The following is a 72089-nucleotide window of genomic DNA, read 5'->3' as shown; positions in this document are numbered from 1 at the left end:
TTATATAACACAATGAAAAATAAATTTTTACATATATTTATATATAAATCAAGTAAACATCCAAATAAATTAATTAATCATATATAAGTTTCTGTGTTTAGTCGTTTGGTGTACACCACAAGTGACAGATGCAGCAAAATGGCTGACTGTTTTGTAGCATAAATTGAGGGTTTATAAAGAAATGTGTTTTTGAATACTAATTATTAATAAATAATTGATTATTATATCATTTAAACAAAAGTTTTACGTTTAAACATCATAGTTACAATTTTGCAGTTTGTACGGTAAGTGTTTCAAATTTTTATTATCATATGTATGTGTCCTTTGTATAAATTTGTGGGGATGATGATTAAGAAAAAATGTATTGCTTGTAAATAATGGATATTGATTATAATGAATTTAACAATCTGTTTTCGATGACATTATATATCACCAATTATAAATTTATTTTGTTTTAAATTTATAAAATGCACAAATCATTTAAAATTACTAGGAACTTTGTGAGTTTCAAACCATTTTCTAATTAACATTTATAGTTGATTAGGATTCTTAGGCAATGATTATGTTAATTTATAAAACGTATAACTTTTTATCAAAAAGGGCACTCCTAGTTTAAGGTGGTTATTATTTTCTTACAATTAATATTTCCAATAAAACGTTTCCAACATATTTACATATATATCATAGATAAACAAGAATATATAGTTACAATATTTGTATATATAATTCCAATAGATCAAATTTTTCTACTTGTATGTATATTTTTCTACTCGTTTATAAACTCACATATAATTATAGGTATATTTATGTTTTTTCTTCAGTTTTTATTAATATATTCCACAATTGTATGTGTCGCACTGAAGAGGAGTAAAATCTTCTTGAAACTTTTGCTTCATTAATTCTAAATTTCATTTTCTTTTTTGCCTATTATAAATACATACATATATATATATATATATATATATATATATATATATATATATATATATATATATTAAAATATTTTTGTTATTTTGAATAAATCGTTCACCTGCTTTTAAGCAGCTATATAATTCATTAATAAGAACCATAATTTCTATTATTTTTCTGCAATCTCCTCTGAAAATTTATTTAGAGCTTATTTTTTGATATTTTTACCAAATCATTTTATAATATAAAAGTTTTTTATATGCTTGCGCAGTGATTAAAATGTCCAGTGAGCCTAAAAAGTGTGTATTATGTAGTATGACTTTCCCAAGTCAGGAATTGCTTCAAAGTCATTTTCGGTGAGTAGTCTCCTAACTGAATTAACACAATTAATTGGTGATTTGTTGCCTAAATTAACTATTTATCAGGGAACATGCAAATAAAAAAATTGATATGAAGGGTCGACAAACTGTACAACTCAAGCCTATAAGTGATTCTAAAGATTCTACCTCGAAAGAGATTATACAATGTGAGGGATGCACTGAATTATTTGATAATGTGACAAAAGCCATTCAGCATAAATATAAAAAACATCCTGAACTGCCAAGTAAAAATTATTGTAGCTATTGCGGAATGTTATTCCCTTTGCAGGTAGTGTGAGTGAATAATAATCCATTTATTTTTTTGAAACTTTATACTTTATAGAAGATTTAAATCTGTAAAATTATATTTGATAAAAGAAGAGTTTTAACTATTAATTGTATCATTTTGCTGTTTAGTGCAAGCTAGATGCTCATCTTCAAAGTCATGATACAAGCATTGTTCCTAAACCGGACAAAGTTCGGCCTTGTAAGGAGTGTGATGCGGTATTTTACAATCAGAAAGCTTTAACTTATCATACTGGGTTTGTCATTAATTTAGATTTTGAATATAAACAAAATTGCAAATAAAAAGTCTAGAACATTAATTACTTTTAGATCTATTCACAATAGAAACAAAGCCATGTTAAAACCAACTGTAACAGCTCCACCTTCGAAAAAGATTAAATTAAATAATGCAAATGAACCACTCTCTGTATATTATTGTCATCTTTGTGGAACAGAATACATGGTGAAGTTTAATTTACAGGTACATATGCCTTAAATTATTTGTGAACTATTTGTCAATTAATTTTTGTTAATTCACCATGATTTTTATAGAAACATATAGAAAAACAGCATTCAAAAACTGAGAGAGAAGCATTACCAGAATGCTTAATCAAATGCACAACTTGTGAAGCAATGTTTTATAATAAAAAAGCATATGATATACATAATGTTTATCATAAACCAGATGATTTATATGTAACCAGTGAAGAACAAAGGTGCAAAAATAATACAATATTAAATTAAAATAATACTACAATATATATTGGCTTTTAGATTGAAAACCGTGAAGAGGATCGATCAAGATTTTGATTTATCTAGAGTACAAACCCTAGCAAATAAGTATCTTCCTATTGAGAAAACCAGAAGAAAGAAAAAAACAAATACTAATATGAATGTAAGATGTTAAACACAATGCACAATAGTATTTTTATTTTCTTTTTATCCTTTTTTGTTAAAAATGTAATATAAACAATTTTCTTCAAGGATACAATACGAAATAAAAGTTTATCTGACTCAGAATTATCTCCCAACTCTTCAATAGATTCCAGTGATGATGAAGATACTTCAAAAAGTACAAAAAACAAGAGTGATACTACCAAATCTGATAAAAATATAGAAAATAATAAACTTAGAGTTGTCGACACATCTAAGTTAATGGGAGATATGAAAAGTAAAAATAAAATGGAGGTAATTGATGGTGGCGATATAAAAATGATAAAGAGGAAAGGAAAAATTTTAGTTGTGAGAAAACTAGACTCAAATGTTGATAAGCCAGTGACTAACGTTAAGAAGAAAATTATTATTCACTCTGATGGTATAGCCACAACATCAAGAGTAAATAATGAAGATGAAAAACATAATTCAATCAAAAATGAAACAACAATTAGTAGCACATGATAAAATTGCTATATTTATATAAAGTAATATTTAGAAATAGAAGTCATTTTAATTGTATATACATGAAAATATATTTTATAAGTTGACACATAATTAGTTGTTTTTTTATATAAATACTTACATTTATATATATATATATATATATATATATATATATATACATGTGTAATAATATGTATATGAAATATAGGAGCCAAAAATGTTTGTGTCAATACAAACGGACGAAAGTCCCACCGACCTGTTAAAAAATTCGGCCGTTAAGGACCTTCATCCGTACGCAGCAACACTGAAATTTTTAACCAAAATTTGTAAAAACTATTTTTTTATAACAATAACTTATTATCCTTGAGAAGTCTTTTGATCGTTCATAGTTTATTTCACAAATCACTTTGACAAGATTGTTGGTTGAATTTATTTTTAATTTTAATATTTAATAAACCTTTGTTAATATTTTTTTTAAGGAATTTGTGTGTTTTATCCACTGAGTGAAACTGGTACAAAAAACGTAACACATTTTTTAAAAAACAATTTAATTTTCATTTTTCATTTCTGGATGGATGCTTGACAGAAAGCTTTTCCCATTTTTAATTATATATAAATATATACACTATGAGTTTCTAAGAATTTTGTAATCTCTTAAATAATATAAATAATATACCGTGACGCAAAAATATCTAATTAGTCATTAATTAGGCAGTTGAATTTTAAAATTCAGAGCATTACACGCATCAAATCTTTAAATCGTGAATAAGTTTTTATTAACGGACCGCACTTCCTGATTAAAAATATCATAATTCAATATATATATATATATATATATATATATATATAATAAGTTTGATACTATATATTTCATTATTAATTTTCTTCAAGTAGTCGATTTCTATTCTTCATGTTATTAATTTAATTTAATTATTATTAGTTTTATGATTCACCATAGATTTTAATGCAAAATTCTAATGGGTACCACGAATGCTAATTAATTTAAAATCTATAATTGATAATTTTAATGAATATTATGGTGGCGTGTAGACAGTTTACAAAAAGATTTTTTTAAAAAAATCATATGATGATTGTTTCAATCTGTTAATAGAGCTCGACTTCTTTAGAATAATTATATAGTTTGTTTTTCAGTTGAAATCTTCAGAATTTCTAGTTTTTTCTATCTTGACTTCTTTAGAAGCATTATAGCTTTTGTTTTCCAACTGAGATCATGTGAATTGCTAGTTTTTTTTCCAAGTTTATTTTTATAATAACTTTAAATATTTAATATTAAAATTGACTAATTATGCAGGAAAGTACTGTTAAACAATATCCTCTTACCAAGGTTTTATTTTATATTTGTTTCAACGTTAATCTTTCAATGACTTCTTATTTCATCTTTTAACTTGAATTAAATTCGACATAATATATATATATATATATATATATATATATATATATATATATATATATTTTAATCTTTTAAGGTATATATGTTTTATTCAACTAAACAATTATTTATAATATATAACAGTTATTTATAATAATAATTAGCAATCCACCCACAAATGAAGGTGTAACATGAAAAACAAGTTTGTTGTCTATTCCGTCGTCGATATCTCGAATCGTATTATGTATTTATATATATTTTTGACCTATCAAATTTCTAAATTACGGATTAAAAAGTGTTTATGGTATCTTAAAATAGAATTTATTACACTTTTATAGGTAATTTTTATTACATTTAATTTGATTTTCTATATTGCAAAGTATAACACCAATACTTTTAATATGTTAAAATAAACTTTGGGGATAAATTGCTTTTTGAGATTTATTTTTTATCGACACAAGTATATTGAAGTATTATTTACTTTTTGTAAAAGTTAAAGTATAACACAACTAGTTTAAATTAATAACTAGTTTAAATTAATAACTAACTATAAATCATTATTTCCACACCTTGAAATTATTAATTGCAGGTGCAATTATTGATTTTTTTATTAAAATATATTTTGTATATTGTATGGTGTAAATAATAAGCTCAAGGATAATATGGATATTATGTGCGTTAGATTTTTTTTTAGATATCAAAGACTGACAATGATTTTATTTTATTTATTATAAATATTAAAATTCACATACCGAACGACTTTTTATTAATTTTATATTTTAATAACTTAAATCATAATTTGATCTAAATTATTTATTATCGAAATTATACGAGTATACCTTTCGTAAAAATTGAAGAAATTTAGATATATTCAGAACCGCTTTTAGATAATAATTTTTAAAACTCACAAATTTCTTATGTTCAATATTTATCTATACCAGAACTTTTTATTATTTTAAACCTTTTTATTATTTAAATATTAATGTAATAAAAACTTAATTTACCTATTTATCTATAGAGTTTAAGAAACGAACGTCTAATATAAAACCAATATGTAGAAAATAATTATAATTGATCTAAATAATAAAAATTTGATTACCAGGTTACTAGGGGTAACTTTTTAAATATTTATTTATATAATTATTTAAATTTAAATTATAGATTTGCACTTATTTTCTTTAATATAATTCTTTAATGCTTTAGAACTAAAATAATTATAATTGAATGAAAAAAGTAAAAAAACATCCTGAACTTTGTCAAACTGATTATTTTTTAATATTTATTTTGACTTGGTTTAATATTAGCTTTTCTATTATAATAGTGATGGTTTAGAACTAAAATATTTAAAATTTAATTAATTAAAAAACTATCATGTATTAACGTTATATTATTTTGTACTCAGAAGGTACATTATTTAATTTACTAATTATTTTTTAAAAAATAACTATTTTGACAAATACAAATTATCTCTTTGTAACGCTGGCATATTTTGCATTTATATAAATTATAGAATTGCACTAACTTTTTTGTAATATAATATTATTATGATTTAGAACAAAAAATAAATTAAGTAAGTAAAATAAAAAAAAACTTATTATAATTATTATTATTAAAGTAATTATTATTAAAAATCTTATGGCGGCTCAGGATTATATTTGTAATTGAACTAGATAGGTAATAACAATCCTCTTTGGGTAATTTTGAATCAAAAATCTCAGTATTGCACTTGCTATTTTTAGATAGAAAATTAGAAAAAAATACTGCATTGATGTGAATTTTTTTACAACTGTAGTGCACTTGCTAATTAAATTTATGATGACTTATTTGTTTGTCATAATAAATCCTATGATCGCGTTCTCAAACACATACGTCACTATTGAATTAAAGATTGATTTCATTAACATGTCTTCAAAATTCCTTCCCCTTGACACTTGTGCACTTGGTTTAGCATAATCAATTATTATTAATTTTAGCACATTTTTTTAATGATATGTTGTTCTCGGTAAGTTTGATTTGATTTGATTGAGTTATTTCTAGAAGCAGAACCGATTGTCTTTGAGAACGAGTTTTGACATGATACGAGCATGAGTACTCAATGCGATACCTACATACATGTGTAGATATATTGTCTTCGCATTAAATGTTATTAGACATTCCTTGCCGTTATAAACGGTACGCGGACGGGGCTGCACAAATACCTGGACATCGTGGTCCACCTGCACACCTGTTGCGGGAAACGAAAATTTCCGAACTTTTCACATCAAATCGCAAAAACAAAATCATAAATTAATTTTATTACTCTAAGTTATCGAAACAAACCTATTAGATCAATTGTGTGCCATCATTCTGGAATTTACCACTAGATTTTAGAACTAGGATTTCATAATTGTGGAATAAAACATGGGCTTTTTCACAAGATTTTTTGTTTGATTCTCTATTTAAATACATTGAATTATAATTGTCCTATTAAATTTTAAATCTTAAAATCCTTGCCCTTATAAGCGAAACCTGGACGGGGTTGTACAAACGCCCCCAGATACTCCTACTTTTATTGCGGGTACCGAAATTTCGAACTCTTTGCTTCAAATTGCGAAAATAATTTGATTCTTTGATACAGTTAACTTCTTGACAACTTCATTTAAAGAAATATTGATTTATACCGAAACAAATTCATTGAATGTGTTTTGATGTGTTCTATTATTCTAGAATTTGTCATCATTTGGAACTATGATTATATACTCGTATGGCTCTGGAAAATGTTCAAAGATCTTCTTATTTTATATTATCTAATAGGGGTTTTTCGCAGAAGACAGGGCCTAATCAATATTTATTATTAGTACACAAACCAATAGATTTTACTTCTGATTATTTTGAACTATAATTGTCTTATTAATAGTTATTAGACATTCCTTGCTTTATGAACGAAACCAGTACGGGGTTGCGCAAACGCCTACACACTCTTACATTTGTTTCCCGGACCGAAATTTTGTTAATTTTGTTTCATATCACGAAATTAAAATTATACATTTGTATAATCTAATTGAAAAAAATGTTGATTTAATACTGTGACAAATTAAGCAAAACACGAATCCAATAAAACATTATATTAGTTCTTATAAGAAACCACTGACCTGTACCAGTAGTGTGAGATCTTATATCACATATTTGTAAAAAAAATTATACTAATTGTTTGAATAGTTTGAATTTCACTCTACTATAAGTAATATTGGATCAACATATGATCAACAAATTTTCTTTCTCAATATTAAAATAAAGCTGTTTTATTTCTTTATCTTCATATGTTTGTGATTAAATATCCATTTACTATTTTTACTGCATGTATATGTCTTTAGGCTCTTGATTATATTTGTATTTATTTAATTAGTACGTGTTACAAAGAGTATTAGTTATTTTCATATATATTTTTGCACAAATTATCTGTGTTTCATTTAACTTTAAAACGGTTCGGGGATATTTGATTCATGAATAATATCGAAAATATATAAATATTTATATGTTACAAAAATAAATCAATGTGTTTATTAATTGAATATATTAGCAGATTACCGGAGTTTTTTTTAAACATTTTGGAACGTACGTCGTCGTTTTGGCAATGTGCTGAATATCAATTTTTGTGCAATTTTACAGCTTCTTTGTTGATTTTTTGTCGTTATTTTTTTATTTTTTATTAGTTACTTTAAACAAATAACTTATTTTCTTTTACGACCTATGTTAAAATTATAAAATTAAATAGCTTTAAAGCTTTTATAACGATTTGGCTAATTAGTAGATGTATAATAGTTTTTATCTATGTACTTTTGACTTTTCTATAAAATATTCATATTGATTAGAAATTTTAATGGATATTTTAATACTAATTTATATCAAAATCAAATTCTGATATATTAATATATTTAGGGATATATTATTTTACGAAGTAACAGTACTAACTTACGAAGAAAATTACATATAAATGTTGCCGAACTCTTTTTTTCTATTTCATGTAGTTTAGATGATTTAAATAATTTATAACCAAAAAAAATATTAGTTGTGGATTAAATATAATTTAAGAAAATTTGTGTATAATTGCTGTTTATTAGATTTTTATGATATAGCTTGAGTATAGCAATTGGATTTAGATCAAGAAGATATAGATAGAGATCTATATCAAATCTAAGTAAATTAAAATTAAACCTATCCATAATTTCCGCTACGTAAATTTTAAAATAAATTTTTCAACTTACTGTTCTCATGTGAGAAATCATAAAATCTAATTGGAGCGTTAATGCTTAATGAATTATAAAATAGTTTTCTGACCTAATTATTTTGGTAAAGCTTTACGCACCGATCAGCACAAATTATCACTTACAAATTTTTACTACACAGTTAATAGAACTTATTTCCGGGTAATAGGCACTTTTGGATTTTTTTTATTGATTACACGAATTTTAGTAAAACTAAATTGTAGAGATATGACAAATTAGGTTTAGGTGGTTGAGTTTAGATGTATCACCTGTTTTGAGCACTGTGGTTAATGGGATTTAAAATAATATTTTTATTTAATTATGTGTTTATTACATCGGCACAGCCCTGTCCGCAGAAACTATGTACGGTTCTATGCAAGATGCGTTATTCTCGCTAGTTTGCGATGTACTAAAGTTCGTGTTCAAACACAGCTACCATCAAAGATCATTTACTTTGTGAATGTAGTGTGTACGTACGGACAGTGATTCCCAAATCACTCATTTAGAAATTTTTTTTAAAAAATTACACTTAATATCTAATTAGCATAGAAATTTCCAGGTTTGCTCACAATTTTCCAGTTTTCTGAAGAAAATGGGAAAAAATGATTTAGATATACTACACAAAACTCTGAAAATCTTAACTATGGTATAAAGTTAACACTATTTTTTTATTTTGATATAATGAGAATTTCCACATATTCACATTTCTTAAGAATAAAAATTTTGAATGTACTTTCCCAATAAATATATTATTTTATTGACTTAACTCAATAAATGGAATGTAATGAGAGATCTCATTTAAGATACTGATGTTTCTGTTTTTTATGCTTATGCTTATACTGTTTTGCAATTTTCTGAAGAAAATATGTGTTATTACACATTCCACATAAAAACAATAAAATATGTGATTATGTTACAAAGTTAACACTTGTTTCTTTATTTTGAAGTAATGAGAATATATATTTTACACATCAGTTAGATGAAGATGGATTAATAAAGTTTGAACATGCCGCCACGTTTGAAAAAACGGCAAGTATGAAAATTTGGACTATCTTTCACCAAATTAATTTTTCTTATTTAATTTCCCATTGGTGATTCTGATGTTACTGTTGAAATCAATTATATACTTATAAACGATTTCACATATTATGAATAATTCATTATTAAAAATTCAGATTTTTAGAGCTTTTTTAGCAATTTTAAATTTTTCATATACACCTCAGCAGAATTTATAAAGATTATATTCGTTTGGCTTTATATGCTAAATGAATATCTTGATGAGCACAAATTTCATATTCACAGTTCTTTTCAAAATTTGTGTGTTTTTATTCTACTATTTAATTTTCATTTTTAATTATTTGAAAATCATATAAGAAATGCCAAGTTCTGAGCAAACTTTTGACGAAAATACTTCCAAATGTCTTGCAAAAAAATGCGGAGGCTTGTTAACGAACATTTCACACCACTTTTTCATTCCTAATTATATCACACATAAATATTAAATATTTTTAATTACAGTTCTCTTTATAATATTTTAATACACTTAGATATTCTTTGTTTATACGAATTTGGAAAATATAAAACATTTATACAAATACATTAAGGTAAAAAAAATAGAAATATTTTGTATTTATATAGGAATTTTCTTCATAATTGCTATTCCTCTGAAACAGGAAAATCGATATTGGAATATGCAAAACAATAAGCTTTTAAGTGCTTTCAAGTATGAAATATCTTGGAAGCAAAATATGAAATACTCGATATATTTATATTAAGTTATTATAATCCTGTAGAGATTTCTACCTACAGAGCATTATAAAGTACTTGTTTACGGAAAATCCACGTAAATAAATATGGAAATATAATTTCACATTATTCTTAATCTGAGGAAAATGAAAAAAAAACAAAAATTCTGTATATTAAAATTATTTCAATTTTAAGGATTGTGAGCTCTTATTTTGTTGTAACAGAAGATAAGTTTGTGTTGAAATTAGTTATTTACTTTCTAAGATCAACTATTAAGTTAAATCTGAATTAATTTCAGCCAAATTATATACATTATAGATATATTTAATAATTCATTTATCAACTTTGTGAAGAAAAAACTGGAAAATTTTGTAAATTAAAATTATTTCAATTACAAGGATCATGAGCTCATATTTTGTTGTACCAAAAAGGATAAGTTTGCATTGAATTTGTTGTTCACTTTTTAAAATTAATTACTATGATATACTTGAAATAACTTAAGCCAAATTAATATAGATTATAGATATATTTAATTATTCACTTATCAATTTAGTGTGCATAAAGTATTAACAACCGGAATGCACTATTCAATATTTTTGATTTGTTGACCTATTTGGAATACGTTCCAATTGGAACCTACTTAATTCATTTTCAATTAATTTAATAGTGGATAAAGAATGCATAAATAATTTCAGGATTACAACTAACAATATATATTCCATCAAAATTATACTTGGAAAAGCATGCTCTTATCATACTTTTTACTTACTATGAAATAGTAAAAATCAAGAAGTCTATAGATGGAAATAGATAGATGTTTTGTGATAAATTTTACTTGTTTTATTTGGTAAAATATTTAATATTTAACATATCATAAACAATTTTATCAAAAAAAAATATGTTAAGCTCCAGTATTAAAATTTATTAATAAAATTTAGTTATATGCTTCAGATTGGATTCGAGTCAGATTCCAGTTGGAACGGTGGCTTCAAATGAGACTTAATAGTTAGGAATTGATCTTATTTATTATTACTTTAATATTTTTCTTAGTTCTCGAAATTACCATGGTATTTCAGTCCTAAATTTAAGTTGATTTTTATTCGATTAACCTGAAAAAAATTGGGAATCTCAGTACCGCGGCCGGCGATGAGATCTCCTACCCAGCGATTTTTTCTTTCTCTCCGTATATGAGATATAACGCGTTATGAAGGTGTGTTTGTGAAATTGTTTGTGCATATCAAAATTGAATACGAGTTGGTTCCTTACCCACACATTTTCATTCCATTAAAAATTCGCGCGTGAAATTTTCGTCGATATAAACACATAGAAAAAACGACGAGGAGCACAATGCTGCCGCGCCGAAGTTTAATCAGGCTGTTTGTATTCAATATATGCAGCTTCATAGTGGATAAGAAAGGCATTTTCTGGTGGTCATTTCTATAGAATTTCTTTGTTTATTGATTTGTTCGCACGTATCAAGTTCGTGTACTGATTCGAATGTTTTTTTACATGGGAAGCGGTTTTTTGTGAGAATGGCGGATTCGGAAAAAATCGGTAAAGATGAACTCCTTATGGCAATGAGATGATAATGGACATATCATGAATACTTTGACAAATTCATATTAATAAATAAATATTATTTTATCAAACCAAAACCAACTTTTTTCTGTTTGCTTAAGTCTAAGTTTTGTAAAAATAATTACTGTTGCAGTTATTCAAATTCAAATAGATTTAAAAAAATATTTAGTTGCTGAATTTCATACATAAGTACTAAATTTAAGATTTTATTCGACTAACTATATAACGCAGAGGCCTTCTCTATAAAATATCTTAAAGTCAGCAATTTTAATATATTTGTGAATTGTCGAAGGTCGTACCAGCTAAATTAAGTCCATTAAATTGAATTACAAAAATACTTGTAATTTCAAAATTTTATTTGGCATATTTACAATAATTATTCAAATATTATTTAATGCCTATAAGGAAGGGAACATCACATCAATACAAATCACAACAAAAGCAGTTTGTATGACAAAAACAGTGCTCACCAGTAAATTTCAGTTTCTTTTTCTATATAGTTTGTATTTATCAGTATTTTATAAACCGAATCCGTCGTGGAGTAGTGATAAAGAACTTGGGCTACCTTATGAAAAGCCTTGGTCATCTCGGTATCAAGCAGTATTATACCAGATCTTTACTTATAATCGTAGACCATAGATTTTTGTGGGTATTGCTGCAACATATGAATATAACATTACGAATGGTCAAATATTTTTATATTTTTTATTATAAATTAACCAGCCCTAGTCTCAAATATTTTTTCCATTATTATTTTTGGCTCTCCGTTTCTGCATTCTTGTCCCACCCTCGTGAGTCATTTGAATATCACGCATTTGGTGACTCATGTGCAAATGGTGTACTTCTGAATGACAGAAATTATTTTAAAGTGAAGGCTAATATGGACAATCCAGGCACGATTATCACTACACATAATAATATTGACATTTTTACTGCACGATTATCACTACACATAATATATTGACATTTTTACTGCCGAAAGTCATTACCTACGCAAATATATAATACATATACAACGCCTTCTGAGAGATGGGAGTTGATGTTATAGTGTTTTGTTTACACCACAAACAGGACCATTTATTGTTTTTAGTGAACATTTTTGAATGTAAGATAAATGTAAAAGGAAACCTATTGGATTAGAACTCTGAAACTGAAGAGAAAGACCAATTCTACTTCCTCCTCAAAGACATTGTCCAAATTTCCGAAACTATTTAGTGTTTAGCTAATTCATTTATCCTTCCGCTCTCGTCCAATGATTGCGTTATTCCGTTGTTCCGTTAATCGGCGTGTGTGTGTGCTTTTCCACAAAAAAATGCAGAACGTGCACTAAATTCGAGATATGGCCGCTTCGAATTCCATAAATCGGCCGTTCGGAATTCGAAACATTGCCGGAGTATGACGCACGTCCAATGCTATTTCTTTCACTTCTTGAATCCGCCAGTAGGACAACAACCTGTCCGAACTCTATCCACGGCGGATATCGTGATATTACATTATTCTTGTACACAAACACAAATAGAAAGACGGTGGTAAATGATAAATGGTCCTGATCCTGGAAAGTCTCTTGAACAAATTGAAATTTCAGGACAATCAGCCCTGAAAGTCAACATATTAATTAATTTGGTTGCATCCAGTTACCTAATTTTCTTGGCATTGGTCTAATCCGGTGAAGACTAATTTAGTACTAAAATGCTGACCACAATATCTATTTTTCATTTGGTACCTATACTGAAACTGATCCGCATCCTTCCTACCATTGTTTTATTTTGCCATATTATTTACAAATTATCTTTAGCGAAGATTGAAATGTCTTTAGATATCTAGCAAATTTAGTGAAAAAAATATAATAAACAAATGATGATTAGTAGAAGTCACCAACTAATAAATTGATATATAGTGTTTTTAGTGTATACCTACCGAATATAACAATTTTTGCCAATTTGTAGAAGTGGCCAGTATTCCACTTAAAAAAAAGTGATATAATTGACTAAGGGTATTGATATGTTTTTATATATAAAACTTAGCAAGTTGATATAAATTGTGTTTAGTAAACATCAAATACAATAAATAATCGTCAATGAGTAGAAGCTACTGGTGTTATTCTAATAATATGATAGGATAGAATAGAGTATTAGATTGCTTAGTTTCTATATAAAAATAAAAAATCATTGTAATTGGGATGAGTTTTTGTACGTATTAGATATCTGGTGGGTGAATTCCTTTAAACCTCTTTAAATTTTATTAGCCAAAAGGTTTTGGGGTATTTATTGTGATGGAACTACAATTTTTTGTGTTTGGTTGCAAATTGTCTCGTTTGGTTAACATATTGAAGTCCTGATGTAGCAGCCAATTTTCAGTATCTGGCTAAACATTTAACACTTTGTTTGGCACATTGTATATTTGTTTATCGCATAAACATATAAATTTTACTACTTTTTATATTTAGTCTGCGTTTTTTTAGCTTTTACTATAGACAAACTCTACCGTAGCTCCCAGAAATTCGTTTCCTTGACTTGATTTATTCTTACTTAGCATCACAGTCTTTTCAGTATATTATTACAAGATTTTAACCTTTTTATACTATGATGATACACATACTTCTCCAATCAAGTGCCAAATACTTACCCAGGTGTTATAAACTCTGTCGATTTATTATAGAGTCTCATCTTATCTTAGTTGAGTCAGTTCTATGTGAATTTGCTATTTTTGTTTATGATACACATATTTAATTGATGATGCTATATTATTTTTTGTTAGTGAAATATTCAAAGTATGTATACATGTGTACATATATTCCCTTTCTAGCCGGAACTAGTAAAGAAAATGCTTGGAACATTCATAGATATTGCAAGGTCGTATGAAGGCCACATTATCCATTCACCATATGTGTCGCGCGCTAAGGCAAGAATTTAAGCTCACATTTGAATATTATATATATATATATATATATATATATATATATATAAATTTGTCTAAATTTGATGAAAATATGCTCTAGCAAATCAACATCTTGTTCTTGATTTTTTATTTGCGTTTAGAAATATCACAATACCAAGTTTTTCAGGATATTTTCTTCATGATATTAATCTTCACATTTTTTTGTATAGTTATCAGAGTTTTATTGAAAAAAAATTAAAATTTTGTAAAATTGTTACTCATTTATTTTGCTAAAATTGCTACGAAAGATATAATACAATTCATGTTTTCCTAAAACATTATTTTTTCTTCAAGTTGCTGAAATGTTAGTATTTCGCAATAATTAATTGAAATTTTAATTACAATCGCGTACTTCTATCCAAGGATTCTTATTATTAAACCATAAACGGTCAAATTTAAACTTTATTAATATTTCTCATATAAATGTCATAAATCAATGTATCCTACAGAAAAAAAAATCATATGCAAATTAAATAGTAATAAGTTATTACTATAAATAACAAACAAGCAGGTAAATGCTTCTATTTATAATAAACGCTCTTAATAATGTCGAATTCCTTGAAATAATATAAATATAATAAAAAACTCAATTGAAAGACTCTATTGAAAGATTATAAATAGTATTTATAGCTTTGTTGAGATAATTTTTTACTTAATTAACTAAATACATAATTAAATATAAATATAGATGAATCAAAGTATGCCTAGCGTTTATAAAATTTAAATCCTAGCCTAAATTTTACAAAATTAAATAGTAACAACAAAGAAGTATGTAAATACTTCTATCTTCTAATGAATGGTGCGGATTCGATGATAAAAAATTTTTTTTTATTAAAATTATCTTTCTTCCCTCGCCTAAAATTGTGTAAATTCTTGGTTTCTAGAAAAAAATTGAAAGAGTGTTGTACCACTAGGTAAACTCTATTTTGGTTTTTAACTTTTCATATTGTCATTCATAATTTCTAAATGTTTTTGTATTATAAAGACAGATTGTAATTGCATCTTGAGAAATAAAAAACGTGAAGTTTTAGATTTTTAAAAAAAAAAATTAGATTTTTTTCTAAATTTAGGTAAAAAATATATACACGTGATATCTTACTAGACACTTCCTCTCACACGTGATATCTTATGATTTTTTTTTTGTCAAAACTCTCCACCCCTTTTAAGCCTCAAGTGATTAATGAGGCAAATTTTACTTAAATATAAATATCAAAAAAGCAATGTTTGCATGATATTTATATTAAAAATAAATTGCGCATAGGGGCGTCCGTTAATCACGTGAGGTTTTTTGGGGGATTGACAAACAATCACGAAAAATCACGAGGGGGGTCTAGTAAGATATCACGTGTATTTATTTTTAACCTAAATTTGAAAAAAATCAAAAATTTTACAATTTTTTCGTAAATTCGAAAAATTTTACGTAAAAAAATACACGTGATGTTTTAGTGGGGGAGAGGGGTAGTTTTAAATATCACGTACACGTGATGTTTTGGTGGGGGAGAAGGATAGTTTTAAATATTACGACGTATCACCAAGGGGTGTACCCAAAAATCCCTAAAAATCGATCCCGTGGTCAATGGACGCCTCCACAGAAGTAACAACAAAGAAGTATGCAAATGCTATCCTATCCTATCCAATACACGTCAAATTTAGCAAATTGTTACATGGCAATTTGAAATGTATGAAAAGTATTAATATTATCAAGATATATAAATAAAGAATTGTTAGTTGTATGTCAGTAATTTAATCGCAACATCAAAACACATTGTATTAAATGACAAAGAACGCAGATGTGTCTGCTTTCTCTACTTCCGTTTAGAAATTCTTTCGCCGGTTTCTGAAGCGTCAATGAACCCGGATACACGGGACTTCGTCTCAATAGCGTACGTTCACAGCCAGAGAAAGACCTGACGGGCTGACGGGCTGACTCTCTTCGGGTTCGGGCGGACATCGACAAAAAGTACGATTTGTATGGTGCTGTAAAAGTCAATTTTAGGCTGGGGGTTAAAACCTAGCCAAAGAAATTTATTGCAAATTTTCTTATAAAACATATATTTTGATGCTATAAAACCGTGGTCCAGATCGACCTCCTAGGGGTCTATAATATATAAGAACTTGTGAGGTGAATGTGAACAGGAACCGCAACATATCAATGATTTAAGGGGGGTTTAGTCTAAAATTTAAAAAAAAAATCAACTTTTTTTTAGGTATTTCCAAAGTTTTACTCTTTGAGAATATGTGTACAAGTGAAGTTTTCAACATTTAATTTATTTTCGGAAAGTTTTTGTATTGTTTATTTTTCTGTGATGCATAATGACATGAATGTTGCTGAAATTCAAATTTTAGAGTCAATTTTATATAACTTCTCGTTTTTGTAATTATTATACCTGTTAAAGTAACGACTAACTGATTCTTTAGGTATTTTCGTATTATCTTATATCTTCCCGTAGTCACTAATTGCTAGTAGCTTGGACATGCACATTGCATAAAATAGAAGGGTAATAGTTGACATGGATGCTTTAGCATTTATAATCTATGATAATCTGACGACCCTTATAAACGGTGTTTAATCAACCATTACAACTATTTTAAAAATAAAATAAATCAATTTTTGTACCTTGTTGAAACTTCTACTGTTAGTCCTATACATTTGTAAGTTAACTTTACAATTTTATTTTATTACATTGTATATAATTATATACACCGCACCAAATTTTTTTGGCAACAATGTTATAAAATTAGTTAGAAGCCAAATTTTTTGCCTTACTATCTCCCTCCCTAATTCTTGCCTACCCTTTTCCCATTTTTTGCACTCCATAAGGCGTGCTCTGCATCCGCCCTAGTCGCTCCACCCCATATTTTCGGAGATATATCTTTTCCTACGTGTTTTTGTCGGAACAGTGATTTTCTATAGGATACCCACGATTTCTTAGCTTCTACTGGACCGATTTATTTGAAATTTTTATAGAGACTTTTTCATAGACTACTCTTCAGTGCGAACTACGATCATCCAAAAATTCCGGTTCATTTTCATGGCTTTGGGAAAGTTTCTCAAAAGAGCTTAAATGAACTTTTATGATTTTTTTGAGCTTGGCGTTGCTAACAAGAAGAATCCCAGATTTTAATAAAACTTTTTATGATGATAGTTGATCGTCAAATCGAACACCTTAAAATATTTCTCAACGTCTGGTGGATCGATTTAATTTGAAATTTTTTATAGAGACTTCTTGTTAGACTTCTCTTCAGTGCGAACTACGATCATCCCCAAATTCTGATTCATTTTCATGGTATTGAGGAGGTTTCTAAAATAAGCTTGAATAAACCTTCATTGATTTTTTCGGCTTGATGTTGCTAATATGGAGAATCTCAGATTTACTCTTCTGGGATGGTAGAGTTGATAGTCAAACCAAACACCTTAAAATATCATAGGCCTATGAACAGTGGTTATGAAAATTATTAGTTAATATTTTGATAAATTAAGTAAGGTGTATTTTGAATGGATAGTCCATAGGTGCGATAATTTAATTAAAAATGCTTTAAATTTAAAGATTTTTCCTATCCATCTGTTCCTAGCTTTATATGAATACACTGACTTATAAAAAATACAGAACGTGCACGCATGAGATCGATGTATGAGTAATTTGCTCTTATTTCTTCTGCCAGAACGGATTAACTTGTCTCTCGCATATTTTCAATGCAATGTCTTAATCCAGATAAAAACAACTGTAAGAGAAGTGCACATATATAAATATTTTAATACCAGACATTAAATGCAAAGAACGAGCTCTAATTTTGACATAATTAAAATTATATCAAAAAAGATCCATGAATATGTCTCTAAGCCTTTTGTGGTGATTTCTAATGTTTCATTCATCAATCAACCTAAACTATAATATTTATATCTAGCTTTAATTCATTAATAGATTATATAGTTAATACGTATGTGAATTGTTATAAATATATAAATTTTATACAATTTAGAAAATTGTGAATCATGTCTTTTGAAATAATAACCGAATCCCTACTGGCTGCTATCGAAGCACGACCGATTTTGTGGGATAAATCACATGAAATGCACAAGAATCGAATTGAATGTAGAAACACTTGGAACGATGTTTGCTTGGAAATGAATAGCGAATATGCTAATTTTCATGACAGCCTGAAAGACGACTTTCGTAAGTATAACTTAAATATATTAATAAATTGATAGATAATAATTTGTTGAATTATTTCTATCAGGGATGGCTATTTTAAAAAGATGGACAAACATCCGCGACTCCTATCTCAAATCTTTAAAAAAGGAACGGACTTCGCATGCTCCGACTAAAAGATATACTTATGCCAAACACTTACAATTTTTGCACAAGTCTTTTGATTTACCACCTGTAGAAGATAGTTTATCTAACTCTTCAGCCGGTATCGAAAATTTTAATTACATCCAAGTTTCCACACAATACTGCTCGGATGAAGAAGGTCCCAGTAATGATCACAATTCAGTAGAAGATATAAATTTTACAAGTAATGATTTAAGAGAAACTGGTGCATGTGAACCAAAAATTGTACAGACTAAACCAACATTACCTAAATCAACTAATCAGGCTGATGATAGGCATATTTCGTTTATTAGAGGTATATTGCCTTCTTTGCACACCTTGACGGATGATGAAATTCTTGAATTTCAAATGGGTGTTCTAGAATTAATTGTAAAAATTAAAAGAAATCGTCTTCATTGTAGCTAAAATAATAGTTTTTATAATTGCCAGAGGGATGTATTTTATATTTTGTAAATAAAGATTAATTATAGATTGTTCTATCCTGTATTTATTTCATTGATATAAAAGTTAGATTTATGAGTTTTATGTTTTTCCAAACACATTTGGTCGCGTTAAAAACAGAATTATATAAATTGTTTTCTTTGAGTTGAAGAGTTTTTATAAGGGTGCGTCTAATAATCACGTGATCGATTTTTAAGGACTTTTGGAACCTTTATTCCTTAATGAGACGTGTTGATATTTTAATAAATTATCCTATCTCCCCTATCCCATCCAATATTACGTGTATTTTTAGTACCTAGCCAAAATCGTGAAATGTTTAAATTTTTTTTTTCAATTGTGGATTTTTTTTTTAAATACACTACCAAAGCCGATGTGGTGCACAGCTGTGTTGACAATAAATGAAATTGAGATAAGCTTTAATTTTATATTAGTTAGTGAGTGTTTTTATTCGACTTTGGATGATTTATTCCTGGTTTGGGAACCAATATCATCATTTTTTAAAAATGCTGATCGTACAATTTTGCGGGAGCAGTGGACGACACAAAACCGAGCCGTGACGTTCCAATTCGTAGGAATCCGGCAGAGCTCGTTCCATTCGTATTGGCGGTGAAGGCCATGGATTTTCCTACCAGGAAAAATAAAATAAAATATGAAATAAAATGAAAAAATATAAACATGAAATTGAAATGCTGCAGATATAGAAAAAAAACAAATTTAATACGTGATTATTAAATTTATAATGCAGCAGTATGGTCGCAATAGTAGCAGGCCCTACTTGAATGAGTTAGGTACTCGGATCGAGTCTAGGTAGTAATTGTAAAAATTACAATTAAAAATAAACTTGTGAGGATTCTGAATTTATTTCTTGCCTTTTGAATAAAAAAAGAGTGCGCGTAAGATTCACACGCGATTGAAGTAAAACTTATTTGCTACTGTACAAGATGGCATTTCAGTAAAAATAAATACATCATATAACAATTTTGAATAATGTTTATTAGTAATATGGTAGCACTCGTGATGCACACATTTATTAGTGTCAACCATTATACACATTTATATAATGATAAATTATAAATTATATATTTATAATAGCATTAAAAATATGTATGATATTTAAAAACAATAATGTAATTGAAGTCATACTTCAAACATGACACGATTGGTTTGTCATTGTAATTAGCATTGGGAAATGAACCTTCTTTAGAGAAATGAACTAATTGCTGATTAATAACTTCTATAATACTCGTTCACACAGTGGATTATGTTAAACAACGCCTAAACAAATATTGTTTTTGCAACTTTACTCATCATGTTTGAAGAACTTCATGTAATTAAAATTAACATACATTCATTGACTGCTTGTATTTTTTTTTACTTTTTCGCGATATAATCTCATTCTTTGAACAGCTGTAATATGTGTCTTGCTCAAAAAATATTTTTCATTTTAATAACTTCAAAGATTTATAGAAACTATGAATAATATAGAAATAATTTCTAAGGAACAGGGTAAAATATTCTTCTGATTCAGGCATTTTTCATTAAATCAAGATTTGAACTACGATGTAACTTTAAAATGTGTATTTATCTATGCCGATTTCCTTGTTGATATCGGTACGCATACAACGTTTATGCCGGTACGCATACAACGACAGATCTTTATTCACATACACGACGACTGATCACAATCGACCCGTATAGAAATGATATCATCGAGAGCGAATGACGAATCATTGGCACTCGACTCTTATCTTTGTACGAATATCTTATCTTAGCATTTGTACGAACTTACACTCTAGTCGCGCCTAAAGAAGTTTTACTTATAAAAAAATAACATAAACGTGTATATACAGAATATGTTGTATTAAGTAATATGTACATATTACATGATGTATAAAGTTAGTCGGTCAGAACTCCGGATTGGATATAGGCCTTTTCCAAAGATGCCCATACCTCTCTATCTTTTGCTATGTCTCTCCAGATGGTGCCAGCGATTTTGAATTATATTTATTTTTATTTTTTAATATTTCAAATATTTTTCTATCTATTTGTATTATTCCCGAGACCTTCGCCTTACCTCTGCTGCCCTGTCCTTGGGATATTGAGCCATGTGCGGAACGGCAACGGCCCGACGCGTCGTCGCGACGGTCTCTGGCAACGAGCCGTGTGTCTGCTCGTACAGACTTCACAATAACAAACATTTATGTGGGGTTCCAAATAATAAATTTAATATAGAGTTTATTAAATATGCCTGTTACAAATATCACTATTTATCCTAAATCACTTATCGGGAAATAAAAGTAGGAGAGCATGGGATGAAATTTGCCTGAAGCTTAACGCGGATTATGAAAAGTATGATGAGAAATCGAAGGAACAATTTGTAAGACTATATTTTTTGTAATGTAAATATTAATATACAAAGATATTAAATTTCTGATCTAAGAGTGTTCCTTTTGAAAAAAAATGTTTTCAAATATGTATTTATATTTACTCATTATTCTGGGATTATGGTATGTACTCTTTCTCAGTATTATTGTTTGAAGTAAGAATTATTATACTTTTATACAATTATTTAATTAATAGGAATTTACTTTTTACTTAAACATTTTTCAAATCAAATACTCAACAAACATCTTGACCCTGGTCCAGAAGGAGACGACATTGCATATCCCCAGACGTTCAACAAGTTTTTAAAATATGAAATAAATAATTTTATGAAGTAAACCAGAAGATTTTTAGTTCAGAAATTTAAAAATCATAATTAGTAATAGCTATTAAAAACAAAGAAGTTTTTTTAACATTTATACACTTTTTTGATTATTTGAGAAACGAAACAATTTATTTCTAAAATATTCATTCTTATCAAATTCAATTTTCTAATAATTAAAAAATTGCATGAATAAATAAAAACGAATATATTAGTATTAGTAAAAATCTGTTAGTCTGTATGAGGTGCTTAAATCAATTAGCCATTTAATCCTTTCCACTCGCGAATTGAAAAAATAACGCGTATTTTGTCGCCGGAGCCACGACATCCGAGTGGAAAGGGTGAAAAATTATGTGTTTAACCTTTAGGGCCGTTCAAGTATTACGTAAGCACTATAGGGGGGCGGGGGGTTGTTGATTTGCTTATTTTGGGTTGACAAGGCAAAGAGCTTTGCTTACTTTTGCTGACAAGGGGGGTGGGGGGCGGGTAATAATTGTAATAAATCTGCTTACGTAATACTTGAACGATCCCTTTCAAGACAATAAAATTAAATTTTATATAAAGATTTAACATAAGCATGGGTATACTTACAATGGGGTTATAATTTTTTTCTTCCAGCGCGACTTATCCAAAAAAATGGACAAACATCAGAGATTCCTATCTAAGATCCTTAAGAAAGCGACGGTTTTGCAAAACAATGAAACCGTACACATTCGCAAAATATTTGAAATTTTTTAATAAGACAGTGAATTTCCCAATTATTGAAGATTCCTCATCTAATTCCTCATACGCCAACGACGATATGAATTTCGTGGAAATTCCATCAAAGAGTTGCTCTAATAGTGGAGATGACGATGGTGCTGAATCTGATAATCCAGAACCAAAAAGGAATAAATTAATATTAGAAGAAGGAAATAGTAGTAGACAAATATTGGAACAAACTGCTAAAATACTGCAGAGGAAGATGGAAGAAGATGGTCAGCCTAAAGGAGCAGTTATACCTTCAAATCTCTTGGAAATTGCAAACGACAGGCACATCTTGTTTTTTAGGGGAATTTTGCCTTCCTTGCATTCGCTTACAGAAGATGAGATCATTGAATTGCAAATGGGTGTTTTGGAACTTATTATAAATATGAAGAAAAATCGGACTCAAACATAATTTTCTTTTCTTTTTTTAAAACGGGAAAACGATTTTGAGACATTTATATATAACCAATAAATAGTGTTTTAAAATCACTTAAATATTAATTGCTTTACCTTAATATTTTTATACTAAAATGATAAGAAGTGCAATTTTATTTTTGTAACTTATTAAGTAAGAGGATGTTGGTGTTACAAATTTAAATGTACATATTAACTGAATTAGTGAATTTTATTTTTATATAATTACATAATTATTAAAATAAAATGAATTAAGTATATATTAATAAAGCAGTTTAAACAACTTTCAGCATTTAGTGTTTATGTGCAAATAAGTAGTTGCTATTAAAGATATTTTTTTATATTGATTTTGTTATATATATATATATATATATATATATATATATTATATACATAAACAAAGATTGGGAATCCCAGAGTTCTATAAAAACCGTGATCGTGTGAATTCGTTCAGACCCGGCAAAGCTCCCGAGCTTCAGTTTATACATTCATTGAAGGTCGAAGAGTTTATTCAAAAATAGAAGAATTTTATAAAGGTAATTTATTAATTTTTTTTTATTAAAAAAATTCATGTGATATTGACAAATTCGTTTTGAACAAATGTTAATATTTTTAAAATTGTACCTGCGTAGAAAAATTTAAATTTTGTCATAGATTTTTAAAATAAAGCTAGTTGAAAACATTAAAGAAAAGCAAATTTTACAAACTTTACTTAAATTTTATATAAATATTAATATTATTAGCCCAAATATCTTAATACATAGGGGGCGTTCATAAATCACGTGAGCTTTTAAGGATTTGACAAAAATCACAAAATATCGTTGAGGAGCGAGGGGTATAGTAAGATATCACGTGTATTTATTTTTTACTATTTTTTTAAAAAAGGTTCAAACTTTAAAAAAAAATAAAAAAAATTACAGTTTTTTCACGTACCTAAAAATACACTTGATGTTTGGTGGGGGAGAGTGGAGGTAATTTTGAATATCACCAAGGGGGAAGGAGGGTTCAAAAATCCTTAAAATTCACTCACGTGATTAATGGACGCCCCCAATATCTTGAATAATATATTACAAACGAATTAAATTAAACTGCATAAGTTTTTTTCTTTCATTTGAAAATAAATTGAAAATTTTGTAGGTATAGGTATAATAATAAAGTAGTTACTCAAAAATTTCTTTAAAACCATGCACGTGTGCAAAAATTTAATTGTTTCATAAGACAAGTTTTTTTAATTTTTATATATATTTGTATATTGATTGCTTCTGAACAAATAGAAATTGATATATTTTTTTAATTTTTCTATATTTTTGTATATTGATTGCTTTCTGAACAAATAGAAATTGATATATGCTCATTCCTTTATATTTTTTTATAATTGTCCTTCACTGTTTCGCCCTTGGTATATCGAGCCGGCGTCGGTACGGCGACGGACCGGCGTCTCATTCCTCTACAAAAACCGTGCAAGTGAATATTGTGTTTTCGTTTACACTAAAATTAATCCATAATTTATATATTGTTGTAATTTTAAAATTAAAGTTGTAGTTTAAAGGGTTGGTTAATCATGGCATCTTTTGAAATAATCACGGAGTCACTTTTGGCTGCCATAGAAGCTCATCCAGTACTTTGGGATAAATCATATTCCATGCACAAGGATCGGAACGAATGCAAAAAAGCTTGGAATGAAGTCTGCCTGGCAATGAACAGCGATTTCCAAAATTTTGAAGATAGCTTGAAGAATGATTATTGTGGGTAAAATTTATTTTATTATAATATAATTGATTTTTGATTATTTTTTCATACACTGAATATTTTTGTAACGATATTCCTATTATTTACCTTCCTTACAAACACTTGTTTTAATTATTTTCTCTAATCTTGGGAAATGAAGCGTATGCTAAAAATCCAATTGCAGTATTTATTCAAATAATAATTTATTTTAAATTTTAATGTAAGCTTACCTGTTTTATAATTATCAAAAAACTTAATTAAACCTTTATTTACTTCCCAAAGAAACTATTTTTTGCCAGAAAATTCGATTACTAATTATGATTTTTACTTTACGTTTCCTCGACGATTCAAGACATTCTGAACAGTTTGTCACGAAATTTGAAAAAGGATGTGTGCTATATGTCTGTATATGTGTGTGTTGTATATGTGCCCAAATTTGATCCATCGACGACATTTTCTCAAAAATGGCTGCACCGATTTCAAAAAGTTAAAAGTCATTCCATATAACTCGATAATACCTTATGATTGCAAGTTTATCAGTAAGACTCTGAGCTATGTTGCTACCATATAATACAAATTTATTTTTTTTCTTCCCAGGGAGGGCAATTCTGAAACGTTGGACAAACATCCGAGACGCCTACCTCAAATCATTAAGAAAAGAACAATACTCACAAACCCCAATAAAACCTTATACATATAGTGAAAACTTAAAGTTTCTAAAAAACACATTCAAACTACCATCAGCTGAAGACAGCACTTTAAATTCATCCCTTACCAATGAGCATTTCAATTTCGTGGAAGTTCCTGCAAAAAATCTTTCTGAAAGCGACGAGAGCGATCGGGAAAATAATTCTGCAAACACACTGAAATAACTTCTAGTCCTGCTCGGAAAAAAGTTAAGACAGAAGTAGAGTCTCCAACAATTTTGGGAGATATTGGAGATAGACATATATCGTTTTTTAAAGGTATTCTACCTTCCTTACAAACACTGACTGAAGACGAGATTGTTGAGTTTCAAATGGGAGTCTTAGAACTTATGATTAATATTAAAAGAAATCGCCTTCAGTGTTAACGATTATAATATAAATTTGATAATGTATAGATCACCCAGTATTTTATGTAGTCTTGACCAGTTAACTGTGTTCAATATTTTAATGATAATGTTTTGCAAAGTTTCTAGTAATATTCTTATAATTAAGTAAACTAGAGCAAATGTATATATGTAAACTAAAGTATATAACAAAATATTATAGCTGTTAACTGCTATATCAGTGTTCTCTGCTATTATTCCACAGGACTAAGCTCCATTAAACCGATCTATTATTACATGAATTAATAAGACTTTTACTTTCATATTTACAACATCTAAACCTGTTAATAAAATAAACCAACAAATAAAGTTAATGTTAGACATTTCGTCTGCAGACGGTTGTTAAGTGATGGAGAAAGGTGAAATGCGTGTGAAAACGATTTATTTAGATCCTGGAGAAAAAGAGACAATATTCGAAAAGAATTTACGCGTCGATTTCGTCAATAATTTGACGTCATTTGTATGAGGCCACCGGCGATGATTCTATTTTAGGAGAATTATTTGGTAATAGCTATTTGTTGTTCAAATGTTGCGACATAATTTTGTTTTGATAATAGATTCATTCATAACACGACGTGTATTTCTTACTCTTACTGTGTACTTATTATATAATGTCAAACTATAGCCTGATCGACTCATAGCTGTAATAGGAACTTTATTCATATTGCTAAATATTGCCATGCGATTTTTTTAAGAATTGTTAAAATTTTTCTTTTATTATACATGTTCGATTTAATATACCGTTTTTCTTTAATACATATAAATGTACTTTTAAAAATATTTAATGTAAAGGTTAATACCCAAGGGTAGACAACTTATGTACCTATCCTCCTTTATGTAATCTCACCTTATGTATATGTAACCTTCATTTTATATTTAAAAAATAATGTATTTTTTCAACTTGAACTCAAATACTATGAAATTTATATTTTATAGTTATATTATAATTATTTGGAACTAACTAAAAACGCATCATATGCGAGAAAGCGTATTATGCGGGATAGAAACCAGCTCTTTCAAAGTACAAGAACTCTCACCCCATGGATCTGCCTTCAAGCAGACAGCGTTTATTATAATAATAATAATATAGTAAAAATAGAAACCAATATCTATGTGACTATAACAGAAAACAATTCAGATAGATTTTAATTAATAGTATGAAAATATTTTTATAAAAACTTATAAAATATATGTTTTAATTTAAGGCTTAGTTGTGTTTGAACGTATTCATATGGATATATGTAATAAATATATAAATAACGACAAAAATAAATAAAATAAATATTTATTTGAAATTGATAGAACATTATTTTGAATTCAAAAATGGCGCCTTTATTATCAATTTCATCCTACTGTGGAGCCACCTACGACAAACGTCGAAAGCTTTTGACAATCAGTTCAGTAGTTGTTGCAATAAACATAACCAATAAATCTAAGTTCTTTTACTTCTTTTACATGAATAAGTGTTTTTATTGTAAAGTGTTTAATAAAAGTATAAAAAATGGAAAAAGCAGAGACTGCTGTAAAAGCAAAACTTCCCACAGTCACTGTGGATCAAATTAATGCGGATGAAATTACTATGGTAAGATTAATGTCGGCTTAACCTAAAATTATATTCCCACACTTTTAAATTTTCTAATATATTTATTTTATTTCTTAAGCTTGCTAATCAATTCTGGGCCCCAAGTACTGCCGGATCACACCTTCCTTATAATCCTTCCATAATAGACGACATATATTTAAGAGAAATATGTGGTACAAAATTTTCAATTCGACGTATAATGATGCTTGAATTCAGTCAATACCTAGAAAATTACTTATGGCCAACTTATTCTGAGAAGTCTTCACATGCTCACATGATGTCCATAGTCGTTATGTTAAATGAAAAATTCAGAGAACGGGTCCAAGCATGGCAAGCTTTTGAAAGACGACCAGAAGCTTTTTCAGCATTTTTTCAACAAGTGCTGAGAGCGTGTTTAGCTGATACTCCTCAGACTGAAAATGCTATGCAAGAAGCTACAGCTTTAATAGTTTTTTTGAATCACTGCTTCAATAGTATGGAAGTTGCTTTGTGCAGAGAACAAACTAAGCGATTGGTCTCTTTGTCAATGTGGTGCTGTTTAGATCCAGGTAAATTAACATTCAACGACTCAGTTTTTTTATTGTTTCTTATAGTTTCAATTTATTGTATATATTCAATACATTTTTAGGCAGAAGAGAATATGAGTTAAAGAAAATACCTAAATGGAGAAAAATTTATAAAGCTCTCCAAAAAAAGATAAACCAGATATGTTGGAAAAGCTGCTATGGGAAAGGTGCTTTCTACAGGTATTTTTTTTTACTTGATTAAAGTGTAATAAAAGTAAAATTTTTCTGTCATTATTTTTATTTTATGCCTTTTTTACTTTCAGCGTCTCATGATGAAATTTTTAAATGTACTTGACTCAATAAATGAGGTTACTGATGAAGATTTACCAAAATATACTGTTAGGTATTTGGAAAGATTTTTAGAACTCTTAATTGATTTAGAAGCATTGTTACCTACACGCAGGTTTTTTAATACTGTTTTGGATGACTCACATCTAATTGTTAGATGCCAATTATCAAAATTCATACACTGCAAGGACGGAAAACTGTTTTCACAAGTAAGTGATTAGATTTAGTCATTTATTTTTATAGCTTTAGTGTTTTATTTATCAGAAAGATGAATAAAACATGAAAGACATTAAGTTAAATCAATATTCCTGAAAAATGCTATAAATGTTAATGAATAAATTTTATTTCTTCGGTTTACAATAATGTACAATATAAAAACATTATAATATAAAATGTAATATTATATAAAGTCATTCAAAAATTGACTTAGATTTAAATTGCAATATAAAATTCTATATAAATAATTTAAACACGCAAAGTTATTACGCTTATTCGTAATAGAAATTATGCTTAAAAACTTAATACTATTATTTGCTCATTGTGGTTCAACTTCTAAATAAGTACACTTTATGCAATGCTAATTGCTTATTCGAGATTGCTTGGAAATTCAACTAGCAATTTAGTTGCTCATTGAGGTTCAACTTCTAAATAATTTGTTCTTAACAAAATGTGATTAGTGACCATTGGCAAAACAACTTGCTTCTTTACTATATATCACTTCTAAACAACATAATTCATAATAATTCAATTACAATTTGATTGTTGGTTATATGAAAGTGTATGTTAGGTTTTAGTGTTAAAAATTAACTATATCGTAGTTGAGGTAAATCATAGCCAAGATAGGTGGAAATCAGTGAACAATGTAAATTCATTATAACAAATAATCTAATACAAATATATATTTATATCAATATCACATTTATAAGGCAATATTTTTTCAATAGTCAAAGCCATTCATATGCGTCATTTCATCACCCCATTCGTTCTGTGGAACTGCTTCTTGTCCATAACAGCATGACTTTCGTAACAAAAATGTGACATGTTTCTGACTTAAAACACAGACATATAAAATGGCTGGTGCATGTAGTGCATTAATAATTACATGAGTGTAAAATAGTAGTGGAAAATTTAGCCAGGATAATAGCATAGACATCCAAAATATCGATAGGATTATGAAGAGAAATAGGAATATTCTGAAACTGAAGAAATGAATACTATTAGTAGATTATGGTACATATTCTTAAATGTTGTAGACAGCTTTAGTTAAGGCTCTTTAATTCTGATCAAGATAGCCAAACTTCTAGTAAAAAAGATCTTTCTGTAAATCAGATGATCAGTTTCAAATTCACATTCTTTTCAAATGGCATAAAATATTTCAAATTCATGTAATCATACTTGATCTGAAGATTTATTTCAAACTTCTGTATTTAAATAATTTAAATTCTGTATTTTAAAATGACTTTAAAAAGAATGATAATACTTACTTGTTCTTTAATTTATGATGTATCCTTCCATATGTACTCATCCTACTTATAATCTTATGTGTAGTAACATAGAAGAATATATTGACAAGAATTATAAAGGCAATAGGTGTGAAAAATACGGCGATACCAAGCCAACCTGAAAAATCAAGTAATTTTGTTTGTACACAAATTGTCTTAAACATGTTACATTAAAAATATATCTAATACTGACCGACTGTAGGCTGATTAGTATCCTTAACCGCATTGTTAGTTTTAACATTATCTAATGTATAATGTGCAAATAATGCTAAGGCTGCCATTATTGTTGTGCAACTCCAAACATAGCCAGAATACCAGCAATATTTTCTTCCATCTGTTACTCGTAGGAATACATTTCTCGATCTAGGGGAAAAAAATCAATTCAATCAATAAATTTTCTCTATGAGCACAAAAATCTAATCTATTGCAATATTGGATTATAAATTATTTATATAAATTTTAATATATCAGGTAAATTTTTTGTTCCTTACCTGAATGTTGACCATATGTAATATCCTAATCCACTCAGCCAGAAAAACGTAGCTTGCAAACTTACATACAGCACAGAATCTGTGAATAAAAAACAACCATCATTTATTTATCTAATTAAGATGAATTGAATTACATATTTCATCTTTAATAATTTACCTGCAACCATAAAACTGACATGACTACTAAACTCGGTGTAAATTCTAACCAGATCTGCAGCTTGAGTAATGATCAAACACATGGACATTGTGGTGATTATATTTCCAACCAAATCCCTTAAAGTTGGAAGTACAAAGTAAATTACTGCTACTGTCAGTAATATTGCAATACACAGTATGTGCAGAGCAGGATTTATTATTTTGTGAATTAAAAATTCAGGATCCTTCCATACTGTTTCTACTCTTGGTACGCACACTGATGCATATTGACCAGTTTTATTGTCGTTGCTAATAATCTGGAAATTGGAAATGAGATTTAAGTACTTGGATTGAAAAAGGCTTCTTTTTGGTTAAATTTTTCTACTATTTCGGATATATTTCAGTAGACTTTATCTTGGTTTACCTTGTCCATGCAATATAGTCCAGGAATGTAATCGTAATAAGTAGGTTCAGATGATCCATCTTTCTCATCGTCGTAATAATATTCATTATCGACATTATAATCAATATAATGTCTTAAATTGCCATTAGACAGAAGTACTAATTTATCAGAGCTCTGGAAAAATATTTATAAATACAAAGATTAATATTGAATACAGTTTGTTTCACTAGTAGAGATATTAAAGTCAATAATTCTTTTTTTACTAATAAAATTGACGAATATTATCAGTATTATAATAGTTCCAAGTTATGTTTAATATGCTTAAGAAAAGTAAATCACAGTTTGTGAAAATAAGAAGATACTTGTAGCATATTAATTATTTTCTTACTTAAATTAATTTTTCTCGATTCGGTTTATGTAAGATTTATTACTTTTAAAATTTTCTTTCAAGTTTAACTAATGTTTGCAGAAACAATAAGAGGATTTCTAATATTTGTATATTCTATTTCTAGAGTTAATAAATTGTAGTCTTAAAAAATTGTAACCATAATTGGTTTTACAAATTTATATATCTAATAGAATGCTTTTGTCGTGCCCTGGAAAATTTATTTTTTTTGTTCTATATTTTGTAAGATCGATATTCATTTGATGAATTACAAGGCTAATTGTAAACTGGATTTAAGAAAAAGCTCCCATTTTCAATAACCAAATTGTCTTTTAATCTTTTCAATTTTGACATACTCTTTGACGAATTTTATTACAAAGATTCAACATATTTATTCTGAGTAATTTCAACATTAGATTACTCTGTTCAATATTTACAATTATTTTTTTTTTTTGAAAAGTTCCAGATTCAGTCTGGATACTTTCTTCATGCGGTTAATATAGTTTAGAAACTAATTACGTAGAACGCTTTTAAAAAATGTATTTATTTAAAATAAATATAAAAAATAGATATAAATTATTATTATATACTTACGGCTGCATAATGATAAATATGCCTTTGTTCCGTTGAACCACATTGAGGTATTCCGGTGACGAATTTGAATTTGACTTGGACCTTCTGTTCACCATTTAGACCAGTAAAAATTGGCTGCCAAAGTTCTATATATAAAAAATAACATAGTATTTAAAATTATCAATTATAATCCATTTGCATCAAAACACTTTGTTTAGAAAATGAATAATAATTATGCTAATAGAGATTGCTGGCAGTTGATAACTGCTGAATGTAATAACAAACGCATGTAATGTTTACTAACTTTAAGATTTTTAATGAAGAAATAGAATTTAATACAATTATTAACAATCAGTTAAAGTTAAAGGAAATATATTCAGTTTATAATAGGGTATAAAATATTGTTACCTTCAGTTAAATTAAGTAAGTAGCCGTTAATATATATTAAGACATATTCGTTCAAGTTTGTGATTTTTCAATGTTTATGCTACTTCAAAGATTTTTGACTAATTATTAAAGGAGATTATTTTAATTGATAACATTATTATTAATAAAACGCCAAATTCGGTCTTTGACGCATGTCGAATACTCGGTATTCGGTGTTTGGGGTATGCCGAATATTCGGTATTCGTCATTTTGCCGAATATACTATTCGTTGCAAGCCTAATTATTAATGTTCTGCTAATTGATCTTTTTATTCTATACACACGTGCTTCCTTAATAATTTCGAAATTGTTTATAGATATGGTTAACAGAATGGTTTCATAAGCCCGAATATAATTAAAAATATAATTAAAATAAATTATAAACTCAAATCAATAAATGCGTATTTATAAAAAATAAATGATAAATTTATAACAAAATACAATTATCTATTTTAGATTTGTTTCATAGTCTTGACATAGTAACTAGCATTTCCACGTATCATTTCTAATAATTGTTATTATTTCTCTGATAAAAGGACAGATTTTACATATTCGATTAAATTAAATTATTTATTTCTTAACCCCATATCTACTTAATTCATTTATACTACTTCAGCAGTTAGTTTTTCTAACACATCTTGATTAAAAGCCTTTTTTTCTACTTTCTCTAACGGAAACCTATCACTTACAGCCAAGTGTGTTTTTCGAAGGCAATAAAATTGTAACTGTATATATTTATGACGTTAATTCTGTATATCATTACGAAAATGATACTCTACTAACTTTTTTTTATAATATAAAGAGCAAATTGGTATTTTTGTATTGCAATAAACCAAACCTATTCGATGAATGGGTTATGAATGAATCACCCATTGTAGAGTAACGAGTTTTTGCATAATCAGATGTAATTGATGTAAGTAAATTGAAATCATTGAAATCATTTGTAGAAAAAGTCAAATACATTTTTGGTTTTTGGTTGGTTTAAAAAAAAATTTACTTCCAAGTTTAACTAATGTTTGCAGAAACAATAAGAGGATTTCTAATATTTGTTTATTTTATTTCTAGAGTGGGGATATAAAATATATATATCAGATATTAATTAAAACTAAATCGGTATTATTTTTATTCCTTGGTTCTTTGAAGAAATCTGTTAAAGAAAGTTCCTGATTTAAGTTTCCAAAAAATCACATTAATTTATTAAACTATAAGGCTAATTCAAAAATTGATTGAAAAATTTTATTCTTATTGTTATCATTCAAATTGTAAGCATAATTTGGAAATTAATTACGCAGGAAGTTTTTGAAATTTGGTTATTCATTTTTTTATCTAAATCATTTTCCAAAAAATGGTGAGTTTTTGACTAGCTATAAAGCTCTAAAAATATGAACGTTTCAAAATACGTACATTTTTTATAACTTTGTGATATAATCTCTATTTATGTAACATTGATTATAATTTTTATATTTTTAACCAAGGTCTTGTTTGGACTGAGATTATTACATATATTTGAGTCTAAAAATTATATCATCTGAATAAAAATTTTGAACCTTATGGGTTATGGCTAAAATATTTAAGCTTAAACTTTTGATTAGTTATAAAGCTCTTAAAATTTGGACATTTGATAATAAGCTCATTTTTTATAACTCTTTGTGATATAGTCTCTATTTTAAGTAACATTAATTCTAATTTTTATATTTTTAACCAAGGTCTTATTGGACTATATAGATTATATCTTTTGATTAAAAATTTTGAGAATAAGAATTTTGACTTCATGGGTTATGGATTATGCAAAAATGTTTAAGTTTAAAGTTATAAAGCTCTCAAAATTTGGACGTTTCATAATAGACACATTTTTTATAACTCTTTGCAATTTGATTTCTATTTTATGATCTCTATCTTTGACACCGTAGATTATAAAAATGGATAAAAATGTTCATCTTCATTGCTAAAATATTTAAGTTTAAATTTTTGATCAGTTATAAAGCTCTTTTTATAACTCTTTGTAATATGATCTCTATTTTATGTAGCATTAATTATAATTTTTATATTTTTAACCAAGGTCTTGTTTGGACTGGGATTATTACATAAATTTGTCTCTAATAGATTAGATTTTGTGAGTAAAAATTAGAACTTTTGTAGGATATATTGATCAAAACCGCTCCCATACATATTAACTCGGTTAACGGTATTTTTTTAAATATAATATTGATGTTTTTTTAAATATATATATATATATATATTATAATTTAACAATAGAGGCCCATAAAAGATTCTCTACCGGCACTAGTTTCATTCACATGGGTACATCTGTCTTCAACTTTGAGTTCGTTAATTTCACAGCATTTGTTAACCCGGACGTAATTTTCATCTATATTTTCCGAACTTTTCACGGCACCAAACACAACACTAGAAAATATACACTGTAATATCCAGATAAAAGCGAAACTATGTTTTCCACTGCGACAATACATATTGTTTATAAGATTTGAAGGTTATAATATCACATTTCTGCTTAATCAGACTCCTTTCTTAGAAACACTTGGCGGTTGAGGCAACTGTTTGATTCAATTTTGTTTGATGGTTTGTTTTTGACTTTTTTATAAGTTTGCAGTGATATTTTCTTTATTATATTTAAAATAATTTAAAGTCTTTATATTATTAAGCTGCCTTCGTTTGCAAACTCGCTGGCTGATGTACACTGTGCGTTTCGTTTGACCAGGTACGACGCTTTAGGGGGGCACATACCTGTTATTTTCAAAGTCGATATAAAAAGTTAAATATTCGATGTCTCGACAGCGTGATAATTAAAGATATAGCAAAAGCTATAGTGTAGACACAAGTATCGCCGTTTATTTTATTAACAAACTGAAAAATCAAGAATAAATTTCAACTTTTTTTGGAATTTCGCATTATGTTTGGTAATTTGCCAAAAGTAGGATAAGCTCATTTAGTAATCTGCAAATTCAACCTTCTGCAAACTTTAAGGTAAGAACTTACCATAAAGTTAAGCTTACAGAATTTTTATATATGATAGATTATCGTGATCTGGGTCGTAATTCGGAATATGTATAGAGGATATGTAATATTTAATAGTTTGCCAAAAAATACTTGAATATTATATAGACATGACTGAGATTATTATATAGAGAAGACTTTATAGATTAGTTCTTGTGAATAAATTTATGAATTTCGCTAAAAATTATAATTTTTCTAGAAGATATTAATCAAAACCGCCTTTATATAATTTATCTGTTTTTTTTTTTTAATACATATATAATATATAGAGTATACTAAACACAGAAAAGATGTTAATAACATTTCTGGCTAAAATGTATGATAGAGAACATTGTTGTAAATCATTATATATTTAGAATATTTGTGATATTTATAATTCAAATCTACCAAAAGATATACCTGAAAAAAGTAATATACGTCCATATTTTATTTGCCTGTTGATAAATATCTTTTTATTAAATTGTCGTAATACAATAATTTGGTTAAAATTTTAAATTAGGCTAATTATAAGGTTATAACCCAAATTTTTGCTATTATTTCAAAAAAATAAAATACTAAGTTGCTATGCCATAAATTTATCATTTAATTACTAACTGTAAATAAACAATATCGCAAACAACATTATTTTAGGTATCTTATATAATTTTATTTATTATTTAAATCGATTCAATCAATCAGCCTTTACAGTATAAAATATAATTCGAAAAACTCTCTTAAAAAATGCATCGATAAATTTAATATAATAATTATATCAAATTCAATCTTATCAGAATTATTCAAATTGAAAAAAAAGTTCATAAATTATATAATAAATAATTTATATATTATTATCAATATGTCAATTTAGCAATTAACGAGCTTACATCAAGCAGCAGTGATATGAAATTTTTACTTGACATCAATTGTTATTGATCTCAAATATAAATATTAATACAAAATATTCTCTTGGGGCTTTGTTGCAAAAATAATTAAGTCAGAAATTCTACTCAAAAATATCACAACTGTAAAAGACAAATAATTGTTAAAAACTTTAATTTATTAAAACATTCAATGTATGTCTTCATATGATAGACATAATGGTTTTCAAATAGAAAAAAAATATATATTTTTAATACATCTAGTAATTGATATGGATTATTTTAACAATATGCTCAATTGAAATAAACTTCTTTAAAAGCTTATCTAATCGAATTCTATTAATTGTGCTTAGGGGGCGTCCATTAATCACGTGAGGTTTTTAGGGGAAAGGGGGGTTTGACAAAAAATCACGAAATATCACGTGGGGAAGAGAGGGGTCTAGTAAGATATCACGTGTATTTATTTTTTATGCGATTTTTTTTTCAAACATTTAAAAAAAAATTAAAAATGTTAGTTTTTTCACGTAACTAAAAATACACGTGATGTTTGGTCGGGAAGGGGGGGTAATTTTGAATATCACCAAGGGGAGGGGGGGGGTCAAAAAATCCTTAAAAACTCGCTCACGTGATTAATGGACGCCCCCTTAGCTGAATTAAAATAAACTCTAAACTGAACCAATTTAAGTCCAAAATTACAACTAAACTATGTTAGCTTAGCACATTATTAAACTAAGTGAATTAGTTTGGATTTCCTAGGCCTGAATATTTTTTTTGGAAAAATAATAAAACCATGAAAAATTATTATTTTCGACAAAGTATTTTTTCCCAACATCGATTATCTGGTGGTCCCCACAACACTCGCGGTCACGCACACGAGCACCTTCCTCGTCGGTGTGCTGTATGCACGTTCCATGAACCCTACCTAGTCTGTACTGTTCTTTTATTCATACCATTTACGACTTCTATATTGTAATATAACCACCATTCTTGAAGGAGTTTATTTTGAGTCCCAGATATTATCCATGGCACCCAGACGCCTCCGAAGATTCAAAATGTTTATAATCAAAATGTATCAAGCTCATAAGACGCGCCGTATTTAAAATATTTACCTGATACACGCGACGCCTTGTCTGGATATATTAGGGGTTCTCAAACGTAAAAATGACAGAATCGGGACCTAATATCTTTTCTTTCACTTATTTTGAATATATTTGACAATTTTTGAAACTGATATAGGTATGGGCAGATTCTGTTGTAAAATAGACCAATATTATGGCAAAGCTATGCGTGGCAGTGTTCATACAAAATCGTACTAAATACTGTGGAAATGCTAGGTATTTGTTGTACGATCAGGCGTTGTACACATAAAATTGCAACTTCATTCATATGTTATTAAACCATATAGAAGTTGCGAGAATTTTATTTTGCATTCTCTGCATTTTGGCTATATGTGATTTGCTAGCGCATCCCCACAGCTCTATGCCGTAGGCCCACACCGGTTTCAGCACTGCATTGTAGATTAAAACTTTGTTATACAGTGAAAGTTTTGACTTTCTGCCTAGAAGCCAATTTAGCTGTTGCATTTTTAGTTTTATTTGCTGTATTTTATTATTTATATGGAATCTCCAGGTGAGCTTAGAATCTAAGTGCAGGCCTAGGTACTAATTGAAACCTCATATTGTCTAATAAGGAGAACCTCAGCTTTACTGTTATGCGTCCAAATGAACTCCTCAAAATATTATACGCCTAATAGAAGTTTAAGAAGGTTTAAATATGAAAATTGAAATTTTGAAAAATGAACTAAAGAGATCCCTGCGGTAAATCAACGGATAGTAATGACTTTAGTATAGTAATAGTACGTAATATTTGTATACTGACGTGCTTTTTGGGTTATCAATAGGATTTTTTGTTCAAGAAATATAGATTAAATCCTTTTTTTGACTGTGATTGATACTCTTATAATATCCCAGTAAATATTTTTTGCTAACTGACAATAATCATATACTCGTTGATCATCTTAATTAAATCTTAAAAAAAAGTCTCATATTAATGAAGCCTCTTATTTCCACACAAGGAGAACCTTAAATTTACTCTTCTGCGATTTTGATGAAACTTCACACGATATAGAGTTGATAGTCAAAATAATGTCCTTAAAATATTATAGGCCTGTGAGAAGTGGTTTATTTATTAAAATTAATTAAAAATTTGAAAATGCGGCTGCACTCTATATACGTACGCTCCGCTCTCTGCGTTTCTTATCAAAATAAGTCCTGGTAAATCGATGGATTAAATTAATAAAATCTCATATTGTCTTATAGTAATAGTTAGTAACATTCACCGAATTGCTTACATTAATTAAATTTTAAACAAAATGTTTTCAAGCTTGTTTTCTTTACCATGCCTTCGGCATTACATTAACGACGCCATGGCAATTTAAAATATTTTTCAATAAATTTTTGGGCTTTTGAATATCATATATATAACTTATAAATAATATTTGACGTATTTCATCCGCAATCCGTAGTTGTTATGTATGACGTAAAATTGTACGTGAATCAGATATGAATATCATTAAAACGTATAGTGTAGGCATTTCAAGGCTTATTGACGTTTTGTTTAGTTGTATTTTATGTCATTAATGTAATTATACTGGAAATAAAGAGACCAGGGTTGAGAAACCTTTGATACAATCGTAGTTAGCCCAATTCTTATTTAGGATTAAGAATAATTATGTTCGGCTATAAAAAGTGCAATAAAATTGTTTATACAACAATAAGGTCTTTATTATGCTAATACATTACAATAATTATTTTACTCCAAACTACTATTTAATATTTGGTTATGTAGACAAGTTCGATTATAAATAACAATAATCTTAATCTAAAATTATAACATAAATTGGTTAAAATATAATTATATTTTTCAAATTTATGACAAACTCATCTATGCAAAAAATATTAACTTGACTTTATTGAAAACTGAATTTTTTTTCGATAATGCATTTTTACTATAAATATTATGGCAGCTCTATGAAATAATTTATATGATATCTATATTTATACAGGATCTTACAGAAATGTAACATTTTATATTTAAACACTAATTTTATGCTTTATCAAAAATAAAATATTTTTAAGAATTTTATAACAATTAGGAAACCTAATTTGAGATTCTGATTCCATATAGGTTTTTGATAACTATGAGTATTTCGACGAAACTTAACTTAAATAAATAAGCGTAATTTAAAAGCTCAGATCTCTGTTTATTCATTGAGGTCTTTTCCCCTTTTTATAGACCATTTCCAGCATGTTCAGTTATCTGAAAATAATAAAATAATAAATAAATAACTATATAATTAAGTAACGTTAAGACCATTGTCCCGATACAAAAACTTTTAATTTGATTGGATGTCGTGTCCAGATTGATAAAATTTTCAAATTGTTTATCAAATGGGATGAACTGTTACTGACTACAAACTATTTAATAAAAATTAATGCTTATCATTTAAATATAAAAAATATGAATGACATGATTTATTTTGTATCGATTTGCATATCAAAAACTGCTATTTCTAGTTATTAGCCGGATTGTTTGTCAAATTACTCTAATCGAGTTTTGCATATTGTCCTAAATACCAAAACTTCTATAATCGCACAAATGCATTTGCTGCAAAATGCTCTATCAATCATTAGCCTCATTCATTTAATTGGCATCCCAATATAACTCACATTTCATGTGGTCAATACATCAAAATCGTTTCATATACTAATCTTCAGTCCATTAGCCATCTGGATTTATATTTACGTTCATTATTTAGAAATAGACTATGATTCATTTATTTTATGGTCTAACTGCTTGCCGTGTTTATTTTTTATTCGGGGAACGAACTTATTTTTTAACTGCCCAATTTGAACCATTACTTTTGAAAACCATAAATTAAAAGAGCAGTTATGTGCTAGAAACTGGAGCAATGATAAAAAAGATTTAGGTTGAGTGATTTTAGAAGTCTGAGTTGATCCATTGCTATTGCTATTATATGCTATTTTCGAATGTTATTTTTCTACTATTTACCGTCCTCGTAGGATCATCTTGACCATCTTCATCATCATCCAATTCGTCGTCATGAAGTAATTCAGTGTCCCTTCTATGACGCCATCTTTGCGGCATTTTTAAGCAGCAAAATCCTCGTGCTGCAAGAGCTCTTAAAGCCCTTGGCCTTAGTGCTATCAGGACCAAAAACATCAGAAATCCTTGCAAACCGTTTATTACATCCGTCACGATCCTATGAGAAAATTTGAGAATAAAATAATGCTGAATGTTAGAAGAAAGGAGAAAGGTCATTCTTACCAGAATTCATCAAATGTTTCGAATATGTATGATACTATTTCAAATAACCAAGTCAAGCCACTTATAAGGAAGAGTTTTAGATACATGCAGCATCTGAAATAAATGATTATATTCTCATCTCTAGTTAATTTTAATATATCTACAATTATATTTGTCGCTCTTACTTATATTTAAGTGATCGTCTTTTGACATCTACTAACGTTTCAAGACCTTTCCATAATTTCCATGCAGTTATAGCAAACATTATGGTGTTTGCTAATAATATGACTGCAATAACTAAGTAGAACATGACGAAACTCCAATCATCTAAAAAAGATATTTTTTCAAAATTCAGTACATACTTAAAAAGTTTAATCATGTTATTACAAATAAATGCATTTGTGAAACGACTTGTTGATTATAGAATGCATTTTATTGATGAAGGTGGAACATCATTTATTTATGACCCAAATTTCTTGGAAAAGTAGGTAAATTACCAATTACTTACATGATAGGAAACATCTTTGATGTCCAACAATTTTGTGACCCGTAGGTCCATATTGTAAAATCATCATGATTCCAACAAGAATCAAGGGACATCCCCAGGCGTAGGCGCTGTAGCAACAGAACAGTTGGCGCTCCTCAAATCTTCTCGTTTTTGCTCTAAAAATACAGCATTTTTTTCAATTAATTTTTTATCTGACACACTATATTCAATAATTCAATTGGTATTGATTATAATATTGATAGGAAGCGCTAAAAATGCGTATCAAATTTTTGTTTCTTTATTAGTAAAAAATTTTGCGTATCTTATCAGGCGCTTTTTTGTATGCAATAATACTATCTGACAACGAGTTTGTATCAAATATGAAAATCGATAATTTTCAACAACCGATAAATTCTTTTATGCCAAGGTGTATCATGATAGGTTAGTATAATGACTTTAAGTGGATTTTTGAAGTAGGTACTTAGAGTTTTATTTTATTTTATTAAATACTCCGAGATTGATTGGCTTAAAACTATTTTTTTTGAAACTATCGTGTAGAAATAAATTTTGTCCAAAGCCATTTCATTTTAATAGAGGATACCACAATGACTAGTCAATCATATTTTCTATTTTCCTATATACTTACACTACACTTCTCCATAAATTGAAACTAACGACATTCAGCCAGAAGAAAAATGAAAGCATCCAAATATATATCATAAGACCTAAAAAAATTTTTAATTTATTATAATTAATTTTTTTTGTGATTAAATTTTGGCACTGACCTAGTACAACGCAAGTAGCATCATCCTTATATTCAATAAATTCCAGTTGAACTATACACAAATTGAGAAATCCTACAGCCAGGGCAATTATTGCACATAACATACATTTTCCCTGGAAAATTAATAAATAAAATAATAAATATTTTGAAGCTTAATTAAAATAACTGATTGATCATCTTATAGAATATTAAAATAACTCATAGTTTGATAGAATCTTAAAATAATTTAATTAATGATTTATAGATAGTTTTTCTTTCAACAGTTAGATGATTATATAAAGTCAAATGAACTCTGATTTTTGAAAATTATAAATTTTCGGTTTTAACTCATTTACTACCAATATTTATTTTTCGAAGTGATAATTTGATGTCCTGGTTCATGTTGCATGTATAAGCCCATATTGATTTATTTAGAATTTCTGCTTATCGTGTATTTTATGGGACATATGTTAGTAATTTGATATGACTGGATATATGTGCGAATTTACAAACTATGACGCAAAAAACTATAATTGTTTGAACAAACTTCAAACTGTAAACTAAAACAGTAATTTTTAATAATGTTTTCATGATATACTATCAGTTTATCTAAATTTTGATCAGCTTTTTAGAGATCAACAATCGATTACATTTTTGTTTACAATATTTGATAAACGATAAGTTGAGCTTTCAAGTATACAAATATGAATAATTTCCCTTGAAATTTGATTCAAAATACTGTAATCAATGATTACTAATCATACTATTGAAGTATTAGATATGATTGTTCCTTAGAAACCATTTCAATTATAAACACTCTAATAAAACAATAAGTAGATAAAATGTAATTCTGATTAGACTGCATGGCGTCTTATGTTTGTATTTCAAGGAAATTCAATGTTTCAATGTGAATTTAGTATTGGTAGATTCTTCATAGAACTTGAGTAAAACTAAGATGATTCAAATGATGAGAAGAAGTAGACAATCGAAAGTTGGAATGTAGATAATTTGATCGTAAGCACCGATCTAAAGGTGAAGATGACTATTCTTTGTATTATTTTCAAAACAATTATGTTATCCAATGACTTGATTGGAGAGTTTTTGAATCCAGTATCTCCTCAACCCAAAATACTTCATGTCTTTGATTTTAGGATTAATCATTTTGCTGTGCATGAATGTGAAGATGTTGATTATAATGGTGGTCTATTTACCTGCAAATCTCTCAATTCTGGTAAAAGGAAGTAACAAATAGCAGTAATCACAAGAAAAACTACTGATACCACTGCACAAGTACCCTTGACAATAAAATATAAGCTGGTTTGCCCTTCAGCCTCTGCACAAACCATTGCTACCTTAGTCGTAGCAACTCTGTTGTCTCGGGAAAGATCTCCTAGACAAAACCTAGACAAAACAACAATTATTAATAATCCCAACAAATCAATTAATCACAAAATATCAATTAATAATGATCCCAGTAGTTGACTTTGAATGTGAATTGAATTGGATTTACTTCTCTGGGTGAACTCTGAAGCTCCTAGGTTCCTCTCCAACTATAAGTCCATCATATTCATCCAAACGAAAGTTATCGACTTCGGAACTTGATGGATCCAGAAGGAACATACCACGGTCACAGTCTATATTATAAGGAACAGTTATATTTCTGTTAACACCAAGTTCTGAGCATCCACCTCTGATGATTGATAATTTTTCCGGGCAGCATTGTATGACATGACCAAAAACTGGTGAACTACTGGAAAGGACCAGTAGTATCACGCATTTTCTAAGTAATGACCAGTCCATTGTGGATCAGATGACTGAAATCTGAAAGGAAAATGATGAGAATTAATATTTAATGGTAAAGGAAATTTGAATTCAGTTATTTAAAAATGAAAACACTGCCAAATGACTTACAGAATCCTATGGACATCAATATTTATAGGACAAATGCTTTTGAAGCATGCAAGTCTAGCAATATTTAAGTTTTACTAACAATAAGTATGAATCGTGATATTATTTTATTTTAGGAACTTCAATTTGATAAGATATGATTAATCACGTAGATTCGTAATCACTCTTTAGATGACATAGTATGATTTTGCATTTATGAGAAACACTTGAGTTGGATAGGTTTTCAATTTGGAAAATTCTGGCTAAGAGGGCGTCCATTAATCAGGGTTTTAGTAGAAGGGGGGTGGGGGTTGACAAAAAATCACTAAATATTACGTGGGGGTGGGAGGTGTATAGTAAGATATCACGTGTATTTATTTTTACCTGAATTTAAAAAAAAATCCAAACATTTTCAAACAAATTTGAAAAATTTTACTTATTTATTTATTTAATTTTACAACTAAAAATACAAGTGAAGTTTGGTAGGAGTGGGTGGGTAATTTTGAATATTACCAAGGGGGATGGGAGGTCCAAAAATCCTTAAAAAATAGATCACGTGATTAATAGACGCCCCCTAATATGCTATTAACTAATATATTTTTAATCCAAAAAGTGATAAAATGAAGATTATTGGCTAATTTTCATTCATCTCTTTATTTTTTTTGTTTGTATTTCTACATCAATGAACTTCTTGGAGAACTAAGTGTTATAAATAAATGTGATAAATTTAAATTAGGTACTTCCTATTAAACCCAGTTTAAGATCAGCCTTACATAACGTTATCTAAATATACTTTATTTTAATGGAACTTAAAATATTTTAACTGATCAACATCGAGGCTAACCTCATTCTTGTGGCTGGAGTCTGTTAATTTAAAGCTAGAATTAATTTTTATTCGTAATAAATGTCAGACATTTATTGGATAAATAATTGTAACTACCTGTTACATATGATATTGGTTAATGGGTTATTACCTATTAACTGTAGATGTTTTTTTTATTAGACAATAATTTTTACTACTTCTTGCATACAGATCGTTAGGAACATTTAGCAATAGCAATATATTGGTATTTTTTTTAGTAGATAGTATTTTCTTCCTGAAGTAAATTAGTACTGAAATCAAATATAAAATACTTAGTAGATACTAGATATCCCATATAAATTATATATTGATACTAGTTTGTCTTTCTACTATTGAAGCTTTGAAGAACTAACTCCGAAATATTTTTTTTTTTGAGAATCACTGATTGATGTCTAGATACGTTTTAATTTTTGTCATCAATTAGTTCAGGATTTAAGAAATTTAATAACATGGAAAATATCAATATACTATTTTTGTCTAGTTTTTATTTTATATTATTTATATTGCAATTCCAAACAACCTTGACTCAATACTTCCTCATATAGCGCCATAGGCGATGCTTTATTATTTATAATTAATCAATTGCTTTTTAATAGTAGTTATTACTCTGCTTCAAAGTTTATAGTCTTTTTTCTTAGTAAACAAACTCTATAAAACACGCAAATCATTCTTGGAGAACAACAAATTGACGTAATTACTTTTCGGTTTTTATTATGCAGGTCGTGCATATTTGTTTACCAAAATGAAACGACTAATTATAAAAAAACTTGTATTTTAATTTCAGTGCAACATGTTTGTTTATATGATACTTATTTATTTGAGCTGTGATAGCCTTGCCTTCAATTTGAAAATTTACTCACTTAATAAAATTCTAAGACAGTCATAATATCGGTATTTTTCTACTTTCTTGCAATTATTTCAACTGCGATAACTTGCTTCTAAATGTAAGCATTTACTTCTATTCATAAATTAAGAATGCATAAATCAAGATAAAACAATTATATACACTACACGTATTCACATTCTTGCATAATTATTTGTTAAACAAATGTTATCTGAAATGTAATAATATTCCAAATCGTAAAACAATATTTATAAAAGCTTTGTGTTGAAATTATGCACCATTATGAAAGGTAATTTGCAAATTTATTACTAAATGTAAAGGTGCATTAAGAACCACGTGAAAAATTCCTAAGTTATTAAATGACAAACATAGATAATATATATATATATATATATATATATATATATACATTTTTTGAATAATCTATTATAATAATTATTAATTTAATTTACTTATGAATATCAATGTCACCTCATAGCGAAATGGTAAAAATACTATTTATATTCCAAACATGTCAAATCAAAATTTTATTTTGATAAGACAGAAATACACTTGAACTATTTATGGAATAATTTGCGAAATGTGGTTCAAGGTGTCTTAGATAAAATTATATAATTTGTCAATTTAGCAAGTTGATGCATTATACATTGTGCAAATATTAGTAGAAATTATATTATTATTATGACTATTAATTCTGTAAATATTCTTAAGATCAAGATCGAGATTATAATACAAGTTCTATAAATAATCAAAATGTGTTCTCAAAGTGTTTATTGCGATGAAAATGTAAATAAATAAAACTCTTTGATAGGTACTGATAACGTATTTAACCTTTTCTTGTTGATTATGATAATTCTAGAGATCGTGCGTAATTTAAGAAGAATCACATTTTTTGATGACTTATAATAAACACATGTGACAAATACATACTCAAAAATTTTGAATGTATCATATTTTTTATTCGACCTCATTTTATGTAAATAAATTACAATTTTATTATAAAATATTAAGTCATACATAATTATGAAATTAATAACCTTGACTTTTAACTTTATAGTAAGATTTTTTCGAAGAAGCTTCTTGCAATCGGCAAATACAAATTTTTAATACTTTTATAAATTGCATGTAATATATGAACTTGTGTAATTAAAAACAAATTATTTATTTTTTATACTAAAATTAATTTAAAAAAATCTTGTGTTAATTATTTTTTTAATAAGCGAGTAATTTTTCAAAATTATTATATTTAAATAAATATTAAAAAATATGTACTTGTATAATTAAAAATACGTTTTAATTATATTTAAAACAAAATTTAATTAGTTTAAAATTTTCTTTTTTATTAGTGGACATTTTAAAATTAACGAGACTATGTAAATTCATAAAAACCTAGGTACTTGTTAATCCAGTTTAAATTATTTTATTTTTTTTAGATATTAATTAATTTAAATAAATTATTAAATTTAAATAAATATGGTTAAATCTCGTAGATATACTAACAAGATTTTTTTTAGTCAATTTAAGAATAAATTTGTATTTCTACTCATTATGATTTATGGGAGTCTTTTCAAGATATTTGTTTAAATTTATTCATAATCTGCATATATGGTAATTTTGTAAACAAATTATGTAAATAAATAAATACTATTTAATCATTTAAGCAAAGAGGATAAAATCAAAATTATGAACCGACGTTAAATTTATTTAACACCTGTGTCGAAAATTGTTTTTCATCAATAACATATATGTTGAAGTATCATTTATATATTTAACTGTAAACTATATATTTATTAAAAAAGTAGATTTAACCCTTTTGATACGTCGTCTATGGGTGACATCCAATCTATTTTTTATTATGCTGTTCAGTTTTTTAAAAGTGAAATTTTTAATATTAATTTTTTTATTGATAATGATTGGTAAATCTTAAAATACTTTTTGTAACAAATTCTTGGGAAGCTCTTGGGAAGCTGGCTCGTATAGCAGCGATACTCCTTCGGAACACATTTTCGGATCGAAAGGGTTAAATTTGTTTAATCTTTAAAAAATCATACCTCAGATAATGACTTTCAATAAATATCAACAATAAGCTATTTTTCCAAATGCTTCAATGCAATTTTATTTCACATTTACTTATTTTTACATTCACTTTAATTCAATATTTTTACACAGTTCCAAAACATGTCGAATTCACGGTGGTTTCTCATAGACTAACATAGCAAATATTCCATGTGATAATTAATTTTGTGATAACATTAATGTGCATACATTAAACAGGCTTTTCTGATAATATGACTGGTTGTTTAATTTTTATAGCATATGTGAAATAATCTCAATGACTTTTGTAAATTTTGAGCATTTGATCTAATGACGGTCGCGGTTTTGGAGAAATTTTGAATGAGGTAAATATGTTATTGAGAAATATGATTTGCGTTGTAAATAATAATATTTGTATGGCGTGGATGTTCTACAAAAATGTTTACACAGTTGGTAAAGTTTTGAGAATACCAGTGGATTTCTCCCATAATTTTGAATTATTGGATGATCAATATCTTGAAAATTTAATACTGCTTTATGTTTGATATTTTATTAACTGTTTATTTTTTTAACAGAAAATCTGACTTGCTAATTTTATATTTTCTCGACGTTTTGGGGCATAAATTTTATCCAAAAAGCTTAAATCGACACTTTTTTAATTAAATCGACATGTATCGAAAAATTCAAGCCACTTACACCTAAATGCGAAATGCCTGTTACACCTAACTCATTTAATATTTTTATATATTAAAAATTTCATCATCAAATTACATTTATATCTAAATTTGTGCTTTAATTAAATTTATTACATTAATTAGTGATATTAAACGGTTTCAATAGGTAGATTTTAAATGTATATTTTTTATTTGGAATTTTTATTACGTTGATACAATTATCAATTAACCTTCATTGTTAATTTAGATAAAAAAGATATTGGTAAAAATATATGATAAATGTAAAAATTGTGTATTCGTCGTACCGCTATATTAAGCTTTGTAATTATTATTTAATCTCATCAATGATAACAATCTCACTAATTGTTCCATTTAGTGTTCCAAAAAATTTATTTTTAACATACTAATTGAATCATAGGTCATTTGATTATAAAACTAAAGCATTATCGTCAATATATTATGAGTTTAGCTCCAAATTTAGACATTTTTTTATGAAAAATATTAGAACGAAGATTGGAGTTATTTTTCAAATACCATATAATACTTCTAACAAAAATTTCACTGCATAATGTGCATATAATATTAATGTTAATATAATATTTTTAGCATACAGAATAAAAAATAATTATTATCAGTTTGGTTCATCATTAATTCTAGTTGCGGTTAAGACCGAGGGGACTTGATTCAGAGGTCCCGGGTTCGATACCCACTTTGACCAGCCTGTTGTCAGGCGGCAGTGACAACGATTTTCACTTGGAAATATAGATAGCAATATGCTTCCTAATGAAAATAGCCCTCAGCCGATAAAAAGTCAACCCTATCAGATAAATTCTAATAATAAAATCATCAAATATCGATGGATTAACCATTGGGTCACCATCTAAATATACAAAGTAAGGAGAAATTTCATCCCAACAGCTCATAGTAAGGTTATGATTGCTGTTAAGATATGAGAATAAAAAAAAAAAAAAAAATTTTAGTTGATCACCAAATTTAGATATTCATATGAGAAATATTAGAACGAATAGTTGACTTTATTCACAAGCACCATGGAACTATTTTCTTCCAATTTTTTTTTACTAAATTTATATACTATCTAAAGTTAATAAAGGTACATTTGATAAAAAAAAATTACATACCGGCTTTTATAAATTAATTGTTGGATATCTATCTACACTTGCAGCAACATTTAGGAGCTTAATCCAAACCAAAGAATTCTTGGCGCGTTTACACCAAAACTCAATTACTTGCAAAATTTACGATTATTTGTCAACTATTTATTACAAATCACAACTCTATAATTCTCGTAATCACATTCACAGCACGTTTTTGCATATTTATTTCCAATTAATCACTAGACACCGATGTAAACAAAAGGTGAAATTAAATGTATCCACGTGTTAAGTTCTTGCACTGATGTCCGACTTCGAACTGGTTGTTCAAGATGCGACCGTAATCGTTTCTTCTTGCATACAACACACGACTAACGAGCTTATGTATTTTCAACATAGACCTTATACAATACATGGACTGCTAGTTGAGCGCATAAAAAGTGTCAAAAGATGTTCTATGGTATGAGGGCATACGAGGGTAATTTTGCGGCCGAGATATGTCAAATACGAACACGAGCTTGGCCGAGATTAGTCGAATGCACTCGATCGCTCAAATTTTACAGTTATTTGGGTTCACGTGATGTTTGATCGTTCGGGTTTTTAAACTAAAAGAGGATAAAAATATACCTGTTGTAAAATTGTTAAAAGTAAAATGTCTTCTAAAATGTGTTAGGTAAGGTGCCTGATTAAAGTAAAACCAGTTTTGTGCAGTTCTGTATGCTTCGCAAGTATTCCGGGAAATTCGACATTGATCGATATAAAAAATCGAGGATATCTTTCATATCCTTCCGAAGAAATGTTTAATTTATGATTATATATAGAAAGCCTAATTCAAAATTCTTTAAATTTAATGTACAAAAGTTCATATGAAAGCACGATTCTCTGAAAGTTGAATGACTTGGGACTTGCACATTTTTTTAGATCAAGCTATTTCCAGCAATTTGTCCAGCATTATCATGACCTTATCAACTTTGTCGCAAAAATTTACTTAACAATTAGAATGCACCATGAAGAAAAAAAGAAAGAAAGAAAGAAAAGCAAAGTTGATAAATATGTACTCCGCTTTCATACGAAAATTGTGCTTTTTAAACACCAATAATAAATATATTACATTTAAACAAATATTTCATTATTGCTTTCTAATTTCCCATGATAGCTCTAGCCAACTGTTCTTATTTTCAGTGAATTTTATAATATGTAAAATATTGTTTTAATTTTTTTTTCTAATTTTCCTTAAACACTTTGTATAACCAAAATAAATAAATAAATAAATAGTTCATTACATTCATTAGTTCAACATAAATTGTATATTATATAATATTTTGCCAACAATTTTGAACACACGGACTTTCATTTGACGTTTAAGCGATCGAGTTTGACATATCTCGGCCGCGAAATTACCCTCGTATGCCCTCATACCATAGAACATCTTTTGACACTTTTTTACTTGAGAAATGTATGGGGACTAGCAGTCCATGAAATTGTATAAGGTCTATGATTTTCAAGCGTTTATATATTTTGTCCTCTCAAGAGTTTTAATAGACGCTTTATGAAGCCCAAGCGACGAATTCATGCACATAAATACAGTATATACTTTTAGAAATCTGCAGAGACGAATTTTGATAATAGAAGATTAAATGCATCAACTGGATAGTTTTTTTTTTAAATTTTATTGCTTGACCTTGTGGTATTTTGTTCATATATAAATACTTGCATACATATGTATTTTCATATTTGCAACTTAAAAGAATGGAGGAGCAAGTGATACAAATTAGAAGAAAATTATAACTAAAACAGGGAGACATAGCATGCTAGAGCCTCCCCCCACGAAGTAATGCCTGACAGTGGTTTCCGTGGGCACAAGTGGCAAGAGAAAAACCGAGGTTTTTGTCGATTGTTTTGAGTTTGATGTACCCAGACAAAACATTTAATTGGAACCCTGGGATAATATTTAAAATAAACGTATAATATTTTCAACCCGAGTCTACCGTGCTAACAATGCTAGGTTGGTCTCACCCTTGACTACCTCGGTATTAAGCAGCATGATACAGAAAAACAAGATTTGATTCCCACAAAGATATCTGTGCATGATAAAAATTCTGCAGACATGTAATATTTTTTTTTGCATATTTTTATCGTCAATCAAAATAATATACATTTTTTAAGACAATATGATATTGGTGTTAATGCATTTAAGAGATTATCTTCTATGAGATATTTCTCTTTTTTTTTATTTTTGACATTTTATTTAAGATCGTATGGCCATTTTTTTTCAATCTTTGTATGGGATATTAGACATGTAATATGATGACAATTTTCAAATAAAATAGCTATGTTATGTTTTATTTTATTGCTGGACCTTACGGTATATTATTTGTATATAAATAAACACACACATATACATTCATAGATAAACAAGTATAAATTTTAATATTTACAATGTGGACTATCAATCCCTGGTTCGATCCTAACCTCGGTATCAAGCAGTATGAAACAGGTTTTCACTTGCGGTTATAGATCCCAAATATAGCACATAACAAGTCATCAGGATGAATACAAAAGCCCAAAAAGGTATTAAACTATTATATTGATCATGCCAAAATTTAATTAGATCCCTACAAAAACTATGTGGATAATTTTCGGATAAAATAGCTATGTTATATACATAATAATATTTACAATATAAATCGCTGGTTTGGTCTTAACCTCGAGCATCTGGAAATCAGGCAGTGTGTGAGTTTTTCCCTTGAGATAATTGATCTCAAATATGATACATAACCAAGATATTGTTTGTTGCTAATATAAAATAGAAATCACCAGCATGAAGATAGAATACGAAAAGATATCAAACTGTTTCATTAGTCACATCAAGATTTAATTAGATCTCCACAAATATATCCATCTATGTTAAAAGTTCTGTAAACATATTCTGAAACTATGGGGCCAATTCTCGGATACAATAGCTATGTTATGTTACAGTTATCTAATGTTGATTAATCTCATGACCAATAGGACCTAGATGCTAAATCCTAACCTCCAAATTGTCAGTAAAATTCATCTATATTCTAAAAAACAAATTTGAATAGAAAAAATAATGTGAAATATTAGTTTTATAATCCCAGGTGACCACAATTTAATATATGTTACAGCTTCTTGTGACAAAATTTATGTTAATCTATTTTGAAATGTTTCTGAAAATACTATGGCGGCTTATGCGCTTGAAATATTGCCTTTGCTCATTGAAGCTAAAACTTCAAAAGTTTAATTTTAAATTAGTTTGGCTAATTGTTTAATAGCTGTTAGATATTTTTTATATTTGAGAATTTTATGCAGAATTTTTTTTTACTATTTTTTATTATTTTAATTCCTTATTCTAATCTAAAATTGCCAGCTTTTATCTTGATCTGCTGGTAGATCATCATTTTGCACCGCTTTGTCCTACTCCTATTTTTATTACTTAATTGCTAATTTAATTATATATATATATATATATATATATTGTTTTCTCAAAACTAAAATGTTAATTCAGAAGGTGTGCATGAATAAATTAGATCTTGTTTTCACAGTTGATTAGGTCATGTCAAGGAATTCGTATGCATTTTAAATACTAATTGTCAGATAATAACGTCTTCGCGAATTTAAAATTTGACCTCAAATTTATCTGCATTGTTCTGTTATTACTAATATTTGTTTATACTATTGTTTGAAATATCTTCGATGCATTCATAGAATTTTGTATTAACTAACTAACGAAGACTCTGAATTTTAATCATTTTATATTATAAACTAATAATAAATAATTATATTGGAAGAGCAAAAAATGTTTTGGAACATTTATTTTAGCACTATTCCTTATAATTATAATTATTATTATTAATTGTTCCCAATTACTACTGTTTATTTGTTGCTGCTTTGCAAGGTATTTTTATCTTTCATTTTATAAATTTCCAAGGTGTTATATGATAATTTTATTTGAACACTTACAATATTTTTCAAAGTCTTTTTTGGGTTTCTATTTGTTAAATTAATAAAGAACATAAAGCCAAACTAAGTATATTTATATACTTATAAAAAAGATTTGTGTGCTTTAGTCGCTATTTATACAATTAAAAATAAATACTAAATGCATTAGATGAGAATTTGTAGTTAAAATAACTCAATAGTTATATTTATAGCCATTTCTTTACTTCCTGTATAAAAAAATAAATAAACTATTTTGATTTCATTTCAAATAAAAATATTTAAATGACCAGCTTTCTATTCCTTTCAATTATAGACTTAAACTTGTATAGTCTGCATTATCTTGTATATTGACCGATCTGTAAAAAATAAATCAATATACTAAATTATAATATACAATATGTGTAGTTTTTAACACTAGATTTTCCTTACTTTTTATAAAAAAAAGTTACATTATATTATTGCTTATATCATTTTTTGTGGTTTTATCCACTGAACAAGGGTCAAATTGGTCTTGAAAAGTATGGAAATCGATTTAAAATATTTGTTTAGAAACATAAATCAGTTTTAGATGTATATAACTAATATATATATATATATATATATATATATAATATTTATATATATATATATATATATATACATATAATATTTTATTACGATTTACGTCACAAGAAACTTACGTTTCTTTTTTTCCCAGGAAAAGCATATTTACTCATTATGATTCACTATTTAACAATTAACTTGTGCATACATCTGATTGTTTTTCCTTTGTATTTTATTTAGAGTACTCATTACTATGAGTAACATTTGTTAATATTACTGGTAAATCAGTCTTTAATTCTGTGAACATTTCATATTATAATATTAGAGTACTCGTTACTTTGAGTAACATTATTGGTTAATCTCGCTTTATCTCTGAGGACTTTTAATATTTCTGAATCTACAAAAATAAAATTCTCATAGTTGAAATACTATTTTAATGGAATATAGGTGATATTTATATGATAATTTTACTTTCTTTGCAGTTGCTGGATAGGCTGAAATTTTATGCTAGGTTTGAAATCAACGACGAAACTGGAGATCCTCTTACAGATCATGATATGACACAGTTGCATTATTCAAAAATCACTTCACTTCAGGTAAAAAAATGACTGATTATTAATAAATAACTTTACTCCTACATTTTTTGATATTTTCAAATACCTATCTAATAAAATTATCTACTTATCTAATTATGGGCATCTTAATGAACTGGGTAATTGATTTAATGAATTAGAGGAGAAATGAATAAATTAATGGTTTTATATTAGTAAATGTATTGCATTAATGAATTTCTTAAAATTTGTCAAAAAAACAATTGAACTTATGAATTGAAAAATTATATAATATAATAAAGGTTATCTCTATATGGTTAAATGGAATTTTAAAAAGTATCATTAATTAACATAAAAAATAATTAACATAAAGAGCTTATTCTTTGTATATCAATTTATATATGTATATATTAATTAAATATTCATAAAAAATATTTATCCCCGAATTTATTTTTTATCACACCATATATTAAATTAACTACACAATAGTAATAAAAATAGACACCACTATATATTTACATCAAAGATCCTAGAAATCAGAAGCAATTGTTTTCTTGTATATTTTTATAGCAAACACCACGAGAGTTTGATCTTGCCAAATAAATTCAGCATTATAAATAGATTTTTTAAATTTGAAGAGGAAGTAGAATTGTTAGATTTATATATTCTATTTTAATACAACCGTTCATATTAATAATAACAATAATAAAACACAGCTTTCAATAAAGGGATATTTATCACTTCGTAAAATTATTTTAGGTGTGATTTATTGCTCAGATTTGATAGTTTTGGAAGTTTATGATAGGCGGAATTCATTTTTATTTATAAACGAAATAGCTTGGCATATGTACGACTATTTATATAAATAAATAAATTTAGAGTGATATCGGAGAATTGGTATCCTAAGATTTTCAAAAACACTTCGATGTTTCTTGTCACAGTTCCAATGGCTTCTTTATCATATACTGCCAAAAATATTTTGTTTCTAATTTTTTATTATCTTTTCCCTTTCAGAAAGCTGCATTCTCCAGTTACCCAGAATTGAGAGGTTTTGCCTTAGCAAATGTTGCCAGCGTGGACACCAGGGAAAGCCTGGACAAACATTTCGGCAGTCTGGACGCTTCTCGGATGAGGGATTTGGCCTCTCAATTACATCTCACTAAGAAGGATGCTGTTCCCAAAGAAACTTTTCTTCGAGAACTGTTGGTATGTTCCATTCGTTATCTTTATTAGTTTATTATCTGATTGAAATGAGACCAGATGGGCAATGAAAATTTGTGCAGAGGAATTAATATGGAATAGGATAAGTAGCGAAATTTGAAGGCATTGACCTGTACTTGTATCTGAATTTGTATGATGAGATGGAGGAATCGTGCTCTATCGAAAAAGTAATAAAACTATTAATTATTTTTATAACTGGTATGCTTTATTAATCTTTAAGAAATAAATGTGCGCGTATATTTAAAATCCCAATAAAAACTTAAGGGGGTCTTCCTATGTGATGAGTTGAAAAAATTTAATTTTTTTTTATTTCATATTTCAGTAGATTATACCTTTAAAAATAACATATTAAAATTTCAAATCGATATCTCAAATAGTTTTTGAGTTACAGTCATTTAAAAAGTATACATATAGTATATAGTACAACGATCATTTTATCTTTAAACGCGTTTTTCTCAAAACTGTGTTTTTCAAACTTGTCTCCATTGTATCTCAGAAACGGCTGGACCGAATTACTTGAAATTTACAGGGCACATTCAATATATTTAAGCGCATGGAATGAACTATTATCAATCAAAAATTTCAAAACTTCGATTTTTTATAGCAAAAAAACTAAAAAAAAAAACGCCTAATTTGCAACTTTTATTTCAAATGTCTATAAAACATCCAATTTTTTTTGTATTCATTTGATTGTAGATCATTCCGTGCTTTTAAGCCTACAAATTAAAACGCCGTTTATTTTTTTTTGGTCAGATAAGCCGATCAGCCGGAATCGTGGAGACAGTGGGAGCTCTTTTTTTTGAGGGGGGGGTGTTTAGAGCGCTGTAACTCTAGTTGGACTAAATTTTTTTAGCTGAAATTTTATATTTATACTGTCCAAATATGTATTAATAAATGATAAAAAACTTGAAGCTCTAACTATTTACTGGTCGTAGAAAAAAAATTCTAAAATATCCCTAAAAAACAGGCCGTCACATAGGAAGACCCCCTTAAATAAATAGACTCTACTTAGCAAGTCAACTTCATCCTATTGAATTTTGAACCTAAATCATTCACGAATCAATTTAAGATCTTATAAGAAATACATAATCTTAATATCCACAGTTAAGATATTTTTTTGGAACGCGTCTTATGCGAGAAAGGGTATTATGTAGGATTAATGTGTTTTTAAGAGCAGGAACTGGCGTAAAGCGGCGTATTATGCGAGAAATAGTATCTGCTATGATCGTCTTAACGAGGTTCTACATCATATGAATGTATAATATATATAATTCTTTTGTTGAGTTTGCTTGCTCGTCAGGAGTAATAATTTATTTTGCTTGGATTTCATAACAATGTTAATGATAATAACATTTGGATCATTTATATCAATTAACAATCATTCAAAAATACTTTCATGAAGGAATAAACTCGTATATTTATAACATATTTTCGTTTATCGGATATAACAAAAAAAAATTTACCATTAACTGTGAATGTTAGTTTACTTAATAATTTATTTAACAATTAATTACGAAAACTGTTAATTATTGATTACCACTTATTGACGACATAAAAGTTTCTTGGCAATAATTTATTATAAATTATAATTTATTATAAATAATATAATGTTTAACGTTTGCAATTTTGGAAAATTCTGAGCAGGTATAAATTCGTCTTTTGGAATATATCCAAATAATATCATTGTAACTTCATAATATACAACCCATGCCAAATTAAATATCTTCCTGTGATTATGAACTTATGGAGCGTCCATTAATCACGTGAGCGAGTTTTCAAGGATTTTTGGACCCTCCTCCCCCTTGGTGATATTAAAAATTACCCCCCCTCCATCACCAAACATTACGTGTGTTTTTAGTTACGTGAAAAAACTATAATTTTTATTATTTTTTTTGAAAATGTTTGAACTTTTTTAAAAGAATTAGTTAAAAAAATGCACGTGATATCTTACTATACCCCTCCCTCCCCCACGTGATATTTCGTGATTTTTGGTCAAACCCCCCTTCCCCCTAAAAACCTCACGTGATTAAAGGACGCCCCCTTATGAACTTTTTTCTCATTTTTTATTTCACATATCTTGAGATCCAAATCCACGATTAATTAGTATTACATTTGCCCTCTTTTAAGTGACAAATTTAATATTTTCAAACACTTGTTCTTAATATATTTTTCATCACATAATATTTAATTGAATAAAATTTCAATTTCTTATTTTCTGTACCTATCCATCGGTCTGATATCTATGAATGCGTAAATTTATTTGAAGAGAATGTACAATTATTCTAGAGTATATATACATATTAACTAGACTGCAAACTACTTTCTTCCTACACAAATATATCTATATCAATTTTTGGTCTTATTTGTTTGTGTACATGCAATATAATATTCATTTTTATGTATTATATATATATATATATACATATATATATATATATATATATATATATCTGTGTTAGCTAATGTGACAGAATATTTAATAACATTGGCCATGAGTGAATGTATCAAGCTTTTATTAAAATATTCTAGAATTATTTAGAATGCAACAAATGATATATCCATAAATTATTTTTTGCAAATATTCTACTTATTCTTGGAATACCATTTTTATTAACAATGTTTCTATGTCGATTTCTAAGTTTGGGAAGTTTAGAGATTATTCGCAAATTTCTTAGCCACTCTAACTGCATTCTTAAAAAAATATTTATAACAAAAATATTGAACATCATTTAACAGAGAGGTGTAGATATTAATCCACTTGGTAATTTTTTAAATATATAAAGCTTTAGGTATTTTTATTTTTTTTTTACAATGTCTCATACAAGTCACATTAAACTACAGTAGGTATTTATTCGTTTTACGATTCGTTTATAAGTTTGAAGAGTAGTTTAAATATTTTTTTTCAGAATGTTTAAAATTATGAATAATCTATTTATTTATCTGCCTTATCTTGAAAATTAATAATTAAATAAATAATTCATACTTACATAAAATCGGATTAACCACAATTATATAAAACAAACAACAGCGGATCCCACGTCCGTACTGCGTTAAGATTTTTAATGGGAGCTTGTATTAATTTTACTCATTAATTCTTTATCTATTAAATAAATGATTTTAATATATATATATAACGATCTTAATTGGTTAAAGTATTTTTTATCCACTTTTGGTTGCGTATGTATTTCTAATCAAATGTTCTTCTAGAACACAAAAGAGGCAATTGCTACAAATATTTTAAAATTACTGTTTCTAATATAAATCCCTTGGCTTTGTGGTGAGAAATTGCTTTTACCAATCTGGGTTCGATACCCAGCACCAACAAGCTGGATATTAGATTCCCATTTGCAATTATAGATCAAAGATCTCATTAGGTAGGCTTGCTGGAACTAATTTAAAATTGGAGTTCAAAATATAAGTTCTCTGCATTCATGGTGAAAAATTGGTTTAACCAATTTCTGGTTTCGATACCTACCACCAACAAGCTGGATACTAAATTTCCATTTCCAATTATAGATCAAGGAACTCATTAGGTAGACTCGCTACAACTAATTTAAAATTGGAGTTTAAAATACAAAATCTCCTGGCTTTGTCGTGAGAAATTGCTTTCACCAATATGGGTTCGATACCCACCACCAACAAGCTGGATATTAGATTTTTATTTGCAATTATAGATCAAGGATCTCATTAGGTAGAGATAGACTATCTCAAATAGTCAACCACTGGGCTGCATTATAATAATACCAGGTTTAGGATTCACTCCACAAGAGCTCATATAACATATAGTTTTCATTTCTGTTCAAATAATTAAGAATTTTAAAATTCTTATTATTAAGTTCACAATTTTTTCTTTGCATGTTTGATATGACTAAATCGTCATATATTTTTTATATATTATTTTTAAAAATGTGCTTTTTACGGGTCTGTTCTGTCGTAAAATAAGCCAATGTTATGGCAAGGCTATGTTAGGTAGTGTTTTTCATATAAAGTGCTACTGAAAACTGTCAAAATACTATGCGGTTGTTGTGCAGTTAGGGGTTAGATAGAAAACCTCAACCAGAAAACGCACAAATGTTATCATATACACATACATATACAGATGAAAATAAATAGTTTAAGAATTCATTGAGAACATACAAAAATCAAGATAAATTGATATAAATATTTGACATTAAAATCCCTCGCGACTCCAGAAATTTTTCTCGACCCATGGTTTAAGAAGCCCTGGGGTAGGCTCATTTTCTAGTTTTTTTAATTTTGATTATCACCATGTATCACCAAGGTGGAGGGGTGTCCAAAAATCCTTAAAAACTCGCTCACGTGATTAATGGACTCCCCCTTACCTTTTGGTAAAACAGTATTTTCACCAGATCTCTTATTATAAGTCGCATACACATACGCAATGCAGATAGATAAATAATTTTGTTCGTGTATGATTCTGTTTTTTTTTGCAATAGTCTTCGAAAGTAAATCGTCGTTTCATGTGAATGTAATAAAGCAATGACCTTAAGATATACGCGAATTATATATAGTCGAAAGCAAAAAACTAGCCTTACCTAACGCTTATAATGCTCTGGTGGTCTTTTATTTGGATTATTCGAGCCACCAACTTTCTTCTCTCTATCGGCGGCGACTTCCGTCCGATGTAAGTGCTCTCGTATTAAATAATTTTAATAATAAAACGTTCCTATTTACAACTGGCGTGAACGTGATCGGATATGACTGCATGCAAATAAATGCAAATGTGCATTACTTTTATTTTTAGACAGTTTTACAATTAATTAATGGACGCTTATCTACTGATCAGACATTCGTAAGTGCATTGATTTGTTTTACTTCGACCGAACCTTTGTAATATTATGGGAAAGCAAATGATTGCTCGAAAATCAAAAGAAGAGACTTAAATGAATATTAAACTAGATGACCTGACAGACGTTATCCTGTACTTATGCTTACAATTCAGAAGTTCCAATTTTTTTAATAACCTATACTGACCTATACTTTACCAATTAGTTACAAATTATTATGTTTTTTTACACTACAGTCTATACCGAAATGTATATACATCCACCCATATGGATCTTAAATGCTTTAAATAAAATGATGAGTATTTGCTTTTTTTGAAAAACATTATAAAACATTTTTTTCTTATTACTTACTTTTGTCGAAAAAAATGAAATTACATCACTGAGAGGGATGTCATCCCCCCGGTATATGGCAAAGGAGTCTAAATTATTTTCACTTTTGAATTTGAGAGTAAGATAAACCTAATATCAAAATTTCATACGAATTGGAGCACAGTAAAAGAATTCAGACCCAAAACTCTTCATTGACTTGAGTAAATATTTCGTATCCGATGGCAAAAATATGAAAATACTAATGTTTGTATGTGAAAAAGAAAAGAGCTGTTTTTAGGGTTTTCTCGGCAATTATATGATGTTTTCTTGCCATAAAAACCATCCTTGGACTTCAACGAACATTTTATAAAAAGAATTGGCCAAATTGGTCGAGGCGTTGTTGAGTTAAGCGCTTACAAACACATTTTGCGATTCATTTTTATATTATAGATTATTTGCAATTTGTTGTCTTGTCTTAAGTTTCTCAAATTAAATTTAGATGTATGGATAATTCTTTTACACTTTGTATAAACAGATAAAACATATATTTTTTACAAGAAGTCATTTTTATTTTTGATAGTCTTGTAAATTACTATACTATAAAATACCTCATATATTACCAATCGATTCTCCGCTCTGGCAATTTGACATCGGGCAGCGCGATGTCCATTTTCAATTAATAATATAAATCAAAATTAAAAAAAAACTCTCACTACTTCTTCCCTGAATTGAGTTGGACTTTAACTCAGCTCACAGACCTGCCTTAGGGCAGTATTACCCATTATTATTATATTACCAATGAAAATGTCCAGAAATTGTAATTTTCTACATTGAAGTTTTATATAAATAAAATTATATGAAACCTTGAGGTGTTGATACATTATAGGCATTATAGGTATATGAGTTAGGGTTTAATGATCGTTATATCATTAAAAATTGTATGAGCCATTTATTTGATATTCATATGCTTTGGCTAACATCCTAGCTTTCATTGAAAGAAAAATAAGGTTTTTCTTACCCTACAAATTATTTTAAATCTATCTTCATTTATTTCTAATATTTCATTTTTGTTTGTCATTTATTTAAATTTAAGCGATATTCCTAACCTGCTAATAATTATATATAATATTTTTTTCATTTTAAGTCAGTTTTATGTTGGAATGGGCTTCTACATTACTTTATAAAGTCTGGTCTATGATATTTTTAATGCTGCCAATAAAAATGTCCTTGTAAATATTTTTAAAATTTAGGCTTCATGTTTGTTGTATTTGTCTACTTATTTTTTAATCTACCGAATGACTGGTTTTAATATTTATCCAAAAACTTTCTGTTTATTTATATGAATAATTCTTTAATTAGTTTTCGAATTTTTTTTATCAAACTCCTCATCTTGCTAGACGAAGTTGTTATTGTTACGTAGACATGCACCAACCAGCTTAAAAAATTGAACCACTGTGAAAAAACTTGAACATTTTGATGCAAGTACGAATGAACCAGTGCAGAATCACCTAGAGTGAAGGTGAAAGTATTTTCGTGTAAGCAACACACCAAACACAATCTCTTTCCAAGTGTGCGACTGATATGTGTAACCATATAAATACCGTGGTCTGTCCTGACAACAGCATCATTCGACTTCCACCTTTCATCGAACCAACAATCAAAGGATAATTGGAAATTTAATAGTTTTTGAAAAATAAGCAAAATGCGTGCTTTTGCTAGTGCTTTAGCAGTTTTGGTCTGTGCTATTTGGTGTGTAGAAGCAGGATACAGCCATGGAGGCGATTTCAGCAGCGGAGGAGGCGGTGGTGACTTCGGAGGACACGGAGGCGGTGGCGGTGGTGACTATGGTGGTTCCATCCACGAGTCCCATGCTATTCCTGTGAGCCAACATATTGAAATCACAAAACCAGTAGCCGTGCCAGTTTACAAGCACGTCCATGTACCAGTGCCAAAACACGTTGAAGTCAAGATTCCTCATCCAGTTTTAGTACCAGTTCCTCAGCCTTACCCAATCCACGTGCCAGTTTCCCAAGCTGTTGCTGTTCCAGTGGAGAAAATAATCACAGTTCCCGTTGAGAAGATTGTACCTTACCCAGTAGAGAAGAAGATTCCTTATCCAGTTGAGAAGCACATTCCAGTACCAGTAGAGAAACATGTACCATACCACGTACCAGTCCCAGTACCAGTCAAGGTACCCATCTACAAAACCATCGTCCACGAGTCGAAGAAACACGGATGGGAATAAAGTGAAGAATCTTAAGAAAAGACTTACTTGGTTACATACATTCACTTCAAGAGTGAAAAGCAACCATGGAAAATTAGCCAACACTGATTTTCCTAAATGAAATATTTTGTAAATATATTATATTTTGTATGTAATCAGGCTAAAACTGAAATTTGTGATAACGAAGTCGCTTTTGTAAATATTCTTAATTGTTTTATAACTGCTTCTGTAAAAACATTCTTATACTTGTTATATTTGTTGATAATTGTAATACTCGTTGTGTTTGTCTGATAAATAAATATAATTTTAACTATATACTGATTTATTATTATTATTATTGAAATATTTGAGTTCATACAAATTTAATATACTAATTATTATTAATATGATTAATAATAATAATTAAATATAATAATTATTATTATTATTATAAATAGTAATAATTATCATTATAAATAATATTTATTAATATTATTATTATTGTTTCCTATAGCAAATACATTCAATTTCTATTGTTGATTTTTTCCTTTATCATTTTTTTTTTCATATTTTAGAAATAATTTAACTTACTCCATTCAATTTAGATTTAAATTTGTTTCTCATTATTCAATCTATTAACGTTTAATAAAAATCTGAAACCCTATTCAGCACAACTTTTTATTTTTTTTTTCAATTTCTATTTCCAATTAATATACAAGAATGAAAATAATTTTGCTCATTATTTTTGTTAGATATTAATTACTATTTAATTTTAAATATGTGTTCATAAATTATTTATCAACTTATTATTTATTTTGATTTTGAAATTTCTATTTCCTTTATCAGATCTCTCGACATGAAAGAAGAGCATCTCAATTAGAGGCCTTGAATGAGATGCCCTTATATCCAACTGAAGATGTCATTTGGGATGAAAACGTTGTGCCTTCCGAATATTTTTCAGGAGAGGGTTGTTTAGCCCTGCCAAAATTAAATTTGCAGTTTTTGACGCTCCATGATTATTTGCTGCGGAACTTCGATTTGTTCCGTTTGGAATCTACATGTATGTAAATTTATCGATTATGTAATATAAAATAGTTCAATTGGAAAAATAGAGTGATTGATAAGTAGTAATTGATTATAATTTACTTTCTAATTCGATAATTGCTTTGTTTCCTTGTTCTCTGACACGTGAATGTATATATATATATATATATATATATATATATATATATATATATATGCAATATTAAACTAATTTAATTTCATATTGTATTGTATTGTAAATTTATTTTTCAGATGAAATTAGACAAGATATAGAAGATGCTGTAAGCCGATTGAGCCCATGGTAAGAAAGTTTTCACCTTTATAAACGAATTTATAAAAAAAAAATTATTGGCATAGCAGCCCTTTCGTCGAATTAAAATTATACGTTTCGACACTAGATATGTTCCATCATACAGTAAATCAAACCAGAAAAAACAAACCGAAAAATTTAATCGAAATTATTTTTGAAAAATCAAAAATTTATAAACAATTTCAAATGCACTTTTTGCATTTTTTGCAAGTTTTTTATCCTGCTGCTTTTTATTTCAATTTCGTTTATTGTTTTGAGAAAGTGCTGCAACGACACTGCCAGCTTTACCTTTTCTTGCAATCAGATACAATTTTGACTTTATACTTATGCAATTATATAAAATTACTTATATTGTTTTTAGTACAAGATATTGATTTTTGGTCAATTTATTTAACGTTGAAAATATTCTACCAGGAAAGCCGAAGACGGTGGTGTGGTGTTTGGAGGTTGGGCGCGCATGGCTCAACCTATAACAAAATTTGCAGTTGTTGAAGTTGCCAAACCAAGTATTGGCGAAAAAAGACCATCCAGAGTTCGAGCAGATGTTGCTATTGTATTACCAACCAGGAATGATGTCAGGAGCGAGTGGGAAAATTTACGAAAGCACGATGTCTGCTTTTTGATCTCAATAAAACCCACTTGTCCTATTGGTATGATAAAAGATGAATAGTATTGGAGAGAGTGCATGCTTAAATGTACATATTTTTAGGAACGCGTTACCAGCACAAAGAACCATTTATCCCTCAAGTTGGTCTTCATAGAGTACGAGGTTGTGAAATAGAGGGTTTGCTAGATGCTAATGGTCGTGTTATAGAAGATGGTGTTGATCCTAAACCAGAACTTCCTGGTGATGAGCGTGTATTCCGAGTCTGGTTAGATTGCAATCAATATCGAAGAGATATGGATGCTTTGAGCCACGGTGAAGATGTACGTTTATATCAATCATAATTATTTTTTTAAGTATCAAACCAATATTTAATTTATTAATTTTTGTATAATAGGATGTCTATGAAAGTTTCAATATTTTACTCCGGCGTAAACCCAAAGAAAATAATTTCAAAGCTGTTTTGGAAACAATTCGGGAGCTAATGAATACTGAATGTGTAGTTCCTGAATGGCTGCACGACATCTTACTTGGCTACGGTGACCCAGGTTCAGCACATTATTCCAGGATGCCTAATGAAATAGCTTGTATGGATTTTAATGATACATTTTTGGATATGGATCATTTAAGGGCCAGTTTTCCTAATGCGGAAATCAGGGTGAAGACTGATGATCCACGAAAACTTGTTAGACCTTTCAGGTACAAAATAATTGCATTTGGTAATTTAAGCTAGAATTTGTTGTGAGCTTTAATCTTCTGTTTTAGATTAACATTTGAAAACGTTTTGAAAAAGCAGCAAGATGATGAGGACATGCCGGAACCCAATGGTAAACAGGAAAGAGAAGTTATAACTGTTGAGCCTCATGTTCAACCAAGCAGAGGTCCTTATCATTTTAATGAACCTAAAAAGTAAGCAAGAATTAAAGTGATATTTATTTATAATCAGTCCATGTTTTCATATTAATTAATGCTATGTTTATTTCAGGAACGCTATACCGTTTACACCAACGCAAATTGAAGCGATCAGATCAGGAATGCAGCCAGGTTTAACAATGGTTGTTGGTCCGCCAGGTGAATAATTAGATATAATAATAAATAATATAATTTTTTCTTAAATTTTAATAGGAGCAAATGATTTTTTACTTAGGTACGGGTAAAACTGACGTGGCTGTCCAGATCATATCAAATTTGTATCACAATTTCCCTACACAGAGAACGCTTATTGTAACGCATTCTAATCAGGCTTTGAATCAGCTTTTTGAAAAAATTATGGCATTGGATATAGACGAACGTCATTTATTGCGTCTTGGTCATGGTGAAGAAGCTCTGGAAACCGAGAAAGATTACAGCAGGTACACTAAATAAATACTTCTATTTCATTCACTGATGTTTACTAATACAAATTCAAACTTATTTTATTATAGATATGGTCGAGTTAATTACGTTTTGGCAAAACGTTTAGATCTTTTGACTGAAGTTCAACGATTACAAGATTCTTTAGATGTTTCCGGTGATGTTGCATATACTTGTGAAACTGCTGGTTATTTCTACCTTTATCAGGTATTTATACAATTTTTATATTTTTTTTATTGAAAAGTATTTCAATTTATTACTAATTTACTAAAATTTCAGGTTTTAGCAAGGTGGGAAAAATTTCTAAATGAGGTGCAGAAGAATTCAAAGCAAAACCAAAACCTTGATATTATAAATGATGAATTTCCTTTCCACAAATTTTTTGAGAAAGCCCCACAGCCGTTATTTAAGAAACAATCTTTTGATCAGGATATGGAAATTGCTCAAGGATGTTTTAGGTAATAATTTTGATTTAAAAATTTAATCAACTTGACTATTGTTACCAATAAATTTAACTTTTAATTTTAGATATATAACAAGATTATTCACTGAATTAGAAGAATTTCGTGCTTTTGAATTACTCAGATCAGGTCTGGATAGAACAAAATATTTATTAGTCAAAGAAGCTAAAGTTATCGCCATGACCTGTACTCATGCAGCTCTCAAGAGGAAAGAGTTAGTTAACATGGGTAAATAATAATTTATTTATTCACTTTGATAATAATATTTCTCTGCTTACTAATTTTTTTTTATTAATTTCCATAGGTTTTAAATATGACAACATCCTAATGGAAGAATCGGCGCAAATTCTGGAAATTGAAACATTCATCCCTCTGTTATTGCAAAATCCTCAAGATGGACACAGCAGACTGAAGCGTTGGATTATGATTGGAGATCATCATCAATTGCCACCAGTTATCAAAAATATGGCTTTTCAAAAATATAGCAACATGGAACAAAGTTTATTCACAAGAATTGTTAGACTGGGTGTTCCTACTGTTGATTTAGATGGGCAGGGACGTTCCAGGCCAGGGTAATTATTAGATAAAAAAACTGTGCTTTTTTATAAATCATGTTTGTAATACTTTAAAATAATTTAATATATTTCAGAATTTGCAACTTGTATAACTGGCGCTACAAGACTTTAGGAAATTTGTCTCATGTTGAAAATTGGCCTATTTATAAAACTGCCAATGCTGGTTTTTGTTATGAGTACCAATTAATAAATGTGGAAGATTTCAATGGTGTCGGTGAATCTGAACCTAGTCCATACTTTTATCAGGCAAGTTGTTTTGTAAATTATATTTAAATTAGCATTATTGAATATAGCATTGAATATAGCATTCTTAATAATATATTTGCATTACATTATTTTACAGAATTTGGCAGAAGCTGAATATGTTGTTGCAGTGTTTATGTATATGAGATTGTTAGGGTATCCAGCAGAAAAAATATCAATTCTCACAACTTATAATGGCCAAAAGCATTTGATTCGAGATGTGATTAATATGAGATGCACAGATAATCCACTAATTGGCCGACCACATAAGGTATTATTAAAATGTATTCTTTAAATATTCTATACAAAGTTTTCAGCCATAAACTTCTTGTAATATCTTGTATATTATGAATCTTCTTTGACATTAATATTCTTTTCAGGTTACAACTGTTGACAAGTACCAGGGTCAGCAGAATGATTATGTATTAGTTTCTTTGGTACGTACAAGAGCCGTGGGTCATTTAAGAGATGTCAGACGTCTTATTGTGGCAATGTCCAGAGCACGGCTAGGATTATATGTATTTGCAAGAGCTTCTTTATTCCAAAACTGTTTTGAACTTCAACCTACATTTAATCAGGTAAAATTTAGACTTTTAATCACCTGTTTCAAAAACATGTTTGATCATTAACTGACATTTTGGTATTTTATTTTCAGTTGGCTCAAAGGCCATATGAACTGCATTTGGCTCAAGGAGAGGTGTTCCCTACAGAACGACGAGCAGAGCAACAACCACAGCATCCACCTCTTATCATGAAAGACATGCCTGAAATGGCTAAATATGTTTATCAGTATTACATGGAGACTATAAAGGCAATGCAAAAAGGAATGGTAAGATAATTGAGTTAATCCAATGCACTAATGTACTGATCCAAATTAAGGATAAGGGATTCAATGATTCAATGTTTCAGGTTCAGCCTAAATCTTGGAGTAAACCAGGTGATGTTCCAACAAATGCACCAGAGAAACCAGCAGCAGCTCATCCTAGTGGTGATAGAGACTCCGACAGTGAGGATGAGGAACAAAATAATCAACCACAAACTGAACAAATAAGTACAAATACAAAAACTGATTCAGAAAATACAAAAGACTTAGAAAACAATATGGAACCAACAGAAGATTCAGAGGAATCAGAAAGTATTTCACAAGATGTACCAATTCCTGAAGATAATGTATCAAATATGGAAGTTAGTGAAAATACTGCACGAGTTGTAGAAGATTCTGAAGACACATCAGCAAATAAAATGTGTGAAACAAATGAGGATGAAGGTACAGAAAGCACTGAAAATATTCCAACAGTTCATATAAAAACAGAAACTGTTTCACCAGAATCCAGAAGAACCTCCAGTACTGAGGCGTTTGAAAATATGGAAATATCTGAAAATCCTGCATCTACACCAGAAGAATCTACGGAGGTTATAAAATGTAAAACTGAAAAGGAATGATAATGATGAAAAATATTTATCATTAAATAGTTTTATATTGTGAATAGAAATTAGAAATTAAGATTCTTTAATATTGTGTACTGAAAAACGTCAATAATAATTTTATTTATATTTTTATAACAATATCATTATTTGAAACATTGTTTATCATTTAAATTTAATTCATGTAATGGATTAAATAATGCTCCTATTTTTAATAAATAAACCATATTTCAAATCTACAATTTTTTATATAAAAATTTATCTATCACATATATAAAGACTTTGCTTTTTTTACAGTATATATTCATATCACATATCCAAAGACTATACACATTGCCTTCTACCGTAATATTCAAATAGGTGAATTTCACAATGTTTTAAATTTCTATTTGAATTTTGCGCTTTAAATTGTACAAGTGGCCACACATAGATAAAAGAGGAGTATTGATAATTGTATGTATATAATTGAAGGATACATTGGCGCTGTAAATAAATTGTTTAATTATAAAATTGATTCCAAATGGAGACCCTGAAAGAGATACTTATCAAACTATACAAGGTACACCGAGGCACTTCCACAACACACCCAATTTTTTTTACTCTTTATGAACATTTTGCGATGAATTTCCTATATCATTATTATCTACTAAATTAATTAAATGAGTTGATGAACAAATTAACAGAATCCAATCAAAGATTTAATTAAAAAGTCTTAATTAACGCGAGCATAAAACCGTGACCATAATTATATATCAAGTAGAGTATAAAGCGATATATAATGTATATATAATATATAATATAAATGTACATATTGATATTTCTCCTAAGCCAGAACCATAATTATATATAAAAGCGTATAAAGGAATCCAATAAGATTTCTAGATTCATAGAGGCGATTGCATGCAGCGCCTCTATGCAGAATCGTTCCCACTTTGGGAGGAACTAACGTCAAACGTTTGACAGTTCTTGCGTTGAATAGGAATCCAATAAGATTTCTGAGCTCCTGCGGTGATTGCTTGCAGCGCCTCTATGCAAAATTGTTCCCAGATCGTGAGGAACTAACGTCAAACGTTTGACAGTTCATATCCAGTTGGAATCCATGGACTACTAACCACGGATTTATACAATGTTTTTTCCATCATTATATATGAATAAGCTGACTTAGTTTGTATGGAAATTGAATATATAAATGTATATATTGATTTATACATGACTATATATGGCCTAGCTGCCTTATTTTATATGGGAAATGGATATATAAATGTATATATTGAATTGTACATTATTAGAATTTATGTAGAGGCATACCATTTGTTGTATTTAACTGTCTTCCCAGAAATATACATTACACAGAAAAACAGAGATGATGAATAGAAGATCGAGTAAGTTTTGCGACATTTTATATACTATTATATATATAGTTTTAAGAGGTTTAATTTTATTCATATGAAAACTTAAATATCGAACTACAATTCCGATGAATTTGTCAATTCATGTGATAATAGAATAGAATAAAGTGATAAATCAAAGTAGTAATAATGTCAGTATATTAAACATCAGTTGTAGTTACATAAAACATCAATATTTTTAAATGAAATGAATTAAAAATTATTGAGAAATGCATATAGTTTATGAAGAAACACAATTCTGTACAAAAGTACCTTTTGCTCAATGTAGTTGAATCAAATGAAATGAATGAATTCACTATAAGTGATACTATAGATAAATTCTTTATTGAATCCGATTTATACTTACAATTCCTTTTATAATGAAAAATTAATCTTTCTCCCATCAAGCACTTTGAAGCAAACGCATAATGGAGTTTTAATTAATTGTCAATGAATTGATAATTGATATTTATGTGCTTCGAATAATATGCATACATGTTTCTACTATTACAATACTTTTAGAATGAATTGAATTTAAAAATAATAAGAACTTTATATAGTGCATATAATATGTATGTTTCACAAACAAATATTTAATTATTAACAATAATCTCACTGAATTTCTATTTTATAGTGTTATGGATTTTTTCACTGTTGCAAGTATACATACTTTGGAGAAAAATAATTGTTCGGGATGGTAACAGGATTGTCCCTGTACTTCAGAGATAATGATACAAGTTCTGATGCATATATTAATAGAAGAATGCATTTATGCTTATTTCCAAATGCTGAAATCTTTAAAAATATAAATATAGGTAACTATAATTTTGTGCATATACTACAAAATGAGAATGAAGAATTATATTATAAGAATATATAGAATTATATATCTTGTGGAGGCGTGATTTGTTTATATAAACATTTTTCATCACATGCAGATGAAAGACCAGATAGTAACCATATATTTTTCCTTATGATACCTACAAATACAATAGATAAATCGCAAAACTAAGAAAGGAAAGTAGATGTAACTTCATAAACAAAAAGCAAATGTAAAATATTTAATATTTTACTCAATTAACATTATAAAAATAAATATATTCTTTAAATATTAATATTTTAAAATAGTATAATTACAAGCATTTAAGTAATTTGATACTGAATGATCAGAATTAATATAATTTTTTATAATAATAAAGTAATTTATAAGAACTTTACCGCCAAGAATAAGAATGGTTTGACTATTACTTTCATATGATGATACTTAATTATATGATATAGTTTATTATTTAATTAATTTTGCTAGTAATATAACATATCATTATTCATTATTACAACCTAAATATTTTCATTATAGGAAATTCCAAGAATCCAGAACGATGTGTCTATCCAGAACTTACGATGGATCGCCTCCAATGCAGCCTATAGGAGTACCTTTAACTGGAACTAACCACCGAAGCACAATTAAGGAAGATGAAATATCTGAGCATGAACAATATAATGATATAAAATAAGTATTAAATACATTTCAATTATATTTTGATAAATAAACTTTAAGGCAAATTAAAGTTGTCTGTGCCAGCAATAATAT

General features: G+C 28.1%; 5 protein-coding genes across 6 annotated transcripts; 3 read left to right on the top strand and 2 right to left on the bottom strand.

Annotated features, from left to right (window-relative positions):
• The first annotated feature begins 115 nt into the window (after nt 1–115).
• On the top strand, nt 116–3032 carry LOC113382840 (transcriptional repressor CTCF-like). The gene is made up of 8 exons (XM_026621087.1): nt 116–284; nt 1181–1265; nt 1335–1557; nt 1686–1810; nt 1884–2034; nt 2106–2269; nt 2328–2448; nt 2538–3032. The coding sequence occupies exons 2-8, from the start codon at nt 1189–1191 to the stop codon at nt 2949–2951; spliced, it is 1275 nt and encodes a 424-aa protein (XP_026476872.1). The 5' UTR covers nt 116–284; nt 1181–1188; the 3' UTR covers nt 2952–3032.
• Nucleotides 3033–25029: 21997 nt separating this feature from the next.
• On the top strand, nt 25030–26068 carry LOC113383139. Its single transcript, XM_026621387.1, has 2 exons — nt 25030–25213; nt 25794–26068. Exons 1-2 carry the CDS (start codon nt 25030–25032, stop codon nt 26066–26068), a joined length of 459 nt encoding a protein of 152 aa, XP_026477172.1.
• Nucleotides 26069–27695: 1627 nt separating this feature from the next.
• Nucleotides 27696–69165, top strand: LOC113382820 (RNA helicase aquarius). The gene is given in 24 exon segments (XM_026621060.1): nt 27696–27868; nt 27948–28416; nt 28497–28564; nt 28567–28614; nt 28698–28931; nt 54486–54599; nt 55569–55760; nt 63942–64155; nt 64392–64440; nt 64864–65099; nt 65159–65376; nt 65451–65752; nt 65819–65962; nt 66039–66124; nt 66201–66405; nt 66478–66613; nt 66686–66864; nt 66935–67095; nt 67172–67439; nt 67517–67688; nt 67786–67956; nt 68066–68263; nt 68341–68514; nt 68595–69165. Coding segments are annotated over 24 exon segments (4653 nt in total). The 5' UTR covers nt 27696–27787; the 3' UTR covers nt 69129–69165.
• Nucleotides 29660–35107, bottom strand: LOC113382997 (probable G-protein coupled receptor Mth-like 5). Its single transcript, XM_026621254.1, has 8 exons — nt 34915–35107; nt 32233–32357; nt 31275–31427; nt 30873–31167; nt 30716–30794; nt 30418–30587; nt 30207–30342; nt 29660–29921 (listed from the first exon to the last, which is right to left on the bottom strand). Exons 1-8 carry the CDS (start codon nt 35105–35107, stop codon nt 29660–29662), a joined length of 1413 nt encoding a protein of 470 aa, XP_026477039.1.
• On the bottom strand, nt 39727–49595 carry LOC113382821 (G-protein coupled receptor Mth2-like). Of its 2 annotated transcripts, none has more exons than XM_026621062.1 (10): nt 49525–49595; nt 43595–43905; nt 43296–43485; nt 42107–42218; nt 41968–42046; nt 41343–41497; nt 41020–41161; nt 40856–40948; nt 40580–40790; nt 39727–39826 (listed from the first exon to the last, which is right to left on the bottom strand). In XM_026621062.1, the coding sequence occupies exons 2-10, from the start codon at nt 43882–43884 to the stop codon at nt 39797–39799; spliced, it is 1302 nt and encodes a 433-aa protein (XP_026476847.1). In that variant the 5' UTR covers nt 43885–43905; nt 49525–49595; the 3' UTR covers nt 39727–39796. The 2 variants fall into 2 exon arrangements, with proteins under 2 accessions (XP_026476847.1, XP_026476846.1); XM_026621061.1 differs by lacking the exon at nt 49525–49595 and adding an exon at nt 47729–47867.
• Nucleotides 69166–72089: the final 2924 nt, after the last annotated feature.

The sequence above is a fragment of the Ctenocephalides felis genome, unplaced genomic scaffold (genome assembly GCF_003426905.1).
Source record: "Ctenocephalides felis isolate EL2017-DRISC unplaced genomic scaffold, ASM342690v1 CF-g0.4_SCAFFOLD_03570, whole genome shotgun sequence".
NCBI lineage: Eukaryota > Metazoa > Arthropoda > Insecta > Siphonaptera > Pulicidae > Ctenocephalides > Ctenocephalides felis.
The sequence above is the reverse complement of the archived record's forward strand: the minus strand, read 5'-3'. Positions and strand labels throughout refer to the sequence as shown.

Coding starts and splice junctions, on each gene's coding strand:
- LOC113382840 (XM_026621087.1), top strand. CDS start 1,189: ATGTCCAGTGAGCCTAAAAAGTGTGTATTATGTAGTATGACTTTCCCA. Junction 2,270..2,327: donor GTAACCAGTGAAGAACAAAG/GTGCAAAAATAA, acceptor ATTGGCTTTTAG/ATTGAAAACCGTGAAGAGGA. Junction 2,449..2,537: donor AAACAAATACTAATATGAAT/GTAAGATGTTAA, acceptor ATTTTCTTCAAG/GATACAATACGAAATAAAAG.
- LOC113382997 (XM_026621254.1), bottom strand. CDS start 35,107: ATGTATTGTCGCAGTGGAAAACATAGTTTCGCTTTTATCTGGATATTA. Junction 30,795..30,872: donor TGTCAGTTTTATGGTTGCAG/GTAAATTATTAA, acceptor TTTTATTCACAG/ATTCTGTGCTGTATGTAAGT. Junction 30,343..30,417: donor TACTAATCAGCCTACAGTCG/GTCAGTATTAGA, acceptor TTGATTTTTCAG/GTTGGCTTGGTATCGCCGTA.
- LOC113383139 (XM_026621387.1), top strand. CDS start 25,030: ATGGCATCTTTTGAAATAATCACGGAGTCACTTTTGGCTGCCATAGAA. Junction 25,214..25,793: donor TAGCTTGAAGAATGATTATT/GTGGGTAAAATT, acceptor TTTTCTTCCCAG/GGAGGGCAATTCTGAAACGT.
- LOC113382821 (XM_026621062.1), bottom strand. CDS start 43,884: ATGGACTGGTCATTACTTAGAAAATGCGTGATACTACTGGTCCTTTCC. Junction 43,486..43,594: donor TTCAGAGTTCACCCAGAGAA/GTAAATCCAATT, acceptor TGTTTTGTCTAG/GTTTTGTCTAGGAGATCTTT. Junction 41,498..41,967: donor AATTTATGGAGAAGTGTAGT/GTAAGTATATAG, acceptor CTGTATTTTTAG/AGCAAAAACGAGAAGATTTG.